Consider the following 71859-nt stretch of genomic DNA (forward strand, 5'->3'; position numbering starts at 1 on the left):
CGCGAAAATGTGGTTCATGACAGGAGTGGAAAACGGCGATTTCACTTCCTGGGAAGAACTTAAAGAGGAACTTAAACGCGAATTTCTAAGCCCAGACCACGATCATATGTGTGAAATACGCGCGGTTGCTCGAAAACAAGGCCCTCGCGAACGATTTCAGGATTATTACCTGGATATGCAAACTCGATTTAACTCCCTCACGAAACCCTTAACCGAACGAAAAAAATTCGACATCGTGTTCCGAAATATGCGCGCGGATTATAAAGGCCACGTGGTTTCGACCGAGATTGACAATCTCGCAGATCTTAAACGGTTCGGTAGACGGTTGGATGCAACATACTGGTATAAATATCAGGCATCGGCGAACGACAATGTCCCTCGCGGAAAAACGGCCCAAGTGAACGAGGTTCACACCGGGGCAAAACCGAAATACAATCGTAAACCGGACGATTATCAAAAAACGCGTAATTTTTATAACTCGAAAACACGGTCTCGTAGTTCGGATGAAGAAACAAAAACCGATAGCAGAAACGAAAAATACGATAGGGAGCGACCAGACTCTGAAGGACTCAATGTATTGCTTGATACTTACCGACCGCCTAGAGAAGGTTATTGTTTTAACTGTCGGCTGAAGGGTCACCACGCTCGTGACTGCCGCAGACCGAAACACAAATATTGCACTAGGTGTGGTTTTCACAATGTAGACACTGCCACGTGTCCATACTGTGAAAAAAACGCGCCGAAGACTGTCCCCGAGGGCAGACCAGTCGAGCGTGTGTAAAGCCCCTCAACACACACGAACAGGTGGATGCTCTACAATCTTTGGGATTGGACAGAGTAGAACCTGAAGATTATCTCCATTCATCTCAAAACGAATTAAATGAAATGATCGTCTACTTAGAAAATGACGATAGACCTTTTGTAGAAGTCACTATTTTCGGAAATGGGCTAGTGGGTCTCCTAGATAGCGGAGCCCACCTGAGTATCCTAGGAATGGGATCAGAAAATTTTATAAAAAAATGTAAATTGAAATTGTTTCCGTCAGAAGTGTCGTTAAAAACGGCCAACGGACAAAGATTAGAAGTTTGTGGAACTGTTTACTTACCGGTCACATTTAATGGCGTGACTAAAATTGTCGAAACACTAATTGTACCTTCACTGAAAAGGCGAATACTTTTGGGAATGAATTTTTGGAATTCATTCAAAATTAAACCCACCATAGCTAACACTAGTGTAGAAAATTTAGAGGCAGAAAACGAGGAAAATATGCGGGAGACTACCGATGATTCTGAGTCTCGTCTTAATGAACAGCAGAAAGCCAAACTGGAAATGGTTAAAATAAAATTTAAAATAGCTGAAGGAGAAAATTTGGATACCACTACGTTAATTAGTCATCGAATTGAGCTCACGGAAGAGGCTAAAAAGCTACCTCCGGCTCGAATTAACCCATTTCCTACGTCTCCGTCGAGACAGGAACAGATAAACGCGGAATTAGATAACATGTTGCATGCGAAAATCATTGAAAAATCCTATAGCGATTGGGCATTGCGTCTTGTACCTGTAGACAAGCCAGATGGCACGGTGCGTCTGTGCCTAGACGCGAGAAAATTAAACGAACGAACCATTCGAGATTCGTATCCGTTACCCCATGCCGATAGAATATTAAGTAGACTAGGGGCGGCAGAATTTATAACTACTATCGATTTATCGAAAGCTTTCTTACAAATTCCTTTGCACCCCAGATCGCGTAAATACACTGCATTTTCCGTGTTAGGCCGTGGACTCTATCAGTTCACCCGAATGCCCTTCGGATTGGTTAACAGTCCGGCAACGCTGTCGCGGCTGATGGACCGTGTGCTAGGAGGAGGAGAGTTAGAACCAAACGTATTCGTTTATCTCGATGACATTATAATTGTCAGCGATACGTTTGAAGAACATTTGGCTTTATTGGAAGAAGTAGCAGCCAGATTACAAGGTGCTAATCTGTCCATAAATATTAATAAATCTCGCTTCTGTGTACCGGAAGTCCCATATTTAGGGTACATCTTGAGTCGAGGAGGTCTAAGACCAAACCCCGATAGGGTCTCGGCTATCGTTAATTACGAACGGCCCACCTCACTGAGGGCTTTGCGAAGATTTTTGGGTATGTGTAACTACTACAGGAGGTTCCTGGCCAACTATAGTGAGGTTACACAGCCTTTAACTAACTTGTTGCGGAACAAACCTAAGTCGATCCACTGGAACGACCAGGCCGAAGCCGCATTTATAAATATCAAAAATCTTCTAATAAGTGCCCCGGTATTAACCAATCCAGACTTTAAACTTCCGTTTGCGATCCATTGCGATGCTAGCGATGGCGCAATAGCAGGCGTGTTAACGCAAACGCACGATGGAGTGGAGAAACCTGTCGCTTTTTACTCACAAAAGTTGACATCCACTCAACAAAGGTATTTTGCGACTGAGAAGGAGGGCTTAGCCGTTCTCAGGTCGATAGAAAAATTCCGGTGTTACCTGGAAGGCACCAAGTTTACGGTATACACCGATGCCTCTGCTTTAACGTACATAATGCGAAGCAGCTGGCGAACATCTTCTCGTTTATGTCGGTGGAGCATTGATCTCCAGCGCCACGACATGGAAATAATACACAGAAAAGGTTCTGATAACATTGTAGCGGACGCATTGTCCCGGTCCGTAGAAGAATGTGAGGTAAAATCCGGATGGTATGCTGAAATGATAGAAAAAGTTAAAAATTGTCCCGAGAAATTTAAAGATTTTAAAATAGAGAAAAATATTCTCAAAAAGTTAGTTTCCTCCCCTGATGAAATTTTGGATTACCGCTTTTCATGGAAAACGTGTATTCCCGAAGTCATGAGAGAAAGAATTTTAGTTGAAGAGCACGATGATAGCCTTCATTTAGGAGCCGAGAAAACCTTGGCAAAAGTAAGAAAAAAATATTACTGGCCTAAGATGGCCCACGAGGTAAAAGAATATATAAGAAAATGTACTATGTGTAAACAAAATAAGCCGTGCAACCGAGCGCAGCTACCTGAACCAGGAAAGCAACGGCTTACAACTAAACCCTTTCAAATTATTGCGCTAGATTATATTCAATCACTTCCTAGAAGCAAGAACGGTAACGCACACCTGTTGGTTATAATGGATCTGTTCTCAAAGTGGAGTCTGCTAGTACCGGTAAAACGAATAGCAGCTCCACAGGTAGTAAAAATATTAGAAGAGGCATGGTTTAGAAGGTACTCGGTACCAGAATTTCTGATTTCGGATAATGCCACAACGTTTCTTTCCAAAGAATTCAAAGCACTTCTTTCAAAATATGGGGTTCAACACTGGGCCACTTCCCGGCATCACAGCCAGGCCAACCCAGTTGAAAGGTTGAACCGCACCATAAATTCTTGTATTCGATCCTATGTAAAAATAAACCAAAAAGAATGGGATAGTCGCATTTCTGAAATAGAATATTGTTTAAATAATTCTCCACATAGTGCAAGTGGATTCTCCCCCTATCGGATTCTGTTCGGACACGAAATCATAAGTAAAGCAGAAGAACACCGAATGGATAGGGACGAGAGAGATTTGTCTGAAGAGGAAAGAATGGAAAGGAAAAGGGAAATCGATAAAACTATTTATTCCATAGTACAGAAAAATTTAAGAAAAGCGCATGAAAAAGTTATAAATACCTACCATTTACGATCGAAGAACGTTGCACCGGTCTACAGTGTCGGTCAGCGGGTCTTCAAAAGAAATTTCCGTCAGTCGTCGGCCGCCGAGGGATACAACTCCAAGCTGGATGCCCTGTATCTTCCGTGCACGATCCTAGCAAGAGTCGGTACAAGTTTGTATGAACTGGCCGATGAAGCAGGAAAACCCATTGGGGTATTTTCTGTAGCCGATCTGAAGCCCGAATGATAAACAGCGACATTCTTATAGCCTTCAAAACTGGGGGCAGTGAAATAGAAAACTGATACTGCGGACGTCTCTGCAAAAACACTGACCGTAAGAGAGTACACATGAGGATCCCGCTAACACTTTTGATAATTGATGCTTTTTCTTAGCCTTGGTTTACCTTAGATAGTTCCGATCGTCTCCTTCAAATGAAATTTTGCTGATCAGCAGAAACCCACGCGAACGAAGAAGTTATTTAACACCGATTAATGTAGGGATAAATTCTGCGATTTCGAGCGCTCCAGCAGAAATTCCTTTTAACGACACAATCGAAGACGTCGTCTTGATAAACCGCAGAATATTTCGCGAAAATTCGGTATATTTGTAGAGGAAAAAAAAACACGAGAAATTAAACGATTATCACTAGTCCGTAGAAAAACGTGCAAATGAAACTCAGATGAAAATTTTTGACAATTCTACACGTAGGTGTAGTAGTGTAATGAGATCTCTGAGTTCTCTTTAGACTTCTTTGCAGTTAAGTAGAAAGATAGAACGAGGGTCACAAAGTCCGTAACCAGATAGTACTGGAATTGAATTTATGAAAATAAACTAATTACCAGTAAACACTGTCTGAGATTGAGGTGGTAATTTGTCAAATATTGAAAGTCTAGAGAGAGAGGAGGGGTCGATGGGGTATTGTAACCGATGGTTACAAGTTTTTATATTGTCTCCGCCAATTTAGAATGCTATTTCAAACTGCTCGAAAACGCCCCTTCCTAAGTCCACCCCCGAGCAAACTGTCGACAGTTGGAGTGATAGCTCTCCAAGTCTGCGGACGGAGAGATGATTCTGAGAGGAAAGGTTGCTCCGATGTGGATAGCGAGTACCCATCGCTGGGCGAGCTGTCATCTGTGTGGGTTATAGCGTTCCACGTCTTATAGACGGATCGGTAACTCAGGCGGGACGGCTCGACCAAATGGAACACAATGACCGTATGGGTTATATCATTCCATGTCTGCGGACGGAACGGTAACTCACGGTGGTAAGCTTCCTTAATACACTCACGAAGACTCGCAACAGTATGGGTGATAACCATCCAAGCCTGCGGGCGGACGGATCACGCATACATAGCCGCGCACAGATACGTCGGAGATGTAACCAAGGTATTCAATACCACAGGATGACACTACCGAGGGAATTGTCCAAAAACGGCCTATTGTTTGGAATCGGAAAGCTTTTGAAAGCCCGATTCCAAACTGACAGAAGCTTTAAAAAGGCTCTATTCAAATAACTAGAGAGTATTCGATCTCGGAAGCTAACCGAAGTTAGAAGTGCGCGCGGTATTCGAAACGAGAAGTTTTGTTTAAATTTATATTATCTCTTTCTGTATAATGTTTTGTGTAAATTGTAAAAGAGGCAAGGTGTGAAGAAGAAAAACAACTATACCAAGTTATCAAAGCAAATCAAATTAGTGAAAGTAATAGTGCCAAAAATAGTAGAAACAAAAAGGTCCTTGAGGGGCCTTTTATTCTCAATTCTGGTTTTCACAGATATCGGATCGTTTAAATTTCCTTCACTGCCTTCATCCGTGGCGGTGACGATCGACTTCGTCCACCATCAGCACATACCGGTTGCTTCCAAAAGCCAGCAATACCGGAGATCGACACTACGTTGCGGGGCGGTTGAAGCCAGTCCACGCCAGAATCATCCCACTAGCCAGGGCGAGGCTAACCATACTGGCACGCTCTATGCCGGGAATGGTGAAACGCCCAGTTCAACAACGGACCGAAGAGACGAGGAAAGCCTTGAAAGTATACACCAGCAACATGAAAAGCGCGCAAGTAATCTAGGCTAAGCATAATCATTGTAGGGCCAGGGAAAAATAAAATGGCAAGGTAGACGTTAAACCTATTCTTTTCAACTTCACTGAACATTATCCTATAGTATAAATTCTATTGCTGTTCGCGAATCGGACTCAAAAGGAGTCGGCAGCCCTCGTCTGTTAGTTTCCACTTCGAACGACTGACTGGTTGTTTGGTTGATCCTTTGCAGCATCCCGGTACATGGTAAGATTATCCCTTTGGTTACAGTTATTCGTGAAAATTGGTTTGCTTCGGCTATTGCTGTCCCCGAGTGAAGTTACGTGAGTGTATTAATTTAGCCCAGAGACCCACACACCCTATTCCCTATCTGCATTTCCCCTCCCCAACCGCTGAGCAGTTAGAGGCTAACAGTATTTAAAACGCGCGAATATGAATGCCTTCTTTTTTACATGACTTTGTATTTTTAATTTTAAACTTTCCAATGCTTTAAAAAGATTTCAAATTGCACGATCCCATCAAAAGAAATAGCCAAAACACAAAAACTGCTTCAAACGGGGACATTTCCCTACCTACCAAGGAATTTTAAATAAAATTTGAGGCATTTGTTCTAGTATTGGTTTATGTAGAGCCAATTTTCATCACGCTCTAGTAAATAAAATTGAAACCATCAACTTAACAGATCGAAATAAATTCATAAAGAAGTGCGTTGACTTTAAAGAGATAACGAATTAATGCGCCTGAATGTCTTTCTTTTAATAATTATTTATTAAACAGCATTGCAGGCGCAACTGTGCGTTACTCTTGTTTCTGTTCAGCTTCCCCGGAATAAGATGGCAAATTTGTTATTCTTTTTTCACATTTATTGTACAAATTTTGATTGTTTTGATATAAATTTGATCCCGTCTAGTGATAGTTCAAACAATAAAAATGACGGCGTGATAGTCTTATAGAATCTAGTAGAAATATAAGTATTCTAAAACTTGTAAATCAAATCATGGCAAACATCTCAAAGACATTCTTTCACCATGCAAATCGCCGAGATCGCTCAATTTTCTCAAGTTTTCTTCGCAAAACCTGCAACGACAGATAAATTTGTCATTAGAACTGTTCCATAAAGTGGAAGGAAATCGGTTTATACCTGATTTTCGAGATCGATTTGACGTTGCTTCTTCTTGCGATTAACGGCGGCACTCGTAGTTCGAGAATTGTTTGCCGGCTGGAAAATAGACAATTTTGATTATTCCAATCAATTAAGAAACTTCAACGATATGATAGCTCACCGTACTGATTGCAGTCGCATTACTTTTTGGCATAGTTTTCAAAGTTGGCTTGGAAGTCATAATCCTCTGCAGCAGTAGTTGATTGTGCCTTTCAATTTCGCGCACGCGATCCCTGGTAAAAGACATATTTTGCGTGCTCTTCACCTTACCCGAAATGGTTTTACCGGACGAACAGGATGGTAAGGAAATGTCACTCAAACTATTTTTAATAATGTCCATGTGAAAAAGATGTCCACTTTCGTCAAAGTCTTCCGGTTCGGAACTTAGCAGGTCCACCTGAAAGCCACTGCTTTCTTCTCTCTCTTCCCGTTTTGATCTTCGACGACGATAGTCGCCCCGTACCGATGACGACGACGAACCGGATATCGAGCTTAGAACGTCATCGTCCCGGGTGAAGGGTTTCTCCGTGCGGAAAGAATCGTACTCGGTTTTATCCCAGCTGCTACTGGTACTACCGGAACAAGAGCTAGAATCCGGAAGTAACGAATTGGTGCACTGTTGTTTGTCGCGTTTTTCACTGCACGAACTCATCGTCGTTCACCTGGCTGGAGGTGAGTCCGGGGTGAACTTCAAATGCTAAAACAACGAGCCGGAGATAACCTACCAACCTATCTTGAACGTCGAACGTAAACAAACCGGCCGGATGGTTTCCAAAAGGATTGATCTTGATAAGGAAAGTTTTCGCTCTTCCGTGAAGAACTGCAACAAACGCAACGTTTAATACAACCGCAAACAAACAAATTACCGTTTCTATGGTACGCTACCGTGACTTTCTGTTGTGGTGCGTTACATAGCAACGGAAGGAGTTTCACAAGAAAAATGGCGCGCGAAATACAAATACGCGTCTGCGCTACTAGAAAGACACGTGGAAAAGCAGATTTCCATTTCAGTCTATTCCTCATTTGTAAGTTTTTAATATTTTAACGTGATACCTATAAATTCTTGTAATCAGCTACTACCTATCTATATCATTTGGAGCTTATCCTTTTGTGTGCTACAAAAAAAATGTAATTCAGTAAACAACAATAAATCACATAAAGTGTTTTATGATTGTGAAGAACGTGCTGCTCGAGCCAAAGATGCTGATACCTGATACATAAGGTGGAAGCTTCGTCTAACTCCGTTGAATGTAACAGATTTAAAACGTGTTTAAACAAAAACAACGCAAGAAACAATTGAAGATCATGTTTAAAAAGAAAGTATGTGAGCATTTTTCAAAATTATCGTGCAGATCTGAGCTGAAGGTTCCGAAAATTCCATTAAATTTTATACATGGGAATAGTTTATCGACTAATAAACATAAATGTAAGAAAATTTTCTCAACGATCCAGGAAAAATATGTTTAGTTAGTCAAGTGAAACATTTGCAAAAATTTTTTCACAAACTTTGCGAAGTTCCGAAGATTTTCCAATTCATCATGCAAACTGCAGGGTTCTGAAATGCAAACAAACTTATATAAATTGTACTTTGGCCTTAGTTGTTTAAAATTCGAGAAATATGAGAAGTATGAGCTAAACAAAAGTACTAGAGCCTCTCTTGAAAAACAACAATTAGTACCTATACACTATTCGGAGCATGTCTGCAACTACCAGACGATGTCGAACAACTACTTTGTAATTGCGGCTTACCGAAGGTTACATACGCTTGATAATCGCTTGATTTAGGGTGCCCCTAAATACAAAATACTTCGTATGCAATCGATTTCAGTGTGTATATTGACGATCGCGATAAGGATTAAATGATAAAAATAAAACCTCAAAAGGCTACCATGAAACATCATCATCAGTAAATTTCTGTTCATCACTAACATCTATACCTACATTGTAATCGATGATTGACCGGGCGGTGGTTAATAACAGTGGATCCATATCAACACACGTAAATCGATTGTGCATTCGTTCGCTGGATCGGGCGAAGCCTTCGTCGGTACAATGGCCAGCCAGCAGCACAAAACTGTCTCTGGCTGGATGACGACTGGTTAGGGTGGGTCCAAAACGGGAGGGGGTGCCGGAGGTATCTGCGCAAGTTAAGCCCAAATCACCGTCCTTTAGCTCAGTCTGTCGTGAACTCGTGCCGCGTATGTTTCTTCTGAAAAATAGGTAAACGCTCGCTTGAACTGCGGTGCTCTTATTATACGTTGAGATTGTTTTGATTGGCCTCTTCGACCGGCAGTGTGTGAAACGATAATAATTGTTAATTGAGTGTTTTCCCTAGTGGTACAAATAGTCGCACTATTAGCCGATACCATCTTACCGTCGCACAGTTTGTAGTGACTTTTGTTTGTGCAACAACTGATGGCGTAACGAGCGGCGAGTGTGAGGTAGAATTGCATTCGAAACTATGGCGACTATGTCTACTGCAACAAAGGCGTATAGCTTGAATTTAATGCTTTTACTGTCAACAGCAGTATCCTGAATCGAAGCACAAACAAACGGTCAAGTGGGGTCAAGTTATCTGACAGTGAAGTGTAGTAAACAGCGGAATTTTTTTCTGAATGTCCTTCTAAATTTATATTTCAATTTTCGTATTATCAAACAGATGTTAATTACTGCTCATTTAGTGGCTAAATCAGAAAATTTACCGCACGGGAAAATTATATTCAGCGCTTATGCCTCTCTCATTGCACAGTGGACAAAAATAAGTCCAAAAACGGAGACAAAAACAAGCAGCTGGCCCAGCCAGCTCCGGTAGCATCTAAATGGACAAAAATAAGCCTCTTTTAATCAAAAAAAAAAAAAAAACTTCAGAGTATATGTCAACAATATTACTACACTGCTATGTCGCCAATAAATATTAATAGTGGAATTTACTTTGTAAAAAGCTTTCTTCTTTTCTTAAATTCAATTTAGATTATTTAATACTTATACCTTATTAGCTCTGTTACTAGGGATTTTTTGTTGTCATTTTTTAAATAGGCTATAGCTACGTTTTCTTTATTTCTGACTAAAAGATAGCTCTAAAATACTTATGGTTCCAACTTATATCTGATCACTTCTGCATGTTTATTTTTGCAGCAGTAAAATTGCAAGTAGTATATTAATAACAATGCAAACATTTTAGAGCTATTCATTTAAGTATTTTACAAACATTATTCTAAATACATAGTCGTTCCAATACTTCTTGAAGTAATTTTGGTTTTTTGGATGTCGACAATAGGCTTAAACTTGTAATGGACGAATCTTGCTTTTACTTCTACTAGCAGAGAGTCAAGCTGGCTCTTTTCGGAACGAGAATTCTTCTCCACTGCACTCGGTCCTGGGTTGTAGGTCGCCAATTCGTTGAATGTCTTGACACACGCAAGTCAGCTTCAACCTAGTCGACCCATCTAACACGTTGGGCCCCTTTATTCCTGTTGCCAGTGAGGTTCTTGAAGAGTACGGATTTCATTGCACAGTCGTTCGGCCACTTTGCGACGTGACCGGCCAGCGTAGTTTTCCAACTTTCGCCAGATGTACGATGGAAATCGCTCTAGATTGTGCCTGCAACTCGCGGTTCATACGCCAACGCCACTCTCCGCTTTTCGTTTGTACTCCGCCAAAATTAGTCCGCAACGCCGTTCGTTCAAATACGGCAAGTGCGTGTAGGTCTGTATAAGACTACCGCTCTGATTAGCATTTTGTACCTACATCATCAGCTTTGTGCGGTGGCGTATGCTCCTTGATCGAAGCGTCTTTTGGAAGGAAAAGTAGACGGAAGTCTACAGCTTGTATGCGTCGTTCAATTTTCTTACTCGTATTATTATCGACGGTGAACTTACATACGTTTTCAGCGACAATCTGACAATCTTATCGAGTCCATGTCGAATTCAGGAGATGTCTACGTTTCTCGGACTTGCGCTGCCGCCCCTAACACCCGCTGCGCTAGCATCCACGTCAACAGCGCTCATCCAGCGGTACGGGGTCTGCCTCGAAGTCGTTGGGTTCTTTGCTAAATATTGTTTTCACTGGTCTCTCATCCGGTATCTTTGATACGTGACCAGCCCAGTGCAGCCTGACGTGTTTCAGCCGCTTCACAATATCCGCATCTTTGTATACTTGGTATAATTCATGATTCATGCGCCTGCGCCACACTCCTTCGTCTAATATGCCGCCGAAAATTGATCGCAGAATCTTACGCTCAAAAACATCAGGAGCTCGCCGGTCGCTCTCTTTCAACGTCTACGCTTCGTGGCCATAGAGTACCACCGGGAGTCTTAGCATCTTATAGAGCGCGAGTTCTGTACGGAGTTGTAGGCTACAGGATCTCAGCTGGCTGCATAATCCGTAGATAGCCCTGTTGGCAGCCGCTATCAGCCTTTTCACTTCACGATTCACAACGTTGTCACATGTCACTAACGTACCAAAGTAAATAAATTTGTCGCCCACTTCAAAAGTATCTCCATCTATCACCACCGCTGTTCCAACACACGAAGGGCTACCACGCTCTCTATCAGCTGCCATATACTTTGTTTTGGTAGAATTTATGATAAGCCCTATCCTCGCAACTTCCACCTTAAGATGCGTGTACGCTTCTTCCACAGCTCTACGGTTAACACCGATGATATCGATGTCGTCCGCGAACCCTAGGAGCATATAAAATTTCGTGATGATGGTACCGCTTCTCTGCACGCCTGTCCTAACACCTTCCAATGCAATGTTCACAAGTAAGTTTGATAGTCTACCATCTTGCTTCAAACTATCTAACGTCACAATCACAAACGAATTCGATGTCTCGCCCACTATTCTAACGCTTGATTTTGAACCATCAAAGGTAGCACGAATCAGCCTAATCAGTCTTATTGAAAAACCTTGTTTAAGCACAATCTGCCACAGCTCATTTCGTTTAACTAAATCGTACACCACCTTGAAGTCAATAAACAAATGATGTGTCTGCAAATTGAATTTTCGGAATTTATCGAGAATTTGTCGCAAGGTGAACATTTGATCCGTCGTGAAGCGTCCCTCTCGAAAACCGCACTGGTATTCGCCAACAAAGGTTTCCTGCAACGGACTCAGTCTGAGAAACAGGATGCGGTAGCAAATGTATCCAGAATTGAGAAGAGTAATGCATTCGAGTCGATAGCCCTTTTTGTAAAAAGGGCATAAGCGACCTTCCAATCAGTCCGTAGGTAGTTGCTGGTCAGTCTATACATTTAGTATAATCTGATGGATTGCACAATACAGCCGTTCACTCCCGACTTTCACAAGTTCGGCGGGGATGCCATCCTTTCCAGCTGCTTTATCGTTTTTCAGCTCTCTCATCACTTTTCTAACCTCGTCCAAAGCTGGTAGATCCACAGCTTGTCCTTCATCCTCCTCGTTTGTGCTAGGATGGAAGCTTTTTCTGCAAATAACGGGACGAAAGAACTCTTCGCGGCCGATCTGTGCATTTGTATCCCCTATTCTCTCAATATGTCCTCTTGCGAAGATCATAGAACTCCTCTTTTACGTCATTGAGTTTGTCGTTCATCGGTGCGTACACATTTATCAGGCTGTAGTTAAAGAATTTGCCGTTAATCCTCAACACTTAGAGACGATCATTAATGGGCCTCCTCCTAATGACACGCTTCATTTGTTTTCCATGTAATTCGAATCCGACTCCATGCACTACTTTATGGCCACCACTAGAGAAGATGTGATACTTGAATGTTGTGCCCGCAATAAGATCTACTGCGCGGAGTTCTTGTTCTCCCGTCTTCGGCCATCGCACTTTCTTCATCTTCTGCAGCTCTCTTGCCATGATATCCGCCCGTGCCGGTTCAAGTATAGTCCTGACATCCAAGTACCAAGTTTACAATAGTCGTTGTCCTTTTTCTTTTGCCTGGGTCCATACCGATTATTCCGATGTAGTTCATTTCCTGAATTTCTCCTAACATAAGTATTTTAAGCATTCCGTCTTACTAGAACTACGATGCCTAGTTTCGCGTACAGGGCTGCCGTCTTAGGTATAGCTAGCGAGACACAGCGTTTCATAAGTCAGCCGTGCATTGGGATCACCGTCGTGAGTCGCCCCTAATCTGGAGACAGGCGCTCACGGCTGGTAAAGCTGTTCCTTTTGTCAACACTCAGCGAATAGGTGTCTTCTTCCCTGTCGGTATACGACCTGAGTTTCCACCGGGGTTGGTTTTCCGATCTCCATTCAATTTGCTCGTATTCCGGTTGGTACCACGAGGAGGTAGGGATAGGAGTTGTTTGGTGAAAGGCTAATGACCACTGTAGGGTTTATTTTATAACCGCGAGGTAGCGATGTTACGTATGACCCAGCCATTCACTAGCCGGCGTCGGCGGTGAACAGAGATCCCAATGTACAAACTGATCAACCAATTCATCGTCGTCAATAGTCACTGTCCGTGGGAGGCAAACAATGTTTTCTCTGGAGCCTCTTCTTACCATATATTGGACGCATTGATTTGGAACCCAATTATCTTAGCCACCGCAGATTGTCTCTGCCATCTCAAGGTTTCTTGTAATAATGTCGAGGTCGTCTGCAAAGGCTGGTAGTTGGCTACTTTCTCGCTGACCGCCCTTTTTGTAGATGGGACAAACCACACCTTCCATCCACTCTTTCGGTAGCTTCTCTTCCTCCCAAATCTTCCGGTATAACGGTTATAATCTCAGATTATAGCTTGGTTCGACCCATGCACCTTCCAGCATTGGACAAAAGGTAGGAGTCACAATGACAACTTGTTAAGCGTAGTTACCTATTACACCCCCCCCCCCCTTTTCTTTCCACTCTTTCCCCTCCATTCCCAATAGTATCCATCATCAATAGTAGAACCATCGTGTCAAAAATATTGATATATGCCTGACCGCATTTCAAGGTCATGACTAAAATTACGAGGTTTGGTCAACCGTGTAGTACATAAAGTATAAAATTGAACACAGGATTATAACTGTATGTAGCTCAGTGATGGCCGAACTGCGGTCCGCGTTCCACATGCGGCTCTTCGAGGTAATCCGCGCGGTCCGTGGATTGATTAGGGGGGAATTATTCAGTAATGGAATGGGCATCAATATACAGTTTAGTCGTGACTCCTCCTATGCGGTGTGAAGTTGATTGCTTTCCGGTATGAACGCAGGGCGAGAACGATTGGAGTCTGCCCCAAAAGTCGTTCATTAGGACTGTCACAGTGGCCGTTTAGTTCAATGCCGTTGTGGGTGTGGCATACAAAAAAGCCTTAATCTGCACAGGGCCTCGCGCGTTGTAACGTCGGCACTGATCCATCCTCTTGCCACTCCGCTCTATGCGATTTGAAAGGACTGCCCCCGAAACACTCACGTAGCACCTGACTCGCTCCACGGTTAAAACAGTTCTCGCGCATTATCTGCCATAGCTGTTCGCGCTCGACTGTATCATATGCTACCTTAAAATCCACCAAAATATGATGCGTGGACACTTTGTTCTCCCGACCCGACCTTTGATCCGTAGTACCGCGTCCCCCGTGGTACTGCCTGCGAAATCTCTTGTTATTGGAGATAGACGTAGTACCATGATCTGGGAGAGCACTTTGTAGGCAGCGTTGATCTGTGTAATGCAGCAGTAATTACAGCAATCGACCGTATCACCCTTTTGTAGATGGGAGAAGCCATACATTCCATCCAATCGTCCGAAATCCTGGAAATTATCGAATGAAGTGCCGTTGTAAGTGGTTTTTTACCATGTTTATAGAAATCCGCCGAGAGTCGGTCCTTTCCGTGACTCTGTTGGTCGTCAGCTATTCGATTAGCTCTTGTTTACCACTTATGAGTAACACAATCAGCGGATCAGGATTAGGATCAGCGAATCCTTCAAACCCTTTCTCAGCTAAAATAAAACGTAGTAAAACGACTAGTGACTGCAGCGGAGGCGACACAACTTCTCCTTAGGGACAACCTTTTGTTGTTCTCAGCAATTGAATTTCATCATTAAGCGAGGCGGTACTATCTCGATAAGCGAGCTTCAATTTGATATACGCAGATGTCAATCCCATGTTTGCTCATAGCTTCCTGCATGAATCTATGAGATGCGTTGCCAAACCTCCTTCTGTATCAAGGAAGGCTGCAAGTGAGATTTGTTCAGTCTCAAAAGAATTTTCTTCTTTTGCAACTAACTATTTCCTTATTTCAATGCACCAGCAACCAGTTTCGTTTGCTTTGTTGAATAATTTGCCCGAAGACCTGTACGAAGATTCTCAAGAGTTTCGTTCCACTAAAGTGCATCCTTGCCGGATGTCCGCGTTCTTATCGGACAGCTTTCAGTTTGGAGATTCATTTCATAAATGTTCCAGCAGTAGTGCCAAAACTAGCATACAGTCGCACTAGCAACTAGATCCCTTATGGTTTGTCCTTGTTGTTTTGATTAATTGGCGATTTTCATTGATGAACCCGAGTGCCATATATAAACGAAAAGCAGCCCATGACAAAACTAAAACTTCATTTTAACCCGTAACAAATTATATAAAACAGTGTTAATCGTAAGCTACGAAAACGTGAATAATACTGTCGTTCGCTTGTCAAAACTCATTTAATCCGAAGAGAAACATGACGTAATCGTAACTTCGAAAGACAAGATAAAATAAATTAAATATAGGTACATATCCTTGAGATGTCACATCTGTTTCAATGATATGCTCTCGGCGCATTCAATCAATTCACTTCCACGCACAGTTCAACTATCTGTGATTAGTTTCTTAAGACAGTTCTCGTAAGTTGAAAGCCCAATCAAGAATCGATAGCTGTGTGTTAAATCTGGACACTCATGATATGTACTTCCTATTTCCATTCAGAGTAAAACTGGTACACAAAAAGGTTGCAGGAAACCTATGCGCTATTCGGACGTATTAGCACAAAACAGTAACGTTCCAACAGGTGCCCCGACCGGTAGTGAGTGAGTGATTAATTAACCTAACGAACGAAAATCATTAATTCGAAGAGACGGAGTGTAGTAGAACGAACAGTGAAGCAACATTGCCAGCCAGCGCCACTGAATTCGGTCAGCCGATCAGCCGATAGTGTCACTCGTCGTCAGTCGTAGGAAGCAGCCCAGCTCCGGATTCCGGTAGTAGCCATCATGGGCAACGCCTGCTCGAGTAATTCCAAAATTCAATCTCCGGTGCCCGGGTAAGTTGACCAGTTTCGTCTTTTTTATCTTTCTAAAGGGTATAGATTTAGTAATCAATTTGAGCTTCCATGTAGGTCCATTGTTTGTAAAAATCATTTCATACCGTGTAAGTTCTGCGGATGCCGTCGTCGCCACTGAGTAAATAAAACAAAATTAATTCTTGCATGACAATTAATTCGTCACACTCCACGCACTGATTCGACGACGTTCACTCTGCCGGCCGCCGTCGATCCATAATCGATTGGCGTGATTCAAGGTTGCGCGAGTTTTTTTTTCTCGCATCGGCAGGCATCAGCCAGTTTATCATTAAAATAGAAACAACACATGAAGTTCGTCATTGAAAATCCACACATCGCCGACGCCCCAGAGCACCGACAGTGAATTTACTGCGACTGCGGTTGCCGAACGTAACAGTAATGATGCATTTTTTACTTCCACGTGCATCATTATCTATTGAGAATTTGCTGGTGACACATTCCAGCGTTATGAGATTCCATGGGAAATCCTTTTTTCTATACGAATTAGGTGGATGGAGCAAAAATGAAGCAATTTTTTTACTTCAAATCTTTGAATTCGAAGGAATCGAATACCGTGAAACTATCGAGCACACTTTGCCCTTCTAGATCAACACAACAGGAAGCAGGATTTTTTGTCCGTTATCCGTAACTTGCCGACTGTATCCTTCAATTACCCATCGAGGGCAACCTGCAACGGAGAAAAAAATCCTATACAACCCATGTGACCCAACAATAAGCTGGAGGGAAAATAGACTCCTCTAAGTCTAAGCCAACGAGCTCAGCCTAGCGGCATCCAAAGTAAACACGGTGTCGTGACTGTTGCGTCCGACCTGTGCCTGCGCGCTGCGATCGGTGTCCTTGTGCAGATCAAACCTATCACTCTCTACCGCTAGACTAGGCAAGCTGCTGCCCCGTATTTAAGTCCTCCAATCGGAAAGATTTGTCTTAGATCGAACATACGCGATTAATGCAGTAACCTTTTATATTTTTTCGCGCATTGACGCTGTCAAAAGCGAATTAATCAACAAGACCTGACCTGGAAGAAACTAGACAAAGTTCGATTTCAAATCGATGGTATTATTAGTACGTCATAATGCATCAGACTATAATATTTATAAAATTATATACTTACATATGTAACAACGTAACACGTGATCGAACACAACGGGACCCGGTGAGAATATGATCACATTGTACGTCGTAAAGCATGTGCACAACCGCGAGATCAGTAGAACGATTAAATGAGAGTAGGTACTGACTAACCGACTGACTGCACCCTTCAAGGTGCAATTGATTCCGCTGCGGTCAGGTGACACGTTTTGTGGGCATGTGACCATCACCTTTACATTTTAGGCAGAATAGGCCTTCCGCTAGGTTTGATTATGGCTTTCTTAATCCTGGTCTGGAAGTGCGCGAGAAAACAACATTGACCTTTGCTCGGATGATGGGAAAATTTCGAATTTCACCTACCCTCAACTCCTTATCAGCTTCCGTACACAGTAACACGGGTAATGTCGGACGTTTCGGATCGAGACATGGCAATAAAAAATGACACATGAGTTTGCATCTTTGCAACGCGCGTGGTCTATGAACATTGAACATGACTTTGATAGACGGCGCGTCAGATTGTTCTATCGAAGGAGAAATATGGGCCAGACAATTTGATATCAACGGTTCCAATAATGAGACACGAGAAATTTTCTTTTTGTATGAAAAGTACGCTATAGGCAATTGCTTATCGAATATTTTCTATAACATTCAATCATCAAAGTTAAGTGTAACTCCCACCTCCCCTATACGCATACAAAAACCTACGATTATTACATAAAACCTGCGAGTTCAAAGTACAACGATCATTGAACGACGTTTACTGGAAAAAACTAGAAATTCTTGCTACTGCTGCTGTTGTTATGTGAAAGCAAAATCAGACAAACATTGCAACCGATGACTAATAAGGTAAAAGCGCACACAATAGAATAAAGCGACCATGGGCGTTGGAACGTTGAAAAAATGTGACCAAAGCGTGAAAAATGTGTCAAGATGAGTATGAAACAGCATGTCGAAAACTCCCACAGACTTCTTAAAACATGATAAAAGCTTATTGAAGTTTGTTGTACATTGAACTTTACTTATTTCACCAAAAATCGTAAAATATGGGGTTATGCCGTTAGACGCTCGGGCCACCGCGAGATTACAATTTTTGTAGCACTTACTACTCAACCAACAATTTAAGTATTATTACTTGCTGCGTGAAAAGCTATATCACCCTGTCTGGGTGCTGGGGCTTCATTAACTTGAAAGTATATAGCCGTGAGCAAAAAAGCGAGAGCTTTAGCTCAGATCACCCTGATCGATTTGATCTATGGCGACCATAATAAAATATCCGAAAGAATAAATAACAAATTTTCAGTAGTTTCCGTAGTTGTGCAGCATATGCGCATTAAATATCATCGTGCATATATCCAGAGGTAAAAATTAATATTGCAATAAAACCTTTATTAAAGTCAAATAAAACTAAGCGGCTTAAGAATTGTTATTTGGGTACAGATTGTTCCGCACCAGCGCGTCTAAACATAGATTGAAGATAAGGTTGATTATTATCTATCGTAATAATGCTAGCCTAATAGATAAAAAATTTAAATTTCCGAGTCCGGCAACTGGTTTTTCTTACATTAAATTTTATAGAGAAGGCGAAACACGTGCGTTAATCTGGACCAACTTGGACTTGAAATTGGAATTGTAACTAAATAGGAATTCGAATGAGACTTGACATCAGTTTAGAATATATATTTGAATTTGAATTCGGACTTCAATTTGCACTTACAGTTTTAAGTGAATTGGGTTTAAAACGAAACTGAAAATTGGACTTCAAATTGAATTTGAAATACGACATAAAATGAAGCTTGAACTGCGACTTGAAATAGGATGTAAAATTGCACTATAAATTAGATTTACATTGGACCTTGCAATTGGAGTTGACCTATTTCCTCCTAGCACGCCTCTCTCGATTCTAGCAAAGGCTAGGTTTGAGGTATCAACTTGGAACCTAGGAAACAAAGAAAGATTGGGAAAAAATCTAATCAACCTGATTTGCTCAAGGCTTGGATGTTACACGTAACAAAATTACAGCCGTAATTTTCAACTAACTCAAACGGGTGAAAGCAAGAACGTCAATGACAGTATGCCTCGATTCGAATCTAATGGTCTGACCTTTTCGGAATGATGAAGCTATCAATAAACTGCGTTTTACGGCGAAGTATGTTACTCGAGCACAAATCTTCAAATTTGTCCACTAGTTGCCGGGTGGCAGGAGAGCTGATAGCTTATTAATAAAAAGAAAAACGAGCAGTGGTCTAAGGTTGCTCCCCTGCGGTACGCCAGAGATGTTACAGGACAAGTCAGAGATTCGGGCCCGATCGTTACACTCAGCCTACGGCGTGTAGGGTACGATTGTAGTCACTTGCAGAACGGTGCATAAACTCCCAGTTTCTCAAGTCTTGCAAGGAGGATACGGTGATTCACTCGATCAAACGCTGCTTTCAGGTCCATGTACTGAAAGTTTTGGAAAGAATCCATGCTGGTCTGAAGAAATGTAGTGTTGACAACTAGCGAACAAAGCGTCGTTCACGATTATCTCAAGTACCTTAAAGGTGGAGCATCACGAGGTAATCCATCGATAGTTTTCAACGTTGCGCTTATCACCCTTCTTGTGCACAGGAAACATAACTGAATCTTGCCAATCTGGACCCAAGTCCAAGGTGCGAATAATTTGATCAATAGCGATGTCAACATCAGGAGAAAATAACAAGGATCGCCAGACAACTGTAAAATTACCGTAGTTAAACCGTCAAAAGCAGTTCTGTGGAGGTCTAAACCATTGCCGTCGACAGCAATTTCAAACACGAGCGAGGTGATTGGCGTCAAGCGTGATAATAGGTCCAGCCGTCTTGGTAATGGAGCAATATTGTACGGCAGGATAATTCGCAAGCGAATATTTCTGTATAGCACTGGATTCATTTGTGTCAGGCCGTAAAAACGGAAACCGTCTAAAAGTGCGGTCAAGCTGCGGAGGCGTGGGAGCGTTGGTAGTAGTTGCTAGTCGATGCTAGGGCAGTCGTTTACAGAAACATTCCAAACTAAGCCAGACTGGTTGTAATCACCGAACAGCAGCGCTAGGTTATTCGGCGCTAGGCTATCTGAGAATATACACTTCTAGCTGGTTAGACATATTGATTGATACTCCTAACATCGTCCTTACAGCTGACGGATAAATAAATTACACCGAAACTCAAAAAATAACCGGCCAGTAGGACTTGCTCAACTGTTTAGTAAATTGGGGAATGGTCGATAAAGCAACTCAGCTAATTCGAGATCGTGATCAACACACCACCGCCGCGAGATCGGACTTGAAAGTTGACTCATAGTCTGAAGCTGGACTTGAAATTGAACTTGAAATTAGAGATAAAAATGAACTTAAGATTGAATTGGACTTTAGACATGAAATCGCACATAAATTGAAGTTGATATCAGAGATGCAATTTGAATTAAAATAATACTTGAAATTGGACATGAAATAGAACATGAATACGAACTCAAATTCGACCAAAATTCGCAGAAATTGAAATTGAACTTGAAATCGCACTTAAATTGGAATTAATCTAGATCTGATTAGACTACCCCTACCTCCGCGTGGAACCCTACTCCTACTCTTTGGAAACAATCTTTCATGTTCATGAAACAATCTCAGCGAAAAATGAATCATGGCAAATTATCGAGGAATTACGTCACTACGTGGTGCTTTCAAATGGTTAGAGGTGGTTGTCTATGACTATCTGTTCTTTAAAGAGTAAGCGATATATATCGGCCGATCAGCACGGTTTTTACGCCAGTCGTTTGATTAACACAAATCTAGTGCAGTTTACCTCAAAATGCCTTAACGACATGAAGAACCACCAACAAGTTGACACTATCTACACGGATTTAAAAGCAGCATATGATAGAATCGATCGCGATTTGTTCTTGGCCAAAATTTCCAATCCACTTCACGAATATTCATGAGGTAAAAGACCTAGGCGTTACTTACTTACTTAATTGGCTTAACGTCCCTTTCTTCACTAAACTAACTTTTCCTTTGTGGTTTCGCTAGTAATAATAACAGATTTATGCGTGCTGCTCTGTTTTACCTTTTTTATTAACGGAAAATTTTTTGCAAACAATCGGATTAAACCAAGTGTTATGAGTCTTAGTCTCGATTGGGCTGAACACACAACCATAGGACAATAAAGCCGCCTCATCGGATACAACCCAGTGTAAAGAATTTTTTTGAAGCTGGTGCTATCGGGCGAGATTGAAGTCGGGGTCACCTATACCAATATATGCCACTATCATTTTTTCTTATCTAAAAGCTATATGCTAATGTAATAAAGTTAGTCGTAAATGAGCAAGCGATCGTGTATCATCTATTATTCGCGGCTATCCGAAAACCAGGAAGGTGTCTGTTCCGTCGGTTTGATATCGGGAAGTGAGTCCGGGAAGTTGTGGGCCAAGAGTGCAAATTGGCCGGAATCCGAAAACGGACGTCGTTTACAAGCTGTAGACAGGATTAACAGCCTCGCGAGTGATAGCCAAAGGTGATAACGCTTAGAGAAGCGAAGAACAATAGCTTGGTGCACAATAGATCAAGTGACAAAAGAACCGCGTGGTGCTGCACATGCTTTCTGTTCCGCGGAATAATTTTATGGATCGGTGATAGAAAGAACGATTCGGTAAACGGAGCATCTATGAGTCACGAAGAAACGGGCTCTGAAGAATACGCAAGCGGGATTGATTCGCCACCTTCAGTAGATCAATTTGTTACGGTACGAAAACGCGTCGCAATGCCGAAGGATCAAAATGCTGATGCAGAAGGGGTTGCCGTTTCGTTACGGGAGCAGTTGGCCGCCAAAGAAGCCGAAATTGCACAGTTGCAACAACGACTAACACTGGCTGCCCGAAGTTCGCAAGCAAGCCAAGTACGGGAGACAGCTCGTAGGCCGGATTTCCGTGAATTGCGCGAACTAGTGAGTAAATTCGACCCGAAACAAGCCACGTGTCTATCGGCTGAAGAATGGATACAGGAGATCGAAACTACTGCTGTGCACTATGATTGGGATGGACCAACCAAACTACATTGTGCTCGTTTGAATCTCGAAGGATCCGCAAAGTTATGGTGGGCTGGTGTGCAGAATGAAACTGCCACGTGGGCACTGTTCTCGGCGAAGTTGATCAGAGCTTATCCATCGGCTCGTGATCCAATCTACTATCACAATCAAATGACTAAGCGTCGAAAGACGAGAGATGAGACGATCGAGGAATATGTGTACTCCCAAGTGGCTCTGGGTAAAAGGGCCGGCTTCAGTGAAACCGTGATAGTGAAGTACGTTATCGCTGGATTAGGAGAGTTCGTCTCGAAATCGCGAGTGCAGCTGGGTGGAAGAATTGAAACTGTAGAGGAGTTGATTTCTCAGCTGAAATGGATGGAAGGAATGAACGATACACCTTCAGAATCGGTGGTTGTACGTGTACCCGAGAAGAAAAAGGAAAAGGTGACTTCATGCTATAGATGTAACCAGCCGGGACATAAAGCAGTATCCTGTACAGCGGTCCCCGACAGATGTTGCTATAATTGCGGTGTTAGTGGCCATATGGCGAAAAACTGTCCACAACCGAAGGCGCCAAAGGCTGGCCCCTCTAGAATGCAAGTAGTGGACGAAGAAAACAACTTTGTACGAGTAGTGGAATTAGGCGACATGAAATTGAACGCTCTGATTGATTCGGGGTGTAAAGTGTCAACTATTCAAAGTCGATTTGCCGAAAAAGCCGGCAATAGTGAAACAACCAATACCACTTTGGTCGGCTTTGGAGGAAAAAAGGTGAACGTGGATAGATTAGTGAAAGCGGACGTAAGGGTTGACGACATAGTGGTTCCGGTAAAATTGAACGTAGTTCCAAATTGGGCGCAAAGCACAGCGCTGATTTTGGGCCGTGATATGCTGAACGTAAACGGAGTTGTGATGGTGAATCGCAACGGCAAAGTGGAATTCTGTCTGGACCGAGAGCGAAGTGCAATTCGTGAGGAACAGAACCAGAGGGCGGTAGAGCCGAGAAAATACGAAACAATGTTTACCATTGACAGTGAAGTGCAATACGCTGAAATCGAAGAAAAAGATGTGAACGCTAATGGTTCTAAGGAAGAAATTCTGAAACTAGTGAAGCGCTACCGTTCGTGTTTTGCGACGAACATGAAAGAGCTGGGCACAGCCAAAGGCGCGGAAATGCAGATAGTGCTTAATGATAAAGAGCCGATCTATATTAAGCCGCATCGTATGGAATACGCCCGTGAAACTGTTCTGCGTGGTATAGTGGAAGAGCTCATTGATGCAGGAATTGTGACGGAATCGAATTCGCCGTACAGTAGCCGTGTAGTGATGGTCCCGAAAAAGGATGGTACATTCCGTATGGCAGTGGATTACCGGCTGTTAAACAAAAAGACCGTGAAAGATCGCTATCCTATGCCTGATATCGAGTGGTGCCTAAATAAACTCAGTGGAGCGGAGTTGTTTATTACAGTGGATCTTTATTCCGGATATTACCAAATCCCGGTAGCGGAAGACAGCCAGGAGTGTACTGCGTTTTCTACGCGAGATGGACATTACCATTTTCTACGAATGCCATTTGGATTGGCGAATGGCTGTTCGGTGTTCCAGCGAGCCATGAACCAATTAACAGCCAAGCTGCGAAAAGAGGGAATCGTTGCCTATATTGACGATTTAGTGATTGGTGGTAAAACGGTGCCGGAATTGATCGATAAATTTGAAAAGTTGCTTGAAGCCCTTAGAGAGAGTGGATTTACCATTAATCTAAAAAAATCACACTTCTTTAAACCGTCGGTCAACTTTCTCGGTTTTGAAGTGTCGAAGGATGGTGTCCGTCCAGGCGTTGATAAAATACAAGCTGTTCAGCAATTTCCCGTTCCGGAAAGTGTCCTGCAGGTTCAACAATTTCTCGGTTTGGCCGGGTTTTTCCGAAGATTTATTTCGCAGTTCAGTGTGACAGCAGCCCCGTTATTCACGCTGTTATCGAAAAACGCCAAGTTTGAGTGGAAAGATGAACAAACTTGCGCGTTTGAAAAGTTGAAAAAACAATTATGCGATCGACCGTTATTAGTGTTATTTGACCCTAACCGTGATTTGGAACTCCACACAGATGCGTCACAAGATGGTCTGGCGGGGATTTTGCTGATGCATACGGATGAAGGCTGGAAACCAGTGAGCTATTACAGCAAACGCACATCGGAAGCAGAAAGAAAATACCACAGTTATGAATTGGAGGTTTTAGCAGTGGTAGCTAGTGTCGAACGGTTTAGACATTATCTGATCGGAAAGTTCTTTGTCCTACGTACCGACTGCAGTGCAGTAAGAGACACATACGAAAAACGTGACATGAACGCTCGCATCGGGAGGTGGTTTCTAAAACTCACGGAATACGATTTTCGAATGGAGCATCGGCCAGGAAGCTCGATGAGGCACGTGGATGCATTGAGCCGAAATGCTGTTGAGAATGGGAAAAGTGTGGAACCCGTGTTGTGTGATTTTATGCCTATTGACATCAGTAACAGTGATTTTTTAGTAGCTCTACAGCGACAAGATCCTCGATTGTGTGAAATTGTAGATGTGTTGGGGAGAGAACCAGTGACCGATGAAGAGAGACAAATCCAGCAGTGTTATCGACTGGATCGGCATCGTCTGATAAGAGTGATAGAAGGGGAAAAATGCTTTGTGGTTCCGAACCGTGTTCGTTGGCGTATAGTACACACATACCACGACGAAATGGGCCACTTTGGTGTGGAAAAAGTGTTAGATCGTCTGAAACAAAAGTTCTGGTTCCCGAAAATGCGTAAATATGTGAAATCTTACATACAAGCCTGTCCACAGTGTGCATTCCACAAGAGTAAAGGTGGAAAACCAGAAGGATTTTTACATCCATTGCCCAAGGAACCGGTGCCGTTCAGAACAGTGCATATGGATCACATGGGACCGTTTGTCCGTTCGACTAGAGGCAATTCATATGTGTTGCTCCTCACGTGTGGATTCTCAAAGTTTGTGGTTGCCCGAGCAGTTCGATCGACGAAAACTGGGCCAGTATTGAATTTCCTGGAAGATGTGACGGCTATATTCGGAACACCAAGTCGTATAATCACGGACAGAGGTACTGCATTTACGACGAAGATTTTCGAAGAGTATTGTCGAGTTAATAGTATTGAACACACCAAGACGGCAGTGGGATCACCGAGAGCCAACGGTCAAGTGGAGAGGGCGAATAGAACAGTGCTGAACGCAATCCAATGTATGGTAGGAGAAAACAATACGCGTTGGGATGAGCAGTTGCCAAAGATTCAGTGGTCGGTTAATAATATGCCAAATTCGACCACAAACCTTTCCCCAAGTGTATTGGTGTTGTCATATCAGCCTCGTGACATACACCAAAATGCCATCATATTGACTCTGCAAGATGAAGGAGATAACGTGTTGGAGAATTCCGCTGAATTGCTCCAGCAGGCAACGAGATCGATCGAGAAGAGACAACATCTACAAAAGCGATATTTTGACGAACGCCGCCGGAAGCCGGTTAGTTACGAAGTTGGTGAAATGGTGTTAGTTGAACGTGATCTTACGGCGATGGGACATAGTCGAAAACTAGAGTCGAAATTTAAAGGGCCATATGTGGTTAAAGCTGTATTGGGCAACGAACGTTACGAGTTGGAAGACTTACCAGGCCTACACGGATCGGGCCGATCGAGAACAACGGTGTATGCAGCTGATCGTATCAAACGGTGGTGCCAACTCGAGCATCTCGATGGGTGCGACGATATGACGTCGGACGAGACGACGGGGATCGAAGATTAAACAATTATTTTTCTACTGGTGTCGGTTGAATTTATATTAATATAAGAGTTGAATTAAACCTAATTTGAAATCAGGTTGGTCTGGGTGTCCGGTTGTAAAGAATTTTTTTGAAGCTGGTGCTATCGGGCGAGATTGAAGTCGGGGTCACCTATACCAATATATGCCACTATCAATTTTTCTTATCTAAAAGCTATATGCTAATGTAATAAAGTTAGTCGTAAATGAGCAAGCGATCGTGTATCATCTATTATTCGCGGCTATCCGAAAACCAGGAAGGTGTCTGTTCCGTCGGTTTGATATCGGGAAGTGAGTCCGGGAAGTTGTGGGCCAAGAGTGCAAATTGGCCGGAATCCGAAAACGGACGTCGTTTACACCAGGATATCAAAACTTAACTCATTAGGCTAGTATTACGTAGTCATTCGGATCGACAATTTATTTTGATACCTTCTTTATCTTTGAAATTGGAATTTTTTTGGACTGGTGCTTGCTGTCTTGGTGCTAGCCAAAAAGTAAATAAACTCTGTCAAACTATTGACTGTACGACTGCTTGTAAACGAAACTGGAATAAATAGGCTGGAAAATACAGTCCATATTTCGGCCTATCCCTATGGCTAGAGTTTGACCCGCGGAGTTAGCTCATGTGTAATGGCTTTTTTTTCTTGGTAGTTTAAAAAAGGCCTAGCAGAGTCAAGTAAAATCAGACGAGAAAGGAGGACAGATAGATTTTGCGGATCGAAAACATTCATGTCCATGTCCACATTGGACGCACAACATGCGGATAAACTTAAAACATATTTTATCATGTATTAGCATCAGCACAAGTAGAATAAAGAAAACTACTTAACTAATAGCACGCGCTGGAAAGTGCTAAAAGGTATCTGGAATCAAATCGATTTAGATTTTGGCATGCCTTGGTTTTGCCACGGACCGATTTTGCCAAGACAAAATATTTCGGTTTCAAAAATAAGCATAAGCATAAGCATAGGATACCGCCCGTGTGCTGCTACTCCGTTATTGACCAGGACCGATGAAAATTGCAAAATGATGGCTGGAAAAAGCATACTTGGGACAGCACGCTATTTTTCATTGTGCAACCTTATCAGGTCCCTGCATGCTGGTCAATACCGACGCCGGCCACGTCCGAATGCGGGTCCTGGTGGGATGGAAAGGAATGTTAGTCCAATACTTGTTGCTACTAAAGACCAGAGAATCCTCTGCATCTTCACAAGTATTTCGGGAAAGGAATTGTTGTTAGTAGATGGGCGGAGCTAGATGGATAATGTAAGTATGTAAGCATCAGCCATATGAGACTAACCTGGATATTCGAAAATTTTCTTGTAAAGCCAGTAACTACGAAAATTAAGATATAAAAAATACCTTTTTAACAAATTTAATATAATGCTAATGGTGCTCATATACAACCATAATTTAATTTATATCGAAAAATACTATGCACATGCGAGATTTACGGCTCAAAAACCACGTAACAACTTGAACTTATCCGCGATCAGGGAAATCAGGGATAATGAAACGAGCCAATATAGTCCCTAAGTTGATAAGCATTTCCTCTTACCAACGCTAATATGCAGAGATATAGCGCCCTACACGCTTAAATATTTCGGTTTCAAAAATATGCATAAACAACTATCGGCATTCGCACACATTGTCTAAATGACGAAAGTATGATGACAGTGCAGTATGTGCACGGAAAAAGCAATTGTAAATTCTATCTATGCTCAAGCGAGGTAATGCCAATTCATAGACACAAGTTCTCGTGTGATGGTAGATTTTGGAGATTAGTCTACCCAAGTAACAATTTGAGTTTTATTATACTCTTATGATGGCATTCAAGACCAAACCTGATCTCGAAAATCACCATAAGAGTATAATAAAACTCACATTGTTGCTTGGGTATGGTAGCATGCTGCAAATTTTTCGGACGAGACGTTTCTATACCCTTGAGAACATTAGTCATAGTAGGGGCACAAGGCCTACGCAGTATAATTTCTCCAGCTATTTCGGTTCATGGCAGCTGGTCTTCAGTTCCGCGGGCACCCGGTGCTCGTCAGATCTCGCTCCAACTGGTCTTGCCACCTCGCTCGCTCTACGTCTTGTTCCTATCGGGCTCGATGCGAAAACCATTTTTGCAGGATAGTTGTCCGGCGTTTTAGCAACATACCCTGCCCAACGTATCCGTCCAGCTTTAACCACTTTCTGAATACTGGGTTCGCCTTAGAGACGCGCGAGCTCGTGGTTCATTCTTCGCCTTCATACATCGTTCTCTTGCACGCCGCTAAAGATGGTTCATAGTACCCACCGTTTGAAAACTCCGAGTGCTCGTTGGTTCTCTTCTAGCAGTGTCCACGTTTCATGCCCGTGGAGGACAACCTACTTAGCCTTTTGTACAGTGTACACTTTGTACGGGGGCTCAGATTGTTCGACCGCAAGTGTTTGTGGAGTCCGTAGCAAGCCCGACTTCCGTTGATAATACGCATTTTAATCTCACGGCTGATATTGTTGTCCTCTGTTGTCGATGTGCCAAGGTATACGAACTCGTCGACTACCTCAAACTCATCCCTGTTGATTACCATGGTACTGCCCAAGCGGACCCTGTCGTTCTCGGTCCCACCCGCTAGCATATACTTCGTTTTAGACGTATTTATCTTCAGCTCAATCTTCTCTGCTTCGCGTTTTTTTTCCTGTATGGACTCATCACTACGACCAGTATCGTTGATCTATTGTGATATCGCCCGGGTGTTTGCTGTATAACATGCACTGCATTTTTTGCTATAATCGCTATTGAATGAGCAATATTCTTATTAAATTTTATGCGTGCTTGCGTGTAGTGGGGTTTACCCTTTCTTCAATGCTAGATCTACTTTACCTACTTATTCCTCGCTGCCAGCACTATCCCATATTATAGCCGTCCCTGGCGAGGCCTCATTCGGTCCTCTGACCAGAACACTTAACTATACGAGGGACTTTTGCATTGTCCAGAGGTTTCAGTGGGTGAATATATAGAATTCAGCATGAAGGAAGGGTAATGAGGGGCCTGAGAATAAACCCATGCTAAAGTCACTTGACATCGAATGGTCTGATCCTACTAAGATTCGAACCCACGACCACTCGCTTGTCAAAGCAGACTCGGTAACCTTGCGGCTTTTAGTCTGGTGTGCTGATCTTCCACCATCTCAAATGTTCTGCCGACAGCATCCACGTCGTCAGCAAAGCAGATAAATTGACTGGCTTTATTGAAAATCGTTCCCCGCATTTCGATTGCCGCACGTCTGCTAACACCTTTAAGTGCAATGCTGAATAGCAGGCAGAAAAGACCACCTCATTGTCGAAGTCCCCTGCGAGATTCGATTGGGTCCGACAATCCACCCGAGATTCTCAAACAGCACTGGATTACATCCATCGTAGACATAATAAGTCTAGTAAGCTTACCCGGAAAGCCGTTTTCGTCCAAAATTTGCCATAGCTTTTATCGGTTTACACTATCATATGCCGCTTAGAAATCGATGAATAAGTGATGCGTGGGGACTCGGAATTCGCGACACTTCTGGAGGACCTGCCGCAGGGGGAAAATAGGTGGTCCGTTGCAGACCGACCCGTTAAGATTAGGGCACGTCAGCCAGAGAAGGTTAATCGTAAAATCGTATGTTTGTTAGCTACTATAACTAAAAGCTACTATAATCATCATCAGGTTAGGAACGACTCGCGACAGCGTCTGATCCCGAGCGTGCGCCTGAATTAAGAGATGTGTTATCTCGGCTCGGCACTACACCTAAGATGGCAGCCACACAACGAGACTAGGTGGCGTAGCGTAACTACGAGAAATCAATAAGATTCGACTAGACTAGAAACAATCGGCATGAACAATCTGCTCGATCAGTTAGAACCCCGAAAGTTCGGCATCGTGGCGCTGCAGGAGATCTGTCGCAAAAGCGAGATGTGCAGGATCCGTGGCTGCAAACCCAATTTTACCAGAGCGGTGCGTGGAGCAGCCAGCAAGCTAGGGACGGGTTTTTTAATGATATAGGCAGAATGTAGGATCACGTGATGGATTGGAAGGTGATCAACGAGAGGATATGCATGTTGAGTACAAAAGGCCGTTTCTTCAACTACACCATCATAAACGTGCATTGTCCACACGAAGGCAGACCCGATAATGAAAAGAAATCGTCTTATGCGCAGCTGGAGGTAATGTACGACCGCTGCTCGCCACGGAACATCGAGATCATCATCAGGGATATGAGCACCCAGATTGGCAAGGAAGCTCTACCTTCCTCTGTGAAGCTAGCTGCTCCTTCGAAGACGGATGGAGCAGGATACACTCGGCCGTCAATAAGGCCGCAACTTCGATGCTAGATGAGGAAACCTCGAATATACGAAATGACTGGTTTGACGGAAAATGCCAACAAGCGATGGAGAGGAAAAAAAGAGCTTGGAAAAACTATCTAAGCATAGCCACGATGCAGAATTTGGCCAAGTATCGTCGAGCGCGAAATGAGTTGACCACGATCCTGAGCAGGAGAAAGCACCAGAAGGACAGAGATCGTGAAAAGCTAGAACAAACCAACCGCATAAAGAATTCACACCAAATATGTGTAGGGACGAGGCGGAATATCTGGCCATAAACGAGCCCGAGGTGGTCGACAGGTAGTCAAAGCTGTTTAAACCATCCCATAAGATGATTGGATCGGGGACATCTTTTGAGTGGAAACCCTGCTAATCCCTTTCATTCACATTTCCATCATACACGAAAATGGTGTGGTTTTAACGTTCTATTTATGCTGGTTTGTTCAGGGGTGCACCTCTATTTTGGAAATCTGAAAACAATTTAGTTTTATTACAAAAAAAATTCTATTGTCTGATTTCAAATTTATTGGTTCATGAAGATTCTTTGTATCATAATATAATATAACAACAGATAAGCTATTCTCTAGTAATTTTTAGTTCAGTTATCCTTAACTTTGATCGTATCCCAAAACGACCGATGATAATTGTAACGCTTGAGTTGTCCCACTATACTAATAAGTCAGAATAGTTTATAAACAATTAGTCAACACTGTGCTGTGAAGCGATGGCATAATTCCCAACTCAATCGATACGTCATAATCACGTTTGAAGTTTTCAAAGGCACTAACACAAACGAAAGCACCATCGCTTTTAAACTATGCTAGTGCAATCTCATCATAAGACATAACACAGTGATCGCGCACTGCGATCACGCCTTTGGCTTATCAATGCACGACCGCGCGAATGCTCCCGTCAGTTCCAACCGGCTTTCCGACAGACCACGGCACGGCTAGCCCTAGCTTATCAGATCAGCTGTTTAACCGTATTCATCCGTTAAAAACCGACTGCAGTCCGGCCGATTAATTCAGTTCAACTTTTAAAGCCATCCCGAGAGGAGCTTGCAGCGTTTTGCGCAATTTCCGCGAGTTTTTTCCATCTCGGAAACCTAATTAGGTTGCGTTGACCGCGCCATCCAACTGTTGATCAGTTTTTTTTTGTGATAAAGTAGAAAGTGTTAATAGTGTAAAAGGTGAAAGTAAAATTCCAGAATGTCCACCAGAGTGTACAACTATTCCAACAACAAAAGCTTGCCGACGTAAGTTTTCCAAAAACAATGACGTACCTATCAGGGTCAATTGGTTGAATGTAGAGAGTAGTTAAAAAAAGCTGCAAGTCACTTTGACTTTGCAATTCGCGGTCTGCTCCAGCTCCAGTCCAAACTAATTGCGTACGGAACCTTGAACGCGAAACGCAAACAGTTGTAAACGTAAGCGGGTGATAAAGTTGGCCGTTGTTGTGTTATGAAACTGCCGAACTCAGTCGAAGAGGTAAAATGTTGTGGAAAAAAAAGTTGGAATAACGCAATACGCAATGCGAATTGAAGGCATGAGGGCATAGTTTCTAGATTCGGTGGTGCGCCCCTGGGCATAAGGTAGACAAACCTATGATGGATCAAATTGAAGGTGCAAGTTAGATAAAAGAAATGATTATTGAATGAACTAGTGTAAAAATCTCAAGGCTAGAAGAGGGCCAAATTTCGGACTATTTTGGATAATTCCAATTGCGTCAGCGCGTAAACAATCATTTCCCATGTCTAAATCAATGACTAATCACAATCTAGTTTCGTGGGGAAATCATGGCACGGCGGTGATGCTTCTCGTTGCCACCGGGCAATCTCAATCATTAACTTTGTACCGCGAGTATGGTGAGTGCTCATCGCGTGTAGAAGGATGATCACGGTCCACGGAAGAATAGTCGGTTCCTACCTACCATGAATGAGTTGCGCAGGACGTGTACAGCTGCATGATCGCCGTCATGTCTGCCTCGCCGTGGTACGACGATTCTCCTCATGCCAGTGCGAATTTCATCAGAAAACAACAAAGTGAGACATTCACGGTTGGCAACAAACAAACGAACGAATTAAACAGATGCTAGCGTACCGGTTTATGCCACTAACACGTGTACACCGAAAGCGACCAGCAGCGTGGTGATTGGTGCGTTGAAGAAGCGCGTCGATCATTAGTAAAAGTTTTACCAATACGATACCACGATTTAGGTGGCGTGATATGTACGCTCGATCATATGCTTTCAAACATATGGTACGATAGTTTACCTAGTGACGAAGCAAGTATTGTAATTGAAAAAGAGTTTGATGTTAACATGTGAAACAAATAACTGACTGTCTAATTTAATTAGGCAAAATCTTCGCGAAAAACTAGTCTACTTTATACTGGTTTAAATCAAACAGCAGTCATAACTTGATCAAGGATTTTCTGGAATTCAGAATGAATTTTCAATTTCAACAATTGTAAAAGTGCCACTCATTGAGGAGATTGTCCAAGTGAACTCATTGAGACTCTCATTATTATTTTCCGTGAAACGTCCAAGACGTCTGTAAAAGTAAGCTCTTGCTCAAGTAGGTGCTCTTAAATGAACTTCAGCTGTAGGATCGCTATCATAGACCCGGTCGTTATCCTATTGTAAACCCCAAGGGCCCATGAAAGCATTACTGACATTCCAATCTGTTTTTAGAAAATATGTAAAGATTTCACACATGGATTGTAATTTTTTTAGTTCAACTGAATATTGCTAATAATTAATAATGTAAGAGACATCGGTTCAGTATTTTGTATTACTAGTTCAAAGTAATCTATAAAAGAAAGCAACTCAACCACTAAAGTGTCTACTGCTGATTCATATACGCTAGCTACAACATTTCACCCCAAGTTTTTTTGAACTAAAAGATAGGGTATTATTACTCCAACAAATTAAAAAAACCCGGGAGTCACGAAAAGTTGGTGGGTTTTGAGCGCTAATAACTCGGTTATTGTTCGCGTAACTTTTCAAAAGGACCTAAGTAACATTGAGAGGCTCTCTTTGGTGGTACTCTCTTTCGATTATTACAGCGATATTAATGTATTTCAACGAAAGTTTTCTTAACGGGTGACGCCAGTAACCGATTGATGCAAAGCTGAAGTGGTAAAGCGCATCTGAATCGCCGTGATAAGCGAAAGAGAAGAGGCACGAAGAGAATCTCTCATTGTTACTTAGGTCCGGACATTCTGGCCTGTAATACCGGGAGGATTAGTGTTCATAAAAGCGCCCGTATTGTGTGAATTTGCAAGCTACGGGACTTCAGTTGCGTACGTAATCCGTAGAAAGCCCGATTCACAGCTGCAATTCGTCGTTTTACTTTGCAGCTTACATCGTTATCACAAGTCCCAAACGTGCCAAGATATATGAATTCCTGCACTTCTTCAGATTACTCCGCCATTCTGCTTCACATCGGCTCCAACACCACTAGAACTCCCACGATCCATGCTAGCAACCATGTCCTTCGTTTTAGCGATGTTAATGGTTAGTTTCGATCTCGTTTAAAAAGCCTATGGTTGATTCCGATGACATCGGCGTCATCCGCAAAACCAAGAAGCTTGTGAGATTTCGTGATGATAACCATGTTCTAGCACTGTTTGGCACAGCTTATTTCGTTTGACTGAATCATACGCCGCCTTAAAGTCAATAAACAGGTGGTGAGTCTGCAAGATGTACTCCCGAAATTTGTACAGTAACTGACGCAGGGTAAACATCTGTAATCCGTCGTGGGGCGATCATCACGAAAACCACCTTGGTACTCACCAACGAAGGACTCCGCTAACGGTCTCAGTCTAGCGAAAAGGATACGGGAGAGCACCTTATAGGCAAAATTGGGCATTGCAAGGCCTCGATAGTTTTTAAACTCCAGTAGATGTCTTTTTTTTAATAGGACAAATGACGCTCTGCATTCGGCATTCGTTCTTCGGTCCAGAATTGGACAAGGACCCGGTGAATTACTTCGTAAAGACGCTCATTTTCCTCTTTTAGGAGTCCAGTCGGAATACCGTCCTTCTCAACAGCCTTACCATTTTCAGCTCACTAATTGCCTTCTTAACCTCCTCTTGTGTCGGTGGATTCACAGCTTGACCATCGCTCACAATTCTTATGCTGTTCCTACTGATCTCCATGTTTACCTCCCCATTCAACAGCGACTGGAAATACTCCTACCCGATCAACGCACCTCACACGCATGGAAAACAGTTTATAGAAATTTATAGAAGCTCCGTGAGTGGACGGTGGCCCGTCGGTGGGTTCTTTCTTTCGCACCTCTAGTCTCTATTCCTTTTTCTGTTCGGACGTAATAGCCACAGTGAGCATGCATTACTCATTTTCATCTGTCACTCTCTAGCATTCAGCATTAAACCAACTGTTACGCTATCTTCCGAGCGTTCTGCCATCTCTCGGAGCTCTGTCACCATGGCACCATGGAGGTTGTTCCACAGCTTACTTTAATCTTCTTCCCTCTCTTCTTGCTGTTCTGCAATTCGTTGTTCAAGCTTTCTAACGTATTCCGCTGTCACACCATCTGCTGTCAGCTTTTGAATGTCGAAACGTAAGCGTCTTCGCAGTGCGAACCTTCGTCGCGTTCGACAACATTGCGTGAAACTTGCACACGACGAGATAATGGACAGGTGCGATATTAGGTTCCCGAAAAGATCGTACATAGATGCAATCTGAAAAGTTTCGACCGTCAATCAGGACATGATATATCTAGGAGATAGTATCTCCATTTGAACGCCTGCAGGTGTGTTTCCGAATATTCAGACGTGAAATGTAGGTTCCATAGATGGCCGTTCTTATGGCCACGGCAAAATTTATGAGCATTATCACATATGAAGGTTATGCCTTCCAATGACGGTACGGGAGAATTCCTCCCTCCCGATCTAGTCATTTGTAACTATCGTGTTTTAGACATTTTTTATAGCCAGTCGTAGAACTAGTCTTTAGTATCATAGGATATATCATTCGTCAGTACCTAAACGTTGTTCTGGTTGTAGTTGAAGAATTAGCTCTTAATTCTCAACACTCATATACTGCCCATAAATGCATAACAGTCCCATCTGACTTTTCACCACTTTTGAGATAAACCTGGGAATCATCTTTAGATTAACTGTTCTTTCAATATTTCAAACAAAAAAGTTATGTTTGTTCCCAAGATGTTGAAAAAAATATCAAACTATGTCAGTCCCATATTACAAAATAAACGCATAACAGTCACAGTAGTAAAAATGTATCAGTAAGCACCTGTTTTTGGGAAATGCCTGGACCGATTCGCCTGCAGCAACTACCAAACGGAAGATTTTATGGCCTAGAAGAACACTATTGAGTAGAATTTGGATCGGATGTACGATTCCGAAGTTACAGTAGGAACAAGTTCCGGAATATATGGGACTTGAACATATTAGCACCATGAATTACAACAAACCCATCATGTGACACCTATAAATACACGCATATGCAAATCTAGACTATTGGTAGTCGTATAAACTGTTTCATTGGCCACATCTGGGTATCTGGAACGTGAATGTTCCAGATACCTCGACGGGGATCAGTTTCTGAATTTAACTAAAATACAACATGTGACATCTCTAAGTCGGTACTCGAAATTGCAAAACTAGTTTGAAATAGTTCATTTGTTGTCACATATAGTGTCCAGGATCACATTGGTCATACTCGGACACGTTCTGGGAGTGTTCCTGACACACAGGAAAGCGACTTGCTTCTGAGATCTCAAGATAAACAAATTACAATACAATAAAACAACAACGACACGTGGTCTTGAAAATACTGCCGAGTCACCGACAACGCAAGGATCAGGGCTTGCTGTGCCTGTGACTGTTTTGCGTTTATTCTTGCTTATTCAAGCACAAATAAACGCATATCAGTCACTTCGGCAGTTTTTCTAAGTTTTGGTACAAATTTTAGGTCACTTGTGAACAAATTGCTTGTAAAAGTATTCTGTTAATTACATTCAAGTGATTTTATGACGATTTGGACGATTTGTTTCCAAAATCGATTCAATATTAAAGAAAAATTGTAGTGGCTTCAACAGCGTTTTTCGCAGTTGCACGTTTTTGCAGATGTGACTGTCTTCCATTTATGGGCAGTATACGGTCATCTAACGGGTGACAACTAAAACTTTGGAATTTATTTCTCAAGCTGTCAAAAAAAGACAAAGATACTTGAAGAAGATCTGTTTTACTGAAATTGAAGATACATTGGCCATTGTTGTAAAAAAAGTAGTGAACATTTGAAAACGGTCTGTAATCAGCTCTTCGGCGAAGTTTCCGTTTGAAGTCGGAACAGGAGCGTTGTACGGCCTGTTATATCAACTTTGCGAATGCATCAATTGATTCTGCCAATCAACTATTTACAATTCGTGGCTCTCTAGTTATTTTTGTACACCAAGGAGCTCAAACTCCCGAAGAAATCTTCGGTTGGGCGACACTGAGGCAGATTTGTCGAGTTTTGGTTTCTGGGTACAAATGGTATCGAATGGGTATTCAGGAACGATTGTATTTTTTTGGCGTAATGCAATGATGCTCTATCTGGCCAAAGCACGTATTGTGCATCTGCATGAGGTTTATGTAGAAACGGGATCAAAATTTTGTTCAAACATTCATTCTGGTACACATTTTGATTGATTGCCAAACTAGAGGGCTAGAACAATGGCTTAGAAATACCTCACTTTCTGTTCAAACTTATGTTTAAACTTGTGTCTTATGTTCGGAGATGCAGTAGAACTATCCATGGAATAGTAATGGTCATTTCCGAGAATGTGCGTCTTCGTAAGAGGGAAGTAACTTTCGTCGTCCAAAACAAAGCATTTTCCGAAATAATTGTTTATCAAGCAGCGGTATTGGGATTTCAGTGTTGCAATCTGTTCCTCAGTCAGCATATTCCAAGGTTCTTGTCTTCTTTTGGCACTTTATTCCGACTGCTTTCAATGTTTTGCAGATGTACTGGTGGGAACAGTTGAACTATTTTACGGCATCCCGTTGGCTCACGGAATCCTTGTATTTGAAGGCACGAGAAAGACAACGAAGTCGATAATTTTGGCTGGTCTTCCACTACCTTGGTTGCGAGTAGTTGTTGGGAATCTTAGGATCATTTTCGGTTTTAAAATGTTGTTCCGTATAGTTTTTTTCCGAGATCTTTGTGCAATTCGTAGAAGTGTGCAACGCGCTCGCGGAATGCTTCGTTGTGACGCCATTTTATACAAAACTTGGCAAGCATATACAAAACAAAAAATACTGGCAGAAAGAGGAGAAAGAGAGCTAACACATACAAACTCTCATTTCTTCCTGAGCTTACTTGTTGTGCATAGTGGCTTCGAAAAAATTCCAAAATTTTATTTGTGACCCATTACGGGCCTCTACCGGATAACTCCCAACACTAGTAAATCGGCTCCATGTTCTGCCTTTCTACTGCCCCTGCAATTGATGTGGTACTTGAAAGAAATGGCTGCAATATGATCTACTGCACTTTCTCCAGAATTGGGCCACCGAACTTCCTGAATAGCAACAATTTCCACTCTGGGTCGATGTAGCTCTCGAGCAAGCAGACCAACTCAAGCCGGCTCATGAGGAATACGGCTTAATCGTTTCCTTGTTCTTTGCCGTGCCCGTGCCCTATACCGATTGATTCGTTCCGTATTTCTATTTTCGTTGTTCGTGATATGTGAGAGTTTCGATGTACTACCTTATCGGGGTCACGATACCTACATCCCGCTGATGGGTCTGCCATCTTAGGTATAGCTTGCGGGATAGCATTAACCCACAACAACTCAGAAGAAAAAGATACTGATAGTGATGTTATATTTGAGGTCATAGGTGTGGACAGGGATGGCACAATCACTTTGACTCAATTCACATTCATTTACCAGTACCGTTTCAGTCATGCAGAATTTGAAAAAGTTGTGTATGGAACGATGAAAGAACTAGTTATTGTCTACAACTTTTCTGAATAAAGTATTGCTGAATCTTTTGTATTTACGGTGCCACAATGCTAGTACCTCTTTAGTGACTAAGTGGACGTTCATTTAGTCATTAACGAGTTACTAGCATTGTAGCGCCGTAACTACAAAAGATACAGCAATTCTTTATTCAGAAAAGTTGTAGACAATAACTAGTTCTACAAATGTCCCATACACTACTTTGACAAATTTTGCTTGGCTGATATGGTACTATCAAATGAATGTGAATTGAGTCAAAGTGATCGTGCCATCCCTGGGTGTGGAGTAGGCACAGCCTACTTAACCACCGATTTTGTTAAAGCGATTTTTGGTATATGTGAAAAGGTCATACCTGATAGGGTAACCAACATATTTTGGACCCCATCAGCAGCTGTACATAATTTGGAAACTTACAGCAAAATCAAATGGAAGTGTCCAAATTATGTACAGCCGCTAATGGTGTCCAAAATAGGTTAGTTACCCTAAATTGCAAAAATACTAATAAATTAAGATAAATTCATCAAGCAATCCAGATACCGTCCGGATCCTGATGCAGCACGGTAAATGAATCGACGTCCATTCAAAATGTTACGCCTTGCAAACGCTAACACATTGTGTGTTGTGCTGCCGCATTTTTACGATAGAATTTCGTCACACCAACTGACGAAACGCTGTGAAACGATGACGTCTCGAGCTCGACTCGATATCGGCAATTCGCTAAACAAAAATAAAACCATACACAGCGAGCATCGCTACTTTTAGCCCCGTCCGTACATTGTTGTGTTGTGATCAGCTCATACGTTCGCAACCCCAGTTTGGGTGGACACACACACATGTAGGTAGGCATTTATTGAATGAAGAAGAAATGCGCTGTGATGTTCCCCTTTCGAGAATCATACAGCGAACATATGATTATGACTGTTGCATACTGCTAAACAGTGCATGGGTATATTGCAAAAGGGCGCATCACAATGCTTGCCGAATGCATTTGATAATTTTCATTGATAGTTTCATCCAAAGATGAACGAATTTGGAACAGTTTCTTGTCAAAGTTTTCACACAATCCGAATTTTGCGCATCCAAGGATGCGCATATTTTCATCTCCATCTATACGACGACACCACAAGAGCACAGAGTGATAACTTATCATCTCATTGTTAGCATCTGTACATAGATTTGGCTGTGACGAAAAAGAGGGAAAATAGATTGCTCAATGGGAAATGCGTAAATATCGAGTGGCTGTTTGTCAGTTTATTATTGGAAAGAAGGCAGGAACGGACGACGTCTTCCATAACGGTTTTGCAGACTGGTGATATAACACCAGTCCATTTATCATTCTTCGGTCGAACTTGAAACAATCCAGACCTTCGTGTCGGTTCAGTGCGATCCAGTGCAGTGCTTTCGAGGAACAGAATCTACATTCTATATCAATCAAAAATGTTGTCGAGATACAGTAGACTAATTCGTTCATCCTCCCTTTGCCAACCTTTCAGTGGTAGATACCAGCCTGAGAACGAAAAAACGCACACCACAGCAACCTGCATGACCAACGGCATCAGCACCAGTGGCTCCCGTAATGCAGCGCCAGCAGTCTGTGGTGAACTGTCAAACAGCAAGGAAGCACTCCGGAGCAGCAGCAAGCAGACCGCTCTAGCAGCAGGCAGTACCATCTGTAACAACACCAGCATGAGTGAAGCAAGTCGCGACCGTCTTGGCCAGTGGCCAGTGGAATCCGATGCCGAGGTGGCCGGCGGAGTGCCCGGATTTGCGCGTCTCCGCAACGGACGCTTCAACAAGGTGAGTACAGTTTACGAAGTACATTTCCGGTTTATTGGGTTCGTTTGTAACGCTATCAGTGATTTCGGTTATTATTGTTTTGCGAATTTTGGAAAGTATCATTTAAAATGTGTCCTAAATTGAGTAGATTAATATTTCGAAAATTACTTGGTACTACTATTCGCTCTCAGAGGAAAAGTGTACAGTCATCATCAGCGATGACACACGCCAAAGGGTCGCGTGTTTCAATCGATAAGTACCTATCGTGTCTTTTAAAATTCAAATTGCTATACTCGTCTAAAGCGGTGTCAGCTGGAAAAATGGTGCGATAATCTTTGATCTTTTACTTGGAATAAACCAGTTCCAGTCGCTTCGATCGCTGCCCTCAGGACACATTGACCTTGACCTACTAGTAAGGTTACAAAACCCTGAAAAAAGGTACCCAGCGAGCGCTAGTAATAATTAAACCTGGGCAGCTTTGAAAGCGGTGGTGCTTGCACCAGAATTAAGCAATGGCCAGTATTTTCACAAGCTTCGCTATTCGCTATTGCTATATTGAGGAAAATTGCGATCAATCGTCGGCGTTGGCCGCCCGAGTTGGTTTCGTCATAATGTTTTCATTTGCCTTTGCGCTCACACTGGCAGTGTCCATCGAATGCGATAAAATGAAATGGAACCATCACCCGATTAAAGTTTTTTTTCATTCTCGTTAATGCCCGTTCTGGTACCTGCGCAAAGCGTCGTTCCTTCAGCGAACTGATTGTTTGTGTATTCGTCTGTTTACCCTCCTGAGCTAGGCTGCCCTACTAGCACAGGTCTGCTGTTATGATGACATATCTAAATTGTGATTTCTAATGGTTGAGGTATACGTCAAAGTTTTGTCATATTAAATTTAGTGCTTTCGGAGAAAGTATTCTGGAAAATTTCCACTGCAATCACAGCATAATGGTCTTTGAATTATCAAATCAACCCAACTTAGCTCGTGGGAGTGTTTTACTGACAAAGTTTTCAACCTATCTCCTCCTACAATGGCTTATCATTATTCTGTTAGTTCACCTAAAAGCATACAATTTGCTACGCACTTGAAGCCTTGTAGTGACACACAGACGGGGACACTGATAAAGAGCATTGATGAATCAACATCAGCTGATTGGTTGAGATTTGCAAAACAACCAAGGTCAAAATGATGCTATTTTCTCTTGTCTCATTCTGTCTTATCGAATTGGGCCTGTCCAAGTCCAACTAACATACTCAAAAAAAAAAATTAATACCAAATTTCCTCCAATTGTTCCCGGGGTGATTATCTTGTTAGATCAGTCTGCTAAGTACGTTATCTCGAAACACACCATCCACCACTTGAGGTGAAATTATTCCAAGTGCTGTTGCTGTTGCTACTGCGGCTGGATAAAGGCGAACGCCCGCCGGCGGGAAATAAAAATGGATTTGGTGGCGAGTAACCTCCAAATGATCTTGAACAGATGATGACCGAGAAGGAAAATGCACACGCATTGGGACACAGACAGAGCACAGCATAGCAGCAGCAGCGATCATATCGACTTGTGCTGCGTCCCCGCGCTTGATATTAAACATGCTGACGGCTGGCACTTTGATCGCCGCAACGGCGCAGGCCTCCAACCGATCTGCTTGGCGGTATTAAATCAATCAAACAATGGCATTTTCCTGATTGTTTGACTACTTCAAGTCCAACGAAATCAGGTGACAGACTAGGTTTTGCTCTATTTTATTGTGAAAAATATACGATCGACATTATTGCGCGGCACGATGCTATACAAAAGCTAATATTGAAAAACCGCCAATTGGACTAGACCTTTCAGTTATAATAAACTGATTTGTCCTGCAAGACAGTGCCTTGATTTAAAAAATCGAGTAGAAAGATTTGTTAATTTAGAGAGCGATTTAATAAATAAGGATTGACAGAAATTTAAATCTGTGACTTGCCCCCATCCGGAATATTTTAGATAGGTGTTTTAGACGTAGGGCTACCACTGGAAAGTAGGATGTCATTCTAACAAAACTAAAAACTTTCTCCGCCAACAAAACGATTAACCATGCATAATTATCCTAAGATTATATGCAACCCCTTCTGTTGAGATTGCTCAAGGCACACAATCCTGAGCTTCTTTGAGTTACTTCTCGTGAGCAGGGCTTTTGCTGTTCCTTTTTTTCTCTATAGCAGTCTTGGCAGCCTTATCATTCAAACATTTTCATAGTTTCTGTTTGGTGTTGGAACGCTAGGCACCATATCGCCACACTTTGTTTAGTCATACCTCTGATTGTACAGCAGAACGAATGCGTTCTGATCTTTTTTTACATTTTTGTTTCGATCAAGTTTCCTTAACCGTTTGGAGCAACGAATGACTGCAAAACAGTCAATTGACGAAAAGCAACCGCACTGTCGTACGATTCAACACTACAAAAAAACAACCACACATGTATACATGGAAGAAGTCGGTCGGACGCCGTCCGAATTTTTGTGGGTAGCCGATTTAGAGAGAAAAAGAGAAACGAAAAAATACGCCTCCTTATGCTCCCAGTCAGTTTGCAGTTTATACTTTACAATATGAACGCAAAGCGGGTGAACAAGTGTTAGCTTCTCGTGAGAAGCTACATGAATTGTAGGCGGCAGTCTCCGCAAGCGGCAGATTGACTGGATTTGAAAAATAGTCAAATGATCGTTTTCGAAGAGCAAGTTGAATGCAAAAAAAGCGTACGCATCACGCATTCACAGTCAACTTGTGATTGCTTCTGAGTAAGCCATTAACAGCGACTTGATTGGTTCTTGGTCTTCTTTAAAAATATTTACTACCAAAAAAAAACGTAAACTACAAAGAGAATACAGCTGATCTGCCATTTATCAGTTGGTAGTTTCAAGAACTTGTGTAATGCAACCTCTCCACTTTGCACTTCACGACTTCTCTCGGTGACGATCGATCTCTCGTGAAATTCGGCGGGCCAGAGCAGCAGAACTTACTTACTTTCTGGCGACAATCCGCTTATAGAATTTGGGTCGAATTTAGGAGTCGTTTCCACGCTACTCGGTCTTGGGCTGCCATTCTCCATCTCCAATCACCCCTAACACCCACGGCCTCTGGCGGGTTCTCTACTGAACATTGTTTTTGCTAGTCACTCATCCGGCATCCTTGTTACGTGACCAGCACACCCGTTTCGTGACTATAAAGTACCACCGGTAGAATAAGCATCTTAAAGAAAGCGAGATTCGCACGGATTTGCAGGCTACGGAACTTCAGCTGGCTACGTAATCCGTACAAGACCCTGTTGGCAGTTGCTATCAGCCACTTTACTTCACGGCTTACATCGTTGTCACACGTCACTAACGTAGCAAGGTAAACAAATTCGTTGACCTATTCAAAAATATCAGCATTGTAGTTTTAGCAGAGTTTATAACAAGCCCTATCCTTGCAGCTTCCTCCGTAAAATGCATGTACGACTCTTCCACAGCGCTACGGTTAACACCGATGATATCGATGTCATCCGCGAACCCTAGGAGCGTGTGACATTTCGTGATTCTGACGCTTCTCTGCACGCCTACCCTCGAATAGCACATTCCAATGCAGTTGCTGAATCCAATTGAATTTGTGAATGAATGATGAGTGAATGATAAATAGGTTGGATTTAGCTAAAACTTGATTAAAACTATTCCGCATTGTAAGGAGACAATGAGTATGGTGGGCCGGCCACGGCGCGAGGATGCCGGATAACCGTGCAGTGAAATTTGTTCTTTTCAAGATTCCCACCGGCACCAGGAATAAGGAAACCCAACGTGCTAGGTGGCTTGAAACCGACTTGTGAGCGTCGAGACACTCAGTGAATTGGCAATGAATAGATTTTACTTCGTCGAAAACATTAAAAGCGCATATCCTAGTGGAACAAGTCGGCACGAAAAAAAATCGCTTCACTGCACCAGCATAGCTAAAGCATATTATTACTGTCGGCAGAACGCTACTAATGTAATAATCCATTCACGAGTCTAAATAACCTTTTGATAGTTGATTAGTGTCATTTAAGCTAAATGCACAACTTTGCCGTTGGGCGGGCTTGATCTGGCTGCCTCCTTTGCAAGCGCCTAAACTAGACTAGACTAGCCCATCCATATAATTAAATTCACTAACGAGGTAAGATCGTTTGTTGTGATTTCGCACGTTTTTGTGTGATTTCCCCCAAAGGGGAAGTCGGTAAAAAATTGTACACGCCCAACGTGGGGCTCGAACCCACGACCCTGAGATTAAGAGTCTCATGCTCTACCGACTGAGCTAGCCGGGCCACACACAAACACTTGCGAACTATAAAACAGTTCAAACCAGATCGAATCTCTTGCAACTGCCTTCTCACTGACTGACCTTGCAACTGATTTTGTGTTGTGTAGGATGTGTATGACTTTGCACTTTGATTGCTTGCACCTGATCAGTGGATCAGTGAATGGAGAGGATCGACCGGCGTGGCGGCGTGTTTCTTTTTAGTTGAACTGGTGAATGACACTAATTGTTTGATCTATACAAAATCGAGAGCGCAGGTGCGCACCTACGCGCTTGTTATTAAGACATTTTCGAACTTTAGAGGAGCGAAGCGGGAAACCGTTCACTGTTCGCACTTTGTTGCTAAGTTTTTTTTTTCATGTTCAATCCTTTCTCTTGGTTTGAGGCAGTACATGGGATTTATTTTAAAAGCAACTCGCTTTGCCTAAGTGCAGTTGCTAAGCTACTAACTAAAAGCAATCCGAAGGCTCACTCAGTCTCGTAACAGGTGACATTCTACCGGATGACAGCTGCGACTGTGATTCGAAAGCACCTTGCTTTATGCCATTCGCATTTATTAGGATGTTTTCATTAAACAACTTATTTTTAATTTTACGACGCTTGCGCCAGCGACCGCGGTTTCCGCGATACTCGCGAAGAAATCGATCTACCGGTTCTACCTTTATTGAGCACCATTGGGAATAAATTTGATGCGTTAAGCCCCTACGTCGTTCCTTTGTCACAAAACCGTTGACAAAGTTATCGCCTAGCAACAGAAAAAAATTGGCGAAGGTTTGTTTACCCAAAATCGTCAAAACGGTTTAAAGCAAACAAACCAAATAAACAAATGATGTTAGCAACAGTAAAAAAAATTACATCCAACATCAAATAGTGATTTCCGTGATAATGACGATGGCGTTCAACACAACAAACAGTCGATAGTTTTTTTTAATTCTATGTACATACCTACACCTCTATTTGCGATGATTTGCACAATATTCATATTACATAGTTTACCCGATGAAATAAACAATCAAACCGGTAACTATCGGAGGAGACGCTCCTCGAAATTATCAATTCAATGTGTGATTGAATGTACCTATTTACCTTTCGCTTAGAATGTCGATTCGAAAAGTTAGAACTGTTGCCATCGTGATTGCACCTTGCACTGTTTATTATTCAATTGGTATTCACATTTGCACTAGCATGCAACTGGCTATTTAGTATGAATTTAGTTTTAATTTTAATGCACTTGAACGTATTCGCAAATGTATATCAATTTCTAACATTGCATTGCACTTTCGCTACTCGATACGTATCCCCAAACCTAAAAAATGTATTTCTATTTTAAATATTTCACAAAATTCTCAACTCAACTTAGATAGGTGATAGATAGAACAACTCACATAGATGCTACATTTCCCAACCCGTAAAGCCGAACTTCTGGTTCAACACAACTACAGCCAACACCGCCAGCTTCGAAACTGGCGAGCTACCCAGTTGATGTTTGCACCCAAACTTGGCAATCCCTTCCGTCGCGTCCTGGAATAACGGACGCAGCCCGATCTGGAACCCAACCGTTGGGAGTTCCTTTGTCCACAATAACCACTAGATCTCCTATTTTCAATGGCTCTGACTCCTCGTGGAACCGCGCACGATTACGGGAAAGTACTCTAGTCCAAAACTGATCGATTGGTCGCCTCCCCAAGTCCCAATTGGTTCTCACAGCTAAATCGATTTCTGTTAACGTCTTCGGCGGTTGCACGACTTCATTAGAGCTCAGAAGTATGAAGTGGTTAGGAGTTGATAGCATCTCGTCGTCTCGATCCCGTGAGCTGGACTGGGTATTAATTGCGGTTATGACACTCCGCATTTGTTGCGTCCCCACTCCCTCCGAAGTATGGAGCTGAAAACGGGTTGAAAACACGCTTAGTATTCATATTGGTGAACATTTCGGCCAGATTCTTATGCATGTCTTCGATTTCTGCTCGCAACTCACGGCTAGCACCCTGCAAATTTGTACCATTGTTGGTATAGATCTCACATGGGGCCCCTCGGCAAGCTTGCAGGACTCCGATGACAACGTACGGGAGATCTCCAGGTGAACAGCCCGTATGGACAAACCAGTGAATAGAAATATCCACCTCTTTATGGCGCTTCGCCCAATTCGAACTTGTACTGATCCAAAATAATCGATCCCGACTGGTTCAGGTGTCGATGTCTTGTGTTGGTTGAACAAAATCGCAGCACTTTTTAATTTCTGTAGTGCTTTTTCCATGAAATTATTCATCTGAATTTGTGCAATGTTCGAATAGTTTTGTCATTTTTGCGTTATTTTGTGTCAATTTCATAATGATTTTTCTGTGCCATTTTGGTTTCATTTTTCAAGTAACATTGGGCTTTTGTGTTATTTTTGTATCATTTTAATATTTCTGATATTTGTTGTCATCATTTTTATGTTATTTTTGTATTATATTTTATCAGCTTATTGTCATTTTTGTATAACTAAAGCTTTAAGCTTTAAAATATGTGTTTTTGCACGAATTCATACATAGCACATAGCACATTGGATCACCGCGTGCGACGGACACGGCCTGACACATATGAACAGCAACAACTATCTTTTCCGTAAATTGAGAGTTCGCCTCCACTTTTACTAGCATACTCCTGCAAAACTCAAGCCGCTTAGCTTTATCCACAGGCAGCAGCGTTTGAATCTTTAGTTCTGAAAGGATGCATTTTTACCCAGTTTAGCACGCTCTACACCTTCCAGTGTGACACGGGACTGTGCCATAACTTGCCTTGTGCGTATCTTGGGATCATATCCCACGATCCGCAAAATTTAATGGTGAATTGGTGAGAGCACTTGCTAATACTGCTCTTCTCGAAGCCTCATTGAAAACAACGCTCCTTCACGGTAGCGACGGTGCGTTGTCGTAAATGTCCATGAGTTAAAATCATTGTGTAACAAAACGAATACTTACTTACATTAGGTAGCCAAAGGTCGAAAAATCTTCAACCATACTCCTGCTAGGCTGTCGTTGCAACACAATTAGCGAAGCAATAGGCTAGAGATGACTGTCCGCAGGTTCTTCCGGAAAATACATTTTGATGCAGGAATCATTTTGTGAAACGTCCTGAAGATACCCGAGAAATCTGTTTCGTTGTCCGTCGCACGCGGTGATCTACTGTGCTATGCGTGATGTATGAATTCTTGCAGTTTTCAGATACTAATTTCACACCCAACACGTTGCGTTTAAAATAAAATTGCAACGAAACTAAAAGAGATAAGCGTTTCACGTCATAGAACAAATTGTACGACGGTACAAGAGCTTCAAATTGGTAGATGAAAGCAATGAACTTTGTCACGCCTTTTTAGGAGAAATCACGAGAACGCCTTTAGAAACGCTTATTTTAAAGCTGACAGAGCTTGACAGAAGCAAAAGTCAAGTATCTAAATTTCATAAACTAGAGGGTTTAAGGGCAATTTTCAGTGTAAAATTTTCTCAGCTTTCGAATAAAAGCAACATAATTAAACTGGCTAGCATACTTTTTGTACTAGAGCTAATTTAAGGGCAACAGAACCGAAAAATAAAAAAGTTTATTAACTCTGTAACGATTGAGACTTGACCATGTGCGTAAAATAATTTTTTTTCATAAAATGTGGTCTTTTATCACCCCCTGAAATATTTGCACTAAGCTACCTAATACCCTGTTTACTTTATTTTGTGTTGGTTTGGTACTAGTGTAATTTCTTTTTTGTGCCATTTAAATGTCATTTTTGTGTTATTTTTAATCATTTCTCAATTTGTGCAGTTTTGTCATTTTTACGTTATTTTATGACAGTTTCATATCGATTTGTTCCTCATTTTTTATTTGTTGTTATTTTTGCACCATTTCGCATTGTTTCTGTATCTTTTTTGTCCTATTTTATGCCATTTTAATATCATTTTTGCCTCAGATTTACATTTTTTGTACCATTTATTGTTTCTTATAACATTTTTTTTTCATTTTTGTATTCTACTTGTATGACATCTTCATCATTTTTCGAGTGAAGTTTTTTGGAGCATCTTAGTAGAAAAAGAAACCTGAAATTACACAACTGAAATTCCAAAATAGACGCTGATGAAGCCTGCAAGTGGTTTTTGTGATATTTTAAAGTCTTTTTTGTATTATTTTCAAATCATTTCTGTAATTTGTGCCATTTTTGTGTAATTTTGTGCCCTATTTGTGTTACCTTGTGTCAGTTTTACATTTATGTTGTAGACATTTTTAGTTTGGTGTAGATTACTATTAGGTTGGTGTCATTTTTGTGCAATTTTAATGTCATTTTTGTTTAATTTTTTAATCATTGTAATTTATATTGTTTTTGTGTAATTTTATTTAATTTTTGTTATATTTTATGTCAGTTATGCATTGATTCATTTTCGTATTTTCTTTGTGTTATTTTTGCGGTCTTTAGTTTTGTTAGTTTTACAGCTTGTTGTGTTATTTCTGTCATTGGCGTAACTAGGGAGGGCTTAGTCCCCCTAGGAGAGATTCTGCCCCTCTAGAAAATGTAACCTAGTTTTTTTATTTAAGAAAAAACTATTGATAGATAACTTTAGATAATAAAAACTTTAGACTAATTTTTATATGCATCACAGTTACAAGATACCATAGATTAATGTACATTTATTTTAATATACCGTCAAAATAAAATAGTCGAAAAAATGTCAAGGGCTATAGCCCCCCCCCCCTAGTAATAAGGGCTAGTTCCGCCAATGATTTGCCAATTTAGTATACCTATTTTGGAACTAATGCAATTTTTATATAATTTTTGTGGTATTTATTTTCATCATTTTTGTGTCATTCTTGTATCCTATTTGTAAGATATTTTTATCATTTTATTGCCTTGTTTGTTATTTCTTATTATGCCGATTTAACATACACGTCATTTTTGAGTCGTTTTTGTAACATTTTTCAGTAATTTTGTGTTGCTTAATATACTATAATGAACGAATAGTATTATTCGATGTCATTTATGTACTTTTTTGTGTCATTGTCGTATAATTTTCAAATTATTTATGTAATTTTTGTAAAATTTTATGTCATTTTAAAATTATTTTGACAGTTTTATAGTGATTTTTTATTCATTTCTCGGGTAATTTTCCTAATAGACTTATGTGACAATGACAGATTCTCTTCGTGTCTCCTCTCTTCCATGAATCTCTTGCATGAATCGGTTACCGGATTCACTAGTCAGCTAAATGTTTTAAAAATTATGTGGTAATGAAAAGCAGAAGAGAGGAGACGCGAATAATGTCCCGGTTATATCATCCCCATGATGAATTTTGGGGTTACAGAACCCATGACAAAATCCGGATTTTTTAAATTTTTTATTGATAATGTTTAATGGACTGCTTATATTTCACGTTGACCACTTTTAGGAGGGTTAAAACTGAGGACAGTGGTTGTCTTTGTGCCTGGATAGTTAGCTGTTGAACCTAATTTAGCTTTTTATATTAAACTTTTAAGCTTTTTTATGTTAAACTTTTCATAATGGGTGAAAAATACGTACGTGTCCCAGTGCACCCTATCCTAGGCAGGTCAGTTGCTTTGGCCCACGTATAATTCAATTATTATTCAATTTTGCAAACCGAATGTCACACAAATCAATAACCATAATAAAGTCATCACCTGGATGCAATTATCATTGTGTGTCCTGCATGCCATGATAGCTCGAAATCGTTTCATTTTATGATGCAGCCTTTTATGTTTAATTACTATAATCAGAATCCGGGGCTGCACTCGAAAGTATAGCATGTGCGATGGTTAGCTCATAAATTGACAGTGCGTAGCTGATTGTCCCAGTGCGAGACGCGACGTGCGTGCGATAAACAAATTGGCTGTAAAATTTTATAACCCTTTTGATAACTAGCTCATTAACGACAATTAAACAGTTTTTACAACCATTAAAGATCCCATCGGGTTGGCTGATCTCCAAGCACATGACAATTTACTCTCAATGAGGGACAGGTCCCACAGAGTTGGTCTGTCATCGTCAACTTTCATCATCGGTCTCGGTCAAGGTCGTTACGGTACATTGCCTACCGGTATGCTCCTTCTACTTTCATTAGCGAGGTGGCGGCACAAAACGTAACCCAATAAACAAACGCGCCGTTTCGGTTTCATTTCAAACCTGATTCAGCTGATTTCAAAGTCACTACCTACATCGCGGTTTCATAACCGATTTCTCTTTCCTCTCTCTATCTCTCTTTCAACAGGGTCTTGCGTTTACGATCGAAGAGCGTCAATCGTTGGGCATCCACGGTTTGCTGCCCGCCAACGTCCGCTCCGAGGAGGAACAGCTGAAGCACTGTTTGGTTCTGCTGAATCGCTATGAGAACGATCTGGACAAATACATTTATCTGGTGAGCTTGATGGATCGTAACGAGCGCCTGTTCTATCGGGTGCTGGCGTCGGATATTGGCAACATGATGCCACTGGTGTACACACCGACCGTCGGTTTGGCTTGCCAGAAGTACAGCATGATTTTCCAGCAGCCAAAGGGTATGTACATCACGATCAACGACAAAGGACACGTGTACGACGTGTTGAAGAACTGGCCCGAGACGGACGTACGTGCCATCTGCGTCACGGATGGCGAGCGCATTCTAGGCTTGGGAGATTTGGGTGCCAACGGAATGGGAATTCCAGTCGGAAAGCTTGCCCTCTACACGGCTCTGGCTGGTATCAAACCGCACCAGTGTCTGCCAATCACGCTGGACGTGGGAACCAATACTCAAAGCATCCTGGATGATCCCCTGTACGTGGGACTCCGACATAAGCGCGTCACCGGAGAGGTTTACGATGAGTTCATTGATGAATTCATGCAGGCTGCAGTTCGTCGCTTTGGCCGCAACTGCTTGATCCAGTTCGAAGATTTTGCCAACTCGAACGCTTTCCGGTTCCTGGATAAATATCGTGATGACTATTGTACCTTCAACGATGACATCCAAGGTACGGCATCAGTTGCCGTTGCCGGACTGCTGGCGTCGCTGCGTGTGACTAAAACTAAACTGAGTGAGAACAAGGTCCTGTTCCAGGGTGCTGGCGAAGCCGCTCTCGGCATCGCCGAACTATGTGTTATGGCCATGCGCAAGGATGGCATGAGCGAGAAGGAAGCTCGTCAGCGAATTTGGCTGGTTGACAGCAAAGGTAAATTTTGCACACAATTCAAAACCACTAGAGTAGTTTATCTAATCCGTCACCTATTGTTACAGGTCTCATCGTAAAGGATCGCCCAAAGGGCGGAATCTCCGGCCACAAGCACCGCTTCGCTCATGAGCACGCCCCGGTCGATACTCTGGCCGAAGCCGTCAAGGAGCTGAAACCAACGGTGATCATTGGGGCGGCAGCTATCGCCGGCGCCTTCACACCGGAAATCCTTCGTTCGATGGCCGAAATCAACGAACGGCCGATTGTGTTTGCCCTGTCGAATCCGACGAGCAAAGCCGAGTGTACCGCGGAGCAAGCGTACGAAAACACGGACGGTCGTTGCGTGTTCGCTTCCGGATCGCCCTTCGCCCCCGTTACGTTCAAGGGTAAAAGCTACCATCCCGGACAGGGCAATAACTCGTACATTTTCCCCGGTGTTGCTCTCGGTGTGATTTGCGCCGGTGTCGCGACCATCCCAGAGGACATTTTCCTCATATCCGCCCAACGCTTGGCGGAGATCGTTACCGAGGCTGATCTGGAACAGGGCAGTCTGTACCCACCGCTGGAATCGATTCAGGATTGTTCGATTAAAATTGCCGTCCGCATTATGGAGTACGCGTACCAAAATGGACTCGCCTGCACAAAGCCGGAACCGAGCGATAAGGAAGCGTTCGTACGTTCCCAGATGTACGACCTGAGCTACAAGTCGGCCCTGCCGGCGATCTATCCTTGGCCTAAGTTGTAAACTAAACAGGGAAAAAACTATTTGTGACGTTCATTTCTGTATTTTGCCTAGCAAACGATTTCAAACGCGGGTTTCACAACTGTGAGTGGTTATATTTGGATTATGTTAGATTGATTGTAGGAAAGAAGAGATATTGCTGTATATTGTTTTAAATGCCGTAGGTTAATTTAGGTGAAATGATTTCTGTCAGATCCAAATGAGCTAGTGCTAAAACTGTGGCGTTCATCTTTTGTTTCTCATCTAATTGCTAATGTATTATCATGTTTACTGTTTTTGTTATTTCATTGTACGTCTCCTCCGTACTCCCTCAGCATCACGTAAAATACATACATAAGGAAAGCTTCTAATCCGTAATTTATTCGATCCAATCTATTTTATAAGATAATACTGCTGAACCAACTGTAAGATGTGCGGTCAAGCGCTGACCAATTAATAGTTCCACAAATAAATGTCTAAATGGCTATCAACTTGGTAGATTGCAGCGTTTCATTTGCGGCACTGTTTTGACTGAACCAAATATAGGCCATAAATTATCTAAACCTAGCTAATAAGGTAGAGAGGTCGGGCTAGACCATGATGACACCGAATACGGTAACAAGAGTGCTTATACTGGATGCTATTAGTCAGCGCCAAAGGACTTGAATGTTTGAGGATAGCATTAGGCTACGGTCTTGCTCTATCAAACCTGCATACAGGAACATCGAGAGCTATCGGAACATTCAACAAAATCGTCACTCAAAATACTAGGGAGGCTTTAAGAGATACCGAACGTCATGAAGCGCGCAGTTGGCTTCGAGGTAAGACGCTGGTCTAATAAGCCAGTCGTCGTATGTTCGATCGGCTGGGAGAGGCTGTTAGAGTCAATAGGATCGTAGCACTGACCCCGCACTGTCCTGTATTCTAACACCTGGTTGCGAAGACTGTCGCATAAAAACAGAAGGTCAAAGTTCGATAACGGAATTAGCTAGCACCCAGGCTTTGCTTGAACTTGAACGTCATGAAGCGGGAAAACAACGTGCAATCCCGGCGGAAGAGGCAAAGAAAAAAGGATTTGAACGAATTATCAAACTTTTGAAACACTAGCATTGAGCGAGAATGGTTAAGTTAAAACTCACCAGCGGACAGAAATTGGGTTGTCACTACAAGTGAAATGCAAACGGGTAAATCACCACCCACCAGCCAAAATTCTGTCCCGCATCCTGTTCCATAGACTGAGGCCGATGCAGGAAACCCTTGTTGGCGAATAATTCTTCGAAGTGGTCGCCGAATTAGTTTTTCTTGGCACGTTGATGGCATGTGACAACTATGTAAGCCGTGGAGTAAAAAGGGAGATAGCGGCTGCCAACAGGGCCTTCTACGAATTACGTAGCCAGCTGAGGTCTCGTAGCCTACAACTCCGTACGAAACTCGCGCTCTATAAGATGTTAACTCGCCCAATGGTACCCTACGGGCACGACGCGTAGACGTTGAAAGAGAGTGGCCGAGCTCCAGGCGGCAAGGATTTCGTGATATAAACGTCACAGAAAATGTTTTTTTTTTTACCAAGATCCCTTCTGGTAGGGACCCCCCTCCTCCTCCCCGGGCGGGGGAGGAGCGAGCGGGCTTCGAGAGGTCTTAGTGTTCAGATTAAAAACGGTCAAACGCAGGGGGTCCACACTGCCGAGTGACGTCCGTTTATTGGCTACACATTCCTAGGTTCTGTCCCATGCTCTGGTTAGGACGTTGGTCAGCTCATTATTTTATTTTATTTTTTTTACACTGCCTTCGACAAAAAATCGTACAGACTGAATGTGCTTATAAACTATGTTCCACTGTGTGATTTCACTGATTCGTTTTTTGAAAACTGACGACATGTCGAAGTCGAAAATGTCACAAACATCGTTGAAGGCTTGAAAACATGAGTTTAAAGCGTTGTTCTGGTCAAAAACTGTCCGATGGAAAGGTTTTGCAAATAACTGCGTATCGCGAAACCGAAAAGGAGATATATTAATTGGCCCCTGTTATAATACTGCTGGGCAGCCAATGTTTCCCTGCATTAGGTCAAACACGAACATTCTTTGTTGATTTCTACGCCTATCCGACAGTAGATCAAGTTTGATCAGCTGACACCGAGCTTGATAATGAGGAAGATTAATTGGACCGTTCCAGGGAAAACTTTTTCTGTGCCCGCTCGATTAGAAGGGTTAGCATTACCTGATGCGGACACCAGCCGACCTTAGATTCGAATCAAAACGTGACCTGCTCGTTGAAGTCAGTATTAGTTCCCAGGTCGTGAGTCAGAGTCAGTTCTTCACCAGGAGGTGTAAGATCATATTTCGATTTTATTGAATGCAAATGAATCACACCGAGCTCCTCAGGAAATAAGGCGTACACGCAACAAGCAACGAAGCAAATAGTTAAGTTGAGCGCTCCACACGACCTCTCCAGGAACCTTTGGTGATTGGAATTGATTGATTTTGGATCGACCTTCTAATCAGCTCGTATGAAAAGCTCGAAATGCTGTAAGGTTTTACAAACATTTTTGCATTTATGTCGACTGTTACGAGTTGATCCGGTGGATCGAATAGCTTAGACAGATTCCTCAATATGAATCAATTTCTGCTTTGAAATCAATTTCTTATCTTAACATGAAGGATTTGTTTACAAAACTAACGGTTAGTGGGCTACATACTGATAATGATATTGAAATAATGGCAATATTATTGAACACTGGCAATATTATTGAAACGATAAATAATACAGAACAACTAGCAACGATTAATGAATTGCCACTTACCGCCGTGTGTTCCGGGCGATTATTCCAGAACATCCTCACTAACGAGGCTACTCATCGGTCTCAATCCAAATATACTCATCTGCTCTTTGGCGGCTAGAAATCCTCGCATATCATCATATCGCTGTTCGTTTTTCCGCGACACTCTAGCTGCATTCACGGTGGTACACTCTTCATCGTCTTCCGATTCGCTGCAGTAAGACGGGTTGTTTCTTACAAGTTCCTTCATTTCGTCATCAAGCCGGTTCAAATCAATACCTTTATCAAGCAAAACTTTCCTTTCGCGCTCTCTAAACTCCACTCCGATAGGTTCGATTCGCTCGCGCAGCTGTTTCAGCACCGGTTTGAAATGCCTTTTAACGATTTTTGCATTGATTCCCTCTAAATCTTCCAGAAAACCTACCGACTGACGTTTGCTTTCAGTAACCTCGGTGCCATCAACGGCAAAAAATTCGTCTCTCAGTATCGGCTTATCCTGTTCGGAATAGATCTTGTCTTCGCCGTCTTTGTTTTCTGAAACTGCTTCCTGCTGGGTCGCTAAACTCGATTCCCCCTGTAAGGAGTCCTCCTTGTTTAGTGCTTTCCTTAATATAACAAGCAAACGCTGACATTCCTCACCGGACCCGAGCAGTTCGTTCGCAATGACTTGCAATGGATCTTCCAGACTTTCAAGTGATGTCAAGAGAGTTTGTGGTTGTTGGTCACAACGTTGCAGTATACCCTCAAGGGACTCATCCAATGCATTGAACTGATGTATTGCACTGACAAGCTTAGCCAAAAGCGCTAACGAATTTGTCCTTAAATTTAACACTTCAGGAGGTAATTGGTAGGTGCAAGAACGTATCCGAGCAACTCGTTGCCGGCTAGATTCGACAATTTTGCTGACCTTTTTGAGACAGTCACCAGTTGCTTTTTGAATACGCACTGTAAGTGGCGGTAAGGTATACAGGACTGGGTTAGAAGCTTCGCTCGCAACGCTAAGGCCCAATCGAACTAGATACTGAGATTGAACATAAGCGAAAACGTTGTAAATGTCCTAAAATAAATTCGAAAGTCACTATAGGAAGGCTGGTTGTGATAATAGATTTTTGTTTACCTTAATTATTCTAAGATTTATTTCGTTCGTTGAGTTATTCGCCTGCAAAAGGTCACAGTCATTTAGTTCTTCCATAGGCGTGTACAAATGACTCCACTTGTCATCGAGACGAAACTGTAACTCCAGCGTTTTTAGGGCACTGTGAATGCTTCTAATTGTTTCCACTAAACAGTGGAACAATTCACCGATGTAAACGTCCTCTCCGGTACCCGTCTTCTCCAACGAAGCCCGAACCGTTCGAATGTATTGACTTTCATGCAGAAAAAGAATATTTTTTCTTACTGCTGCCTCAAACAGTTCAAACGATTGAATTAATTCAGCAAGAATTCGATGTTGGCGATTGTAATTGTACAGATTGAACCATTTATAGAAATAACTGCCCCCACAAGCCGCAACGATACCCAGTAGAGGTGAGGTCCATTTTAAACGATTTCTGCCGAGAAGCAGAACGGCAGCTCCCGACACGGAGCTGAGCAAAATCCAAGCCGTTCCAATCCGGGGTGAACGTTTTGCATTCCGATAAGAGCTATAACTGTCTAAACACTCTTCCAAAACTTCCACATGGTCAGCCAGCAATCGTCTTGAATTGAGAATTTGAAGCAGGATGTTGGTCTGAAAAGTCTACAACAGAACAAAGATTACAAACTAATTTCATTCGTGATAAAGTAACTTACATTTGCTTCTTGTGCTCTAAAATCAACCAACATGTTAAAACTAAACTTTTTACAATTATAATGAAGAAATCATATATTTAGGAAAACTACAGAATAAAAACGTTTACCGGTTGTTGAATCAAAACATATGAGGATGAGCTCTTAGCTGTTGCAGGTTGCAGCATAAAAAATGTAAACAAAATCATTGAAAGGGTGACCAGCAGGAATGCCACATATAATTCTGTGTTTTTTGTTGGAAAAATCTGACAATCTGTACGGCGAGGAAAAATATCTGTGCAAAAATCTGTCCAATACAAAACAATGAGAGTGAAAGAGATAGAGAGTCATTTTGCTGACTATTTCCGTCCCTTTCACTCTCATGTAAAAGCTCAAAAATCTGTTTAATCTGTGTAATTTGGCGAAAATCTGTATTCTATGCATACAGATTCTGTACAGGCGATTTGTTTCAAATATCTGTTAAACACAGAATAATCTGTGCATGTGGCAACCCTGGTGACCAGACTGGATCGCTACCAAACGAACGGTACTCCCCTAGGGCTGGGCCCGCTGTGCCATTCGCTATGTGCGCGAAACGGTGCTGCCACCTTCCCTAGTTTGTTCTATTTGTGAAGTCTGTGCACAGGTTTGTTAAAGAGTGAATAGGATAGACAAAACTTTGCACCAAATCTTCACAAACTTTCCATATGGCAGTTCCATGAGAGTACAAGAGATCGATTTGTGCTTACATAGCGAATACAAACGATGATTGAAACCAAAGTAAATTGATATATACCAGGTATGTGACCATCGAGGGTTGCATTAGTGTGTGTAGAAAGAAGAAGAAATAGTTCTGAAATATGGTGGAACTTGCATGAAAATTAAAACTAAATTAATTGTAATTAATGAATGCAGCTATATTATTCCAGAGAAATATTTGAACATTTACAATGAAATGTAAGGAATATATTTTAAAGTCATTTGCACTTGTAGCCTTCTTTATTATGCGTAAAAAATTTGAGAACATGGGTGACTAACTATTTCGATGTGCAATTGAAAAATGAATTAATGTTTCTAATACTTCACGATCAATACGGTATACGGTTGCTTAAATTAAAACACGTTCCATCCAACATTTTGCTTGCATGATGCTCTTGAATATCTGCCTTTGATGTCTTCTTTTAAAAAATAGTTTTATTCGAATAGATGCTCGTGCTACTGCTTGAAAATCCTTAAGTTGAAGTCACTGTTCCAAGATGATACCTTTTTATCATAAATTTACCCGTCTCAACACTATGTAGAAAACCATAAAAAGTAATCTTAGATTGCTACAAAACGGTCTTAGAAGATAATTAACACTTTAAAAGCTTACCAGAAATCAGACGAAAAATATCGCGGGCGAATAACAATGTTGCTCATGCTGCTTATTGAACAATCATGTCCGAGCATTTAAAAAAAATCTTTTTTGTTTTACTACTTGTAGGAAAGCGATATAACGACATTTCTTTAAGACATCTTGATACCGTTTTGACGAAAAAATTTCCGCTTGCAATTTGGAATGTTGCACTTCATTGTATTCATGAAAATACATACTAGAAATAATGTTCTAAGCATAAACATAAAAACTGTGAGAAAAAAAATAGACAAATCTTGCGTATCCAACGATTTTTTTAAAAAATTAACTAATTTTCCATACAAAATGCTCGAAATCTCAGAACTAGTGTAGATGTGTTAGTGCAAAGTGTATATGACAGCTCGCATTGTCATATACCTGGTATATATCAATTTACTTTGGTATATATCAATTTACTTTGGATTGAAACGACAAACATCCACCCCACAGAAGGAGGAAAAGAAGAAGAAAAATAAGCCGGTGTGCGTGTGCTTTTATTTCAGTCTCAAGAATTCCTTTATCGTTTAGGTGCATCTAAATTTCAGAAAATAATATAAGTAAAGTTCGACTGCCTGTTTGCTCTTTAGGTGGAATAATGTGCAAGTTTGCCGGAACACAGAAAACACCGTTTTTAGCTAATAGACTTTATTTTTATTACCAACTACTCGCTTCCGAATGACAAAATAGTTCAACCGATTTTCGCGGGAATTGTCTAAGGGGTGTGTACAAAGCAGGGTTAGAACCTAACTAACTTATCGATACAAGGGGCTGTTAAAAGTTACATTTCATAAGCTTACAGCTCGGCCATCCTGCACAAATCTCACTGACACTAATCAACACTATCATCTTCCAGACATTCGATATCTTCGTATTCTATATCCGAGTCTGAAACTTTGTTTTCTGTTTTTTGATAGAGCCGCATATTAAGAGGATCAAATATTCCTTCGAAAGGAATGCTAGATACTTGGTAATTGTCTAGATCTCCAACTACATAACGATTTTTATCGAGTACTTTTCTCACTACGTAAGGTCCTCGAAATTTTGGCTTAAGCTTACTTCTCTCTCCAACCACGTTCGTTCGTCTCAACATCACCAAATCACCTGGTTGATAGTTGGTATTTCTCTTACAGTGACTGTCGTAGACTTGTTTATTGTATTGCTGCTGGGTTCGCATACACTGGGTTGCTTCGTCTCGTAGATTATCCAAGTCTCTAGAACTCACGTCGATTTGGTCCTGTAAATATTGGGTTAAGTCATAATCGATTCGTCTTTTTTGATCCACGCCAAACAACAACATAGAAGCATTCTTCCCAGTGGAACGATTTACTGTGTTATTTAACAAAAACTCTGCATCAGAAAGTACTGTATCCCAACATTTACCGGACTCCTCTACCATTTTACTAAGCAGCGGAACCAACGTCCTGTTGTACCGTTCAACCTGACCGTTAGACCTGGGGCAAGCCGTAGCGACTTTTACGTGTTTAAATCCGTGGTCCTCCACGAACTGTGCAAACGCCTGAGATGTAAACGCTGTTCCTCGGTCCGATACCAACACTTTTGGAGTGGAATATGCATGAAAATAGCTTTTCAATGACTTCATCACTTCTTTTGTATTCGTTGTCTTTGTAGGGTAAAGTTTAATGAACTTGGTAAAAGCATCGATAACTGCTAATATGTGTTCGTTTTTCCCTTTGCTCCGTTCCAATGGCCCAAGATGATCCACGTGCACGACCTCGAATGGGACCCGAGGCTTCTCTACCTCAAATAAATTTCCATCGAACCGCTTGTTTTTGGGATTATACACGATGCAAGTTACGCAGGATTTCGCGTGCTCCTGAACTTGTTCGCGCATCTTAGGGAACCAGTATGTGCGTTTAATCAGTTCGCATACCTTATCCTCTCCGAAGTGGCCCATGTGGTTGTGAAACTTATTGATAACTGATGGTACCATCTGCTCCGGGACATAAACCAGAGATTTGTTACCCAGAACTTTATACAGTATAGCATTCCGAATCTCGTAATCCCTTGTGGGTTGAATACTCAAACCTTCCTTAATCTTTAAAACGTCAGGATCGCGAAGCTGTGCAATGCACAAAGCGTCCTCAAAAACATTGGTTGAGTTGCCCTCTTCTACCAGAACATGTACGGTTGAACGAGATAGAGCATCTGCATGCTGCATCCTTGCTCCAGGCCGATGAACAATCTCGAAATCGTATTGTTCAAGAAACATTGCCCATCGAGAGATCTTAGGATTTATATCTCTTTTTTCTAGAGTTTGCTTGAGTGAGTTACAGTCCGTAATAATCTTAAATCTCAGGCCGAATAGATACATACGAAATCTTTGTAAGCAATAGACAATCGCGAGGGTTTCTAGCTCAAAGCTATGTAGCTTCGACTCTGTCAGCGTTGTTTTTCGGCTGTAATACATCACTGGGTGCATCATGCCATCATCACTTTGTCTCTGCAATAAAACACCACCGAACCCCAAAGATGATGCATCGGTATGAAGCTCGGTTTCGGCAGTGGTAGAGTAGATGCGTAAGACTGGTTTGGAGATCAAGGCGTTCTTCAGACATTCGACAGCCTGTACATGGTCAGTGGTCATCTCGAACTCTCTGTCTTCCTTCATTAAATCGTATAGCTGCGATGCTTGTACATTAAAGCCCTTAATAAACTTCCTAAAGTAATTTACTAGCCCAAGGAATCGCTGTAAACTTTTCCGATTAGATGGAATAGGGAAATTTCGAATACACTCGACATGCCGGTCACTGGGTTTGATCTGATTGTACTGTACATCGTAACCCAAATACTCAATATGAGTTTTAACAAACTGGCATTTCGCGAACTGAAGCTCCAAATGGTTATCCGCCAGAGTCTCTAGCACCTCTCTTAATGTTTCGAAGTGTTCATGTAAGGTATCGGAAGCGATGAGCATATCATCGATGAATACTATAACCCGCCCATCTTTAATGAAGGATTCCAATATTTTTGTAATGAACTTGACAAACACAGCTGGTGAATTAGCGTAGCCGAAAGGCAAACGGTTGAATTCATATTGCCCATTATCAGTCACAAAAGAAGTGTACTTCTTCGACTGCTCTGCTAGACTAACATGGTAGAACCCATTTTTTAGGTCTAGCGAAGTAAAGTACCTTTTTCCTTGAAGCTTTGCCACCTGGTCTTCAATTACCGGCATAGGAAAATGGCTCCTCTCAACTATTTTATTCAACGGCTTATAGTTTACGCACATCCGAAATGTGTTATTTCTTTTCCGTGTCAGCACTACCCGTGAAGTATAAGGTGAATCGCTTTCTCTGATAACTCCTTGTTGAAGTAAGTCGGCTACAATTTTGTCCAGCTCTTTTCGCTCAAATACGCTGAGGCGCTGCGGTGAAGTTGAAAATACTTTATTTTCCTTCAAACGAATCTCCGCTTCAAACTTTACTAGTGGTCTATCTGGTCTAATTCGTTCCAAATAGCTTTGTTGCAGTAAATTCACCAAACGTAATCGAGAAGCCAAGGTCTCTTTATCGTCTCCCACATCTATATCTAAACCCCCAAGAGGATCAGCATCTAACATACACGTTTCGTCAATGTTACCAAGCATGAACCACTCATAGTTTGAAGAAAAATCTGTAGCGGGTAACGCGAAACAAAGTCGATAAATGCGATTTTCTATCAAAAAACTTCTTCCCAATATGATATCTATCTGCATTGTATTGTCAGGTACAACCAGAAATCGTACGTGAAAAGCTTTATCTGACACAAACAATGTTGTACTAAAATCGCCTAAGATTTGCACTTTCGAACTGTTTATACCTATAACCTCTTCGGTAGCCGCCTGCAACAACAACCGTTTCGGTAATAGTCCTATTTTAACGAGATTAGTATAACTACCTGTATCGAACAAAGCCATCGCTTGAATACGCTCTCCGGCAGCATCAATGTTCACCTCCTGCTGTGAAGCTTGGTTGACGGTCAGTTGACAACCCAAGTCGTTTCCATCGAAGACCGCATTGGTAACAGTTCGTTTTACACCATCTGATTTGTTGAAGGTCGGTGGCTGGACTGCCCGTTGCGTTGTCTCTCGTACCTGGCAATCTTGAGATTTATGACCCACTCGAAGGCATCGGTCACACCGCTCTCTGCGTTGTGGTTTGGGACAATCCAGGGATTTGTGTCCTGATTCGCGACAATTGAAACACATTATATCTGTTGCAGGACCTGATAAAACCGCGTTCGTTTTCAATGGCTTCAGAGCAGCTGGCGGCAGCATTTCCATGTTCGACGCAATCCACTTTATGTGCCTTAAAAACTCAAGTGTAGATGAGTACTGCCTAGAGAGTACGTGGTTGTAGACCCGATCGTGGCGTAGCCCTTTGATAATATATTTCAACGTGGCAGAAGTACTAAAGTCACCTTTCTGAGCGATAGCGTCGACACGATACACATACGACTCATAGGACTCTCCTCTTTCGATTTTCACTGCTTCCAATTCGTGATGAATATCGGCCTCGTCATAAGTTTCGGGAAAAGCAGTTGCGATTCGTTCTTTAAACTGTTTCCAATTGAAAATCAACTCTTCTTGGCGCCTGTACCAATTCGCTGCTGCACCCGTTAGCCGGGTCGATGCGTACAACAGACATACCTGCTCTGACCATCCGTAGAGGGCACGGAAATGGTCGATTCTACGTAACCATTTGCAAACACCGTCGCCTTCTGCATATTCCGGAATCAGTCGTCCGACGTCATAAGGATGTAAAGCTACACTTCGATTCACGCCGTCAACCGGATTTGCGTCTCCGGTTGGTTTCCCGTCGTATTGTTCGCATTCGTTGTCCTTTGTCTCCCGTTCATCGTTTAGTGCGTCATAAAATGGCACTTCGGCTTGCTTCGTTGTCTCGCTTTTCGTATGCTCGGCAGCCATTTTTCTCGTCAATGGCATCCTCGCAAAATTGTCGAAATCGCTCTTCGCAGATTATCCGTCGTTTCGCCACATTTACTAAGAAGTGCAGGGTATCCCACTTCTGATACTGCAAGTTTGCCGGAACACAGAAAACACCGTTTTTAGCTAATAGACTTTATTTTTATTACCAACTACTCGCTTCCGAATGACAAAATAGTTCAACCGATTTTCGCGGGAATTGTCTAAGGGGTGTGTACAAAGCAGGGTTAGAACCTAACTAACTTATCGATACAAGGGGCTGTTAAAAGTTACATTTCATAAGCTTACAAATGTTAGCATTAATACAGCAAAAAGTCAAACAATACGAGCTTACCGAATATACGGATATTAAGACATGGAACCGTTTGGGAGTGCGGCTTGGAACGATTACTGTGCTCCACCCCTATGAGTACGCCAGAGTACTGATGCAGGTTGGTAAACCAAAATAAAGTACAATTCTAATAGGTACATACCAAATTACAAGTAATTTAGATTGGTTACGAGCCGATTGCACCACTACCGGGCCGGACACTGCTCGGCACGCCAACGTTGTACCTACCAAACATGTTCCAGTACGGTTAGTAATATTGGCTAATGACTGATCTTTAATTATCGTACTAATTAATATCTTCTAGTGGCTCATATCAGAGGTGTCGATGGGTTTTTCGGTTGTTTCCGGGGTCTGAGCTGCAAGATTCTCGGTGATCTGCTGAGTACACATTTTAGTGGAAAAATCGTCGATCGGCTGGAGATTACGGGCAGCACAATTTATAAACCCGTACAGCGTAAATTCCATGGGTTTATCGACGAATTGGACGAGGACCTGGAAACCAATCATGTGCAGTTTAAGAAAAACTTGAAACGAAACTTAGCCATTCAAGCTGTTTGTGTTATCATATCGCACCCGTTTGAACTGATAGCCGTGCGCATGATGGCGGAATTTGTTGGTCAAGACCAACTTTACTCGAGCCTGTGGCAATCAATCGGCGAAATTTGGACGCAAAATGGGCTTTCTGGCTTTTATTCCGGAGTTGTGCCTCGTTTGCTCTGCGAGCTCGGCTGCTTGGTCATGTCAAGCTCAGTGACCTACCTGGCTTTCCGATATGCACTACGAAAGCGACAGGAAAGGGCCTGTTTTTCGGCGTTCTCTAAATTATTAGCTTCAAGCATACACTATCCGTACAAAGTCGTATCGACCCGAATGATTGTCAGTGGATCAAGGTATGGAACGTTTACTTTCAATTTAGAGTCGGAAATTTTTCAGCATTTTTTATGTAGACTTAAGGCTGCTAGTTTGATACACGGTAAACCGTACCGCGGCTGGTGGGACTGCTACGCTAAACTCTTGGCTACTGGACAACATAAGACGGGAAAGTGGTGGTTCTTCAGGTAGGTCAGACAGAATTTTATTTAAAAAAGGTTAGACATTAATTGATTTCACAAAAATTTAAGGCGCGACACTCGCCCTAGTGTACCGGAAGAACAATTCGAACCACAACTCTCTTCGAATTCGGCTATGGAACAACTCGAACAGCAGTTGGATATAGAGTTGAAACACTTTAGCGAAAAATTTGCCAAGTCAGCCCTACAAACTAGAATAGCTACAAATCCTTTTATCAAAATTGATCGGGGTTTAGAAATGGCCGTTGAACAAGCGATTGATATTACCCCTTCGGTTGAAATTAAACCATCAGCTAATCCAGAACAGTTAAATAGAATTAAGTCAATGGTTGCTAATCTTCTCAGGGGACCATTCAATGCTATCATTAATTTAGTGTCGTTTATATGGAATAAAATAATGGAGTTTGTTTCTAATAAGGCACCCTTGGAACCCGTAGAACAAGCGGTTGGTTTCGAACCTTCGGTTAAAATTAATCAGCCAATTAATCTTGAACAGTTGAATAGAATTAAATCCACGGTTGTTTCTGAAACGAATCAATTATACGACAAGTTAGCCTCGCAACCGGCAACTATTTCTTCCGTGTCAAAAGCAATTGTTGATTTCCTTATCGGCATCCTTAGGGCACCATTTGATGTTTTTCTTAATTTAGCGTTGTTTATATGGAGCAAAATAATGGCGCTTTTGGTTGCAATTGGCGAAACACCTTTGAATGTTCCAATCGCAATCTGTAACAGGATAGTGCGTGCGGTGCGAGAAGTAACTGGTGGTAGTAATTAGCCTGTGTGTTTTTGTTTTCGTAAAATGATTTAATGAAGTTTGTAACTTGTGAGCTCTTGAGAATACCTATACCATTAACTGTCTAGTGCCCACGACCGCCTTTTGGCGGGTTAGGGGTATTTCTCTTTAATCCCTCAGAGATCATTTTTATATATTAATATTTACTCATACCTTCTCATTACTGTCTAATCTATATTGCGTTAATTTGAAGCATTTATTTCGAGCGAAAGTTGACAAAATCAAGAAAATTTAGAAAAAAAGACTGGCACCAGTCAACGAAAACCAAAAGCTGTGATACATAAGTGACGCATGTCTCCCTATAGCCTATATATGTAACAACTTGACTGTAATATTTATGTTTATATTGGTTTATATTTGTTATACAATACATCATCTGAAAATAAAAGTCTTAATGATTAAAAAGCAGCACAAAACAAACAGTACCTACAATAACACACAAAAAACTTATTTAACCACGAAGTCGGTTTTGAACGATGTTGCGATTATATTATTAAAATCAAATATATCTGCTACAGCATTAAAGCTTGCCGCCATGAAGCGGATATGGTCATGTTCCCCTTACGTTGCATTTCGCTGAGATTACTCGGAGCATCGATCTCACCAGGCAAAATTATTCCTACAAAGACAACTTGAACTTCGACTCACCTTTGCTTCAAAGTCTGATTCTGCCATGGAAGGAATCGTAAAGCATATCGCACGCGTTTCCGTTCCGCTTAAGCTGTTTTGTACGGTCAGTCAGTAGCTGACCAGCTCCTTTAGCGGCTATCCTTCAGCAACATCTTTGTATTCATCCTGGTACCACTAATGCGGCGAGAAACAACAAACGGATATCACCATCTTGTTCTGCTAGGGAGTTAGTCCAGGCTCTCTTGTCCCGCCTACAAGCACGTTTAACAGCCCTCTCCAGTTCGGCGTATCATTGACGGGCTGCTGTCTACCGATCTGGTTCGCGCTCGCTCAATGCCGGCTTTCGCTTCTCTCCACTCGTCGATCTTCCTCCAAGTTTCATCTGATATCCACTCCCTCCGTCCGCTGTGCGCTGTGCCAAGGGTTTCATCACTAGTCGTGATGAAGGCGTTCTTGATGCCGGTCCATTGCTCTTCCACCAAATGGTAGCTCCGCGGCTCGGGATATTCAAGTCGTTCTACAAAGGCCCCTTTTACCTCAGGATTCTCCAATCGGTGGACGTCGTAACGGCACCCAACTTTCTTTTCCCGTCATTGGACACATGCGACACGCTAACGTATCTCAGCGATAACAAGGTGATGGTTGGATGTAATATAAGCGCTGCGTAGAAACTCTTTCTCCTGCAGGTCGACAGCGTTTGTTGGCGCATAGCACTGGATTACTGTAAGGTTCCTAACCCGTGTTCTGAATCTGGCAACGATTATTCGCTCATTTATCGGTTCCCACTTCATCAGGGCCGCATGTGCCCTTGGGCTCAGTAGGAATCCAACTCCTCTTTCTCGAGTAGCATTTTCACCTCGTATGCCAGAGTAGAGCAAGACTTGCCCGGATGATATCCTGTGTTCGCCAGTACCCGGCCAGCGGACTTCGCTCAGCCCCAGGATTTCAAGCTTCAAGTAGTCAGCTTCCCTTGCAAGTTGAGCCAGCTTGCACTGCAGGGCAAGGCTCAGTATGTTCCATGTTCCGAATAATTATGTACTCATGGCCCTATTTTCACAGTCACCCCACTTAAATTTTTTGAGTGAGAGCACAATTTGCGATTTTGAGAGTCACCTATAGGTGACACCGCTTACCTGGGTGACTGTACAAATCAAGGCGCTTGTAAGGTGAGATGAGGGTGACTGTGAGAATAGGGCCCATTTTGTGTTTTTATTCCAGAAATTGAATAAAATTATAATATCGGATGATAAAATCTCGATCGCCCCAAAGAACGAAAGGGAACTGCAATTATCTGCCGTTGAAAATGGGCTGAAAGAAGTGAGCGAATTGATCGGAAAGGACATTGGTGAGGGTGATGAAGCAGCGATATCGGTAAATGTTTGTTAAGAGTATCTACAAAAACACGCTTGAATTATTTTGTCCTAGCACAGACCAGCAGTTTAGAAGAATCAGCTTTGGCACCGGACAGTTTAAAAGATTTAAAAGGCTGAAGGAGACTGTGTTCCGGACAAAGCTTCAAAAAGCGACAGAGTTATCCTCTGAAGGTCAAAACTTCATCACAGACGTAGAGGCAAAGTACAACATTGCTAGTGGAAAGGTAATTATTGTGCACTTATTCTGCAAAGAAGAAAAGATATTAACTGTGAAAATATCACTGGTGGAATATATATTAAATTTATTTAAAACAGGACACGTATTACGCACTAAAGAAAGGAAATCCTGGTGGCAAGTTATACAGCCAAATCAATTCTATTCAGCAGGTAGATCGCAAGAAGCTTAAGGAAGAATATAGTTAATCGCCAGTTCCCGACAAAAAAAATCGTTAGTAGTGTTGAACGATCTGTCATTGCTTCACAGTTGAATCGATTGGCCTGAAATAGTGTCTTGGAATACTGGAAAATCACTTTTCCTGGACAGCAGAAGTGGCTCGGTAACGGAACGGAACGTTAAACTTCTGGTAAAGAACACATATAAATTCGAATCATTTTTACACGATTTTTATGCAAATTTACGGCTTCATGCGAGTAAAAAGTGACTCCTGTGTGCACAAATTAAATGAACCATATCGAGCTAGATTTTAATTGCATGGACTGGGCGATCCTTCCGAAGGGCAACGTAACTGGTTACAATTATATGATGCAATCGGAAAATATTTCGCAATCTTGGGTAAAAATGTATTAATTTCAGAGCTGCTTCCAGTTTCCATGAGGTATTGATAACCCCAAAAAAACATCCAGAAACTCGCCAACTTTGAAGAGTATAGTATAACTTACATTGTAACTTGGGTTATCGATGGAATACAGAAACGAATAGTATGTTTTGTAAATTTATTTGATCATTTAACACAATTATTCATACATCTACTACATCATCATCAATTTCGAACGAATGATATTGTAAGTGATCATAGGTGGGCTCGTTGGTGCCTTGTGCCTCTGGAATCTCTTCGTAAATATTATTCGAAGGTAGTCCTTCGTTAGCGGTTGCTTCCCTTACCGGAGCCTCGTACAAGAATGAATCAGTTCGTGTCGTTATTGTATCTCGGATATTGAAGATATTATTGGTTTCCTTTGGTAGCTGACGGTAGAATGGTTCAAAGTGGTTCCGTTTGTAGCGGTTGTACAACAGCAGGATGATGTGCGATACAAATATTCCGACTCCTATCGTTACCAATGATATTTTTAGCTTCGAAGGAACATTGAACGGTTCGACTATTGTTTTCTTCGGGTGATGTTGTATGAGACCTTCCGGATGACGTGGAAGGTGCGAAGTAGTTGATGTTGGTTTTATCGTCGTGGACAGTGGATTGGATTCTGATGAAATAGTACAGGGCAGGCCACGTGCGCCCAAGCTGCTGTGAATCATGGAGTATTTAAAGCGAGCGAAAAGTTCTGGCTGTTTTTGAATAAACCGATGCAGCCACAAACAGTCCCATGGATTTTGAGCAACTTGTATTAACACTGCTGTAGATTTCAGTAAAACTGCTAGTGTTTTAAATTTGTTGTTCGATATATCAAGCATTTCTAACGCAGATAAATTTTCAAAAACATTTTCTTGCAAATACATGATATTGTTATTGCTGAGGTTGAGTCTAACCACTTCATGGCAGCCGCGGATGTTCGACGAGTCGAACTTCATCAACTGATTGTTACTGAGGTCAATATTTTGAAGTTTCGTTAGAAAATACAACTGTAAACCATTATCACTTAATCGATTTTTTGAGAGATTTATAGTAACTATGGAACTATGATTGACAACTGTTGCTTTCTCGATACGAGATTTTTCTATAATCAATTCACTAAGTTTGCCAATCACTGAACTGTCAACTAAATGAATGCTTGCGAATGCTTCACTGTACAAATTATACATACGAATCATTTTAACGTTTGATGGCATATTTTCAAAAATTTCAGTTATATTTTCAACAACTGAACTTATGAGCAACACTTCTGATAACATTTTAAGAGAACCTAAATTAATTTTTGATAAACTACTGTTTAAAACTGACCATTGAATAAGATTTGGAACGTCTTGCCATACATTTCGTTCAACTGTTTCAATGCAAACGTTTTCCCATTTCAATATCTGTAAATTGTTTAACCCTGCAAAACTTCCATCTTGTAACACTTTCAATAAACTATTTTTAAATGTTAACAATCGTAAATTTGAAAACCTTGAAAAAGCACCTTTTTCAATGTCATGCAAACAATACTGGCTAAATTCCAACTGTTCAATACTCTCCGGAAAGTGCAAATATCCAACACCGACATCAGCGAGCGCTACTTCGTTGCCAATCAATTTGTAACTTTTAACATTTCGGAACGCTCTGTTCGAGTGCGAAGTGAATCTCGGTTTTTCGGCGCAATTAAACTGTACGCCGTATTCGGCGTTGCCTTCCTGGTAGTTAACCAGCACGTCCAACTTGCAGTCGCCATCGTTTTTGGAGCAGTTACACACCGACCGGAATTGTTGGGCGTTCTCAAAGAAAACGGGTTCATCATCCGCGATCCCGGAAATCGTCCTTGAACTTGATATGTTCAAGTTCAACAGTAACAGCAATATCAACGATGGTTCGACAAGCATTATGCAAAAACTTTCACTGGATCTTGAATCTCGTGGATTAGAATTGACCCAACGAATTACCCGAAAGATCAAGATGAAACTAGCACGCACGCGCACGCTGTGGATTTGGTTTGCACGCAGAAATGCCGATGCAGTTAACACCAGCGCTTAAAATTAAAGAGATATAGGCAAGTATTTTTGCTTTCAGGCGATTCTCTGAAAACGGTAATGTAAACCATTTGTCTGGCGATCGTTGCCGGGAAAGAATAATGGTCAAGACGTGCGCGGATTACATGCCATCAGCGGATTATCCGCACTCTACTGAGTCATTGGATCAACGTATCAATGAAGGGGTGAGTTCGAATGAACGAGTAGCCATCATTTAGCTAATAAGGTAAACAATTTGGCCATCGTCACCATCACAGCACCGGTAAACGATGATGATCACATGAATAATGTTGGAAGCAGAACATGATATATATTAAGGCGATTTCATTTATCACAGCGCTCGTTTTTTACTGTAGACACTGCAGTACATGTTTTTAAATGAAATATAACCAAATATTCAAGATACAATAAATATTAAACCATGGTTTAAATAAAGAAATATCGCTCGACGAATGACCATATTTAACCCCTCTACATCATTTTAGCCCCGAAAAACGCCCGGAACTTTTTTGCATTTCAATATTTTTAGCAAATTTAGGAATTTTTCCCGAAAATCTGAAAATCTATTGTAATAATTCCTAATTCGTTTATTGTTCACATTCTAACCTAGCCCGGCGATCTTTCTAGATGGTTCAAAATACACTAAACTTATAAATAATGGTTAAAACAAAGTTCAACTGCCAATGCCCGGTCGTCAGCATAAGTTCTTCTTCTCCTAACTGCTCAGAGCCGGGGTAGTTCCGGTGCCGTAACAATTTGTGAAACGTTTCGACACACGTACCTAACTCAACTTCAACCTGGTCGAGCCATCTAGCACGTTTTGCCCCACTACTTCTGTTGCTGATGTTGCAGGGTGGTTGAAGAGACGCTACACTGGCGCCCGGCATTCTTGCGATGTAGTCAGCTCGTCATATGCGTCGTTGATTTTTCTTACTCGTGTGATTATCGGCGGTGACTAAAGATCATTAATATATGAACTCATCAGCCACTTCCAGTTCATCGCCATCAACAGCCGCTATCCATGGGAGGCGGACATTGTTTTCTCTGGAGCCTCTTCCTACCATATACAGTGGTAACCCGATTTTGTCACTCCCCGATTTTGTCACCCCCGATTTTGTCACGTTTTGACCCGATTTTGTCACGGTTTTGATTTATCAAAAGCTTAGTTTGAAAATCATTTTCAAACATGTCAAGTGTGTTAAAACACTGTGAAAAGAACTGTGTTGATTTTTGTGGAGTTTCCACAAAAGTTGTTTCTTTTCTCCACAACTATAATAGCTAGAAGGTCACTTTCTTTGGCAAAGTTTTTTATAATAATCTTCTCAAAAATTTTGTAGAACATTGTTTTACTCTATCTCTTACTACTTGAAAAATAAATTTTCTATCTTACTTTTAGGGGGGTGAATCAAAGAATCGTTCACACCATAAGAAAGAGCTGTTTACGCTGTGAAATTTCTCTGAACATAGTTAACCAGTATAATCAACCATTTTGGCACAATTAAAAAACGCGTGTTTTCATACTTGTGGGACCTCACAGCACAGGTGACAAATGTCCACAG

At 41.9% G+C, this 71859-nt stretch overlaps 4 protein-coding genes and 1 non-coding gene across 6 annotated transcripts; 2 read left to right on the top strand and 3 right to left on the bottom strand.

Moving 5' to 3' along the window:
- Nucleotides 1-6702: 6702 nt before the first annotated feature.
- LOC128732637 (protein hemingway) lies at nucleotides 6703-7916 on the bottom strand. Its single transcript, XM_053825932.1, has 4 exons — nucleotides 7768-7916; nucleotides 7004-7702; nucleotides 6862-6939; nucleotides 6703-6797 (listed from the first exon to the last, which is right to left on the bottom strand). The coding sequence occupies exons 2-4, from the start codon at nucleotides 7532-7534 to the stop codon at nucleotides 6744-6746; spliced, it is 663 nt and encodes a 220-aa protein (XP_053681907.1). The 5' UTR covers nucleotides 7535-7702; nucleotides 7768-7916; the 3' UTR covers nucleotides 6703-6743.
- A 7861-nt stretch (nucleotides 7917-15777) lies between these two features.
- Nucleotides 15778-52854, top strand: LOC128732630 (NADP-dependent malic enzyme). Of its 2 annotated transcripts, none has more exons than XM_053825923.1 (4): nucleotides 15778-16080; nucleotides 39885-40188; nucleotides 50708-51641; nucleotides 51707-52854. In XM_053825923.1, exons 1-4 carry the CDS (start codon nucleotides 16031-16033, stop codon nucleotides 52384-52386), a joined length of 1968 nt encoding a protein of 655 aa, XP_053681898.1. In that variant the 5' UTR covers nucleotides 15778-16030; the 3' UTR covers nucleotides 52387-52854. The 2 variants fall into 2 exon arrangements, with proteins under 2 accessions (XP_053681898.1, XP_053681899.1); XM_053825924.1 differs by lacking the exon at nucleotides 15778-16080 and adding an exon at nucleotides 31430-31659.
- Trnak-cuu (transfer RNA lysine (anticodon CUU)) lies at nucleotides 44397-44469 on the bottom strand. The gene has a single exon. It is a non-coding gene; the product is annotated as a tRNA-Lys (tRNA).
- Nucleotides 52855-55104: 2250 nt separating the features above from the next.
- LOC128732631 (uncharacterized) lies at nucleotides 55105-56995 on the bottom strand. The gene is made up of 3 exons (XM_053825925.1): nucleotides 56930-56995; nucleotides 56256-56876; nucleotides 55105-56195 (listed from the first exon to the last, which is right to left on the bottom strand). The coding sequence occupies exons 1-3, from the start codon at nucleotides 56960-56962 to the stop codon at nucleotides 55182-55184; spliced, it is 1668 nt and encodes a 555-aa protein (XP_053681900.1). The 5' UTR covers nucleotides 56963-56995; the 3' UTR covers nucleotides 55105-55181.
- A 6538-nt stretch (nucleotides 56996-63533) lies between these two features.
- LOC128746262 (mitochondrial carrier homolog 2-like) lies at nucleotides 63534-64521 on the top strand. Its single transcript, XM_053843311.1, has 4 exons — nucleotides 63534-63674; nucleotides 63736-63820; nucleotides 63879-64454; nucleotides 64508-64521. The coding sequence occupies exons 1-4, from the start codon at nucleotides 63534-63536 to the stop codon at nucleotides 64519-64521; spliced, it is 816 nt and encodes a 271-aa protein (XP_053699286.1).
- The last annotated feature ends 7338 nt before the right edge of the window (nucleotides 64522-71859 follow it).

This window comes from Sabethes cyaneus, chromosome 1, assembly GCF_943734655.1.
Source record: "Sabethes cyaneus chromosome 1, idSabCyanKW18_F2, whole genome shotgun sequence".
NCBI classification, from domain to species: domain Eukaryota; kingdom Metazoa; phylum Arthropoda; class Insecta; order Diptera; family Culicidae; genus Sabethes; species Sabethes cyaneus.

Bases quoted from the DNA above. Each gene is read 5' to 3' on its own strand.
- LOC128732630 (XM_053825923.1), top strand. From the start codon at position 16,031: ATGGGCAACGCCTGCTCGAGTAATTCCAAAATTCAATCTCCGGTGCCC. The intron at 40,189-50,707 runs GTGAGTACAGTT...CTCTTTCAACAG, and splicing joins GCAACGGACGCTTCAACAAG to GGTCTTGCGTTTACGATCGA. The intron at 51,642-51,706 runs GTAAATTTTGCA...CTATTGTTACAG, and splicing joins TTGGCTGGTTGACAGCAAAG to GTCTCATCGTAAAGGATCGC.
- LOC128746262 (XM_053843311.1), top strand. From the start codon at position 63,534: ATGTTAGCATTAATACAGCAAAAAGTCAAACAATACGAGCTTACCGAA. The intron at 63,675-63,735 runs GTTGGTAAACCA...CAAGTAATTTAG, and splicing joins ACGCCAGAGTACTGATGCAG to ATTGGTTACGAGCCGATTGC. The intron at 63,821-63,878 runs GTTAGTAATATT...AATATCTTCTAG, and splicing joins ACCAAACATGTTCCAGTACG to TGGCTCATATCAGAGGTGTC.
- LOC128732631 (XM_053825925.1), bottom strand. From the start codon at position 56,962: ATGTTGGTTGATTTTAGAGCACAAGAAGCAAAT. The intron at 56,877-56,929 runs GTAAGTTACTTT...GTTCTGTTGTAG, and splicing joins TTAGAGCACAAGAAGCAAAT to ACTTTTCAGACCAACATCCT. The intron at 56,196-56,255 runs GTAAACAAAAAT...AATTTATTTTAG, and splicing joins TAAATCTTAGAATAATTAAG to GACATTTACAACGTTTTCGC.
- LOC128732637 (XM_053825932.1), bottom strand. From the start codon at position 7,534: ATGAGTTCGTGCAGTGAAAAACGCGACAAACAACAGTGCACCAATTCG. The intron at 6,940-7,003 runs GTGAGCTATCAT...TCTATTTTCCAG, and splicing joins ATGCGACTGCAATCAGTACG to CCGGCAAACAATTCTCGAAC. The intron at 6,798-6,861 runs GTATAAACCGAT...CTGTCGTTGCAG, and splicing joins AAATCGATCTCGAAAATCAG to GTTTTGCGAAGAAAACTTGA.